The 71433-nt window shown below is 49.1% G+C and overlaps 1 protein-coding gene and 1 non-coding gene across 2 annotated transcripts; one reads left to right on the plus strand and one right to left on the minus strand.

Annotated features, from left to right (window-relative positions):
• The first annotated feature begins 16101 nt into the window (after positions 1–16101).
• Positions 16102–36523, plus strand: SULT4A1 (sulfotransferase family 4A member 1). Its single transcript, XM_038756366.1, has 7 exons — positions 16102–16470; positions 23784–23914; positions 25026–25106; positions 25467–25593; positions 27837–27931; positions 33098–33236; positions 34888–36523. Exons 1-7 carry the CDS (start codon positions 16302–16304, stop codon positions 34998–35000), a joined length of 855 nt encoding a protein of 284 aa, XP_038612294.1. The 5' UTR covers positions 16102–16301; the 3' UTR covers positions 35001–36523.
• Positions 36524–40851: 4328 nt separating this feature from the next.
• LOC119937306 lies at positions 40852–40989 on the minus strand. Its single transcript, XR_005453983.1, has one exon. It is a non-coding gene; the product is annotated as a small nucleolar RNA SNORA7 (small nucleolar RNA).
• Positions 40990–71433: the final 30444 nt, after the last annotated feature.

The raw sequence follows: 71433 nt of genomic DNA on the forward strand, positions 1-71433 counted from the left end.
CCAGTTTCCAGGACCAGTTTCCAGGGCCGGTATCAAGGATGAGTGTGGAGATCGGAGCCTCAGCCACAGGATTCCAGCAGCGCTCCGGGGATTGCCCGACCAGGGGATTATTTTAGCGGGGACTGGGGAAAACCTGGGGTCATAAGGGAGCCCTTTTACTCTGGAGCCACTGTCCGTCCGGCTATGGTGAGGGCGCCCAGCCAGGCCAGGTCAGGATGAGGCCCGTCCGGGGGGCGGTCAGATGCTTCCCTGGGCAGCCCAAGCAGAGTGGATGAGGCACAGGGGGAATCATTGGGGACAACGTCCTCCCTGCCCCCCAGATCTGGGGGCAGACAGGGCCAGTAGGCAAGAAGTGATAGCCAGAATGACCCTGTGGTCAAAAGTCCATTTTCAGTGAGTCAGCGAGGGCAGTTGGTGGGGGTGGGGAGGAAGGAAGGTCCAGGGTCCTTGAACTCTTTCCTCGGATCCATCCTGCTCGGGGCAGGGGAGGAGTGCAAGGAGGGAGTCAGCCGGTGGGCAGGTGGTGGGGTCTGGGTCGCCCCCTTCCCGGGCCCCTCCGGGCTGAGGGAGGGACGGGAGGCTCCGCCAGGAGGGAGCCGCGCGAGCAGCAGCGCCGCCTGGTGGCGGGAGAGAGGCCCTCTCCCCCGAGGCCCGCAGAATGGTATCTGTTAAGCGCTTACTATGTGCCACGCACTGTACTAAGCGCTGGGGTGGATACAAGCAAATCGAGTGGGATACGGCCCCTGTCCCACATAGTCTCAATCCCTATTTTAGGAGAAACAGCGTGGCTCAGCAGAAAGAGCACGGGTTGGAAACCAGAAGTCGTGGGTTCGAATCCCGACTCCGCCGCTTGTCAGCTGTGTGACTTTGGACAAGTCACTTCACTTCTCTGTGCCTCAGTTACTTCATCTGTAAAATGGGGATCAAGACTGTGAGCCCCACGTGGGACAACCTGATTGCCTTCTATCTACCCCAGCGCTTAGAACAGTGCCTGGCACATAGGGAACGCTTAACAAATACCATAATTATTGTTATTATTATTTTTCAGATGAGATAACTGAGGCACAGAGAAGTGAAGTGGTTTGCCCAAGGTCACTCAAAAGGCGAGTGGCGGTGCCGGCCTTAGAACCCATGTCCTCTGACTCCCGAGCCCCTGCTCTTTTCACTAAGCCACGCTGCTTCTCCAAAAAGGAAAACCCGGAGCTGCGGCAACTGATCTGAGGACTCAGTGGCCTGTGGCAGGTTCCACTAGCAGGTGGCGACTCGATAGCTCCCAGCTGGGGGGAATCCACAAGTTCTGAGCTGCGATACACGAGTCATTAAGGCGACTGTCCGGAGGGAATGGGCGAGGAGCGCTATCAAGTCTTTGATTGCTGATGGGTGACTGTTGACACGTCGTAATCTCCTCCGTGAATCGTCGTCCTGCTTATTTGGCGGGGGCCCAAGTCCCGGTGTGCGGAACTCATAACTTAGATGCTTAAACCATACGTGCTGCTGCTGCTGCTGCTGCTGCTGGTATTTGTTAAGCGCTTACTATGTGCAAAGCACTGTTCTAAGCACTGGGGCGGTTACAAGGTGATCAGGTTGTCCTATGTGAGGCCTCACAGTCTTATTCCCCATTTTACAGATGAGGTAAGTGAGGCACAGAGAAGTAAAGTGACTTGCCCAAAGTCACACAGCTGACAACTGGCGGAGCCGGGATTTGAACCCATGACCTCTGACTCCAAAGCCCGGGTTCTTTCCACTGAGCCACGCTGCTTCTCATTCATTCATTCATTCATTCGTATTTTTGAGCGCTTACTATGTGCAGAGCACTGTACTAAGCGCTTGGGAAGTACAAGTTGGCAACATATAGAGACGGTCCCTACCCAACAGTGGGCTCACAGTCTAGAAGGGGGAGACAGAGAACAAAACAAAGCATATTAACAGAATAAAATAAATACCTTAGTTGTTCTTACCTTGGATGTTCACACAGCACATGCTCACTCCTCACACCTGAAAAATGGGGTCAGGCTGGCATGTTAGAACACCTGTTGTGTTTCATCGGTTTCCCTCGGTTCACGATCCTGAATGAATGCGAGGCTCTGAGCCTGGACTCATTAAGTGATGGAGGGAAAACGACTCTTCTGAAAGCTTCCAGAATGCAGAGCGCACAGCCAGACAAAGGTCTTGCGTGACTAGATGAACCCCGCCCTACCTCCTTCCTCTCCCCAAAGCACTTGTATATATGTTTGTACAGATTTATTACTCTATTTTACTTGTACATATTTACTATTCTATTTATTTTGTTAATGATATGCATTTAGCTTCAATTCTATTTGTTCTGACGACTTGACACCTGTCCACATGTTTTTTGTTGTTGTTGTTGTCTGTCTCCCCCTTCTAGACTGTAAGCCCGTTGTTGGGTAGGAACTGTCTCTATATGTTGCCAACTTGTACTTCCCAAGAGCTTAGTACAGTGCTCTGCACACAGTAAGCGCTCAATAAATACGATTGAATGAACGAATGAATAATGGTATTTTAAGCTCCTTCTCCGTGCCAAGCTTGGTACTAAGTCCTAGGCTTGATACAGGACAGAGCAGACACAGTCCCTGTCTCACACGGGATTCCCAGTCGACGGTGGAAGGGGAACAGATGAAAAATTGAGGCCCAGAGAAGTTGTGTCACAGTCACTCATCCCTTCCTCCTCACACCTTCTTGAACCTTGCGTTTTCTGGGACGGTGCCCCAACTCCATCAACCCTGCCGAATCTTCTTTCCTCCCCACCACCTCTACCCCTGCCTCACCAAGCACTGAGCCCAGTAACTGATCGGGAATTCATTCATTCATTCAATCGTATTTATTGAGCGCTTACTGTGTGCAGAGCACTGTACTAATCACTTGGGAAGTACAAGTTGGCAACATATAGAGACGGTCCCTACCCAACAACGGGCTCACAGGCTAGAAGTCTACCAATCACGATAGCCGAGTAGGATAAGCAGTTGGGATGGTGCTGACCCTAAAACAAGGCTTGGGAAAGAGCTCAGCATCTACCTCAGCAGGGCCTCTCTCGCCTCATTCCTAGGAACAGGCAGCAGAGCAGTGGGGTCAGACATCGTATTGTCTAGTAGGGATGGGGAGCGGGGCGAGGGTTACTGGGGACAGAGAGGCCTGGGGCAGAGGGACCAAGGGAGAGGAGCTGGGAAAGGGCCTTGGGAGAGGAACTGGGGAAGGGAGCTAGGGGCTAAGGAAGGGGGCTGGGGAGAGGGCTTAAAGAGAGGAGCTGGGGAGAGGGACTGAGGAAGGTGGAGAGGAGGGAGGCCAAAGAGTGGGAAAAGGGAAGGGGTCTGGGGAAAGAGACTGGAAAAGGGACTGAGAAGAGGGACTGGAGGGTGCCGGGAAGGGGGCTGAGGCTGGGATATAGGGACAGGTAGGGAGGAGCTGGGGAAGAAGACTGGGAAGGGTGGTGGGGAGAGAGACGGCTCCCCAGTCAACAGCTGGCAGAGCTGAACCCCACCCCACCTCCCGCCCAGAACTTCCTCCCTCCCGCCTTGTGGGTGAAAACAACATCCATCATGTTGCATGTGGAAGGGGGTGAGAAGTAGCATTGCCTAGTGGGTTCTAAGCCTGGCTCTGCCACTTGCCTACTGAGTGACTTTGGGCAATCACTTCACTTCACTTATCTTTGCCTCAGTTCACTCTTCTGTAAAATCAATCAATGGTATTTATCGAGCGCTAACTATGTGCAGAGCACTGTACTAAGAGCTTGGGAGAGTACAAGACAACAGAATTAGCAGACACGTTCCTTGCCCACAGTAAGCTTACAGTCTAGAGGGGGAGACTAATTAATTAATAGGAATAAATATCTAAGAATAATAAATAAATATAGTACATATGGGCTGTAGGATTGGGAGTGGGGTGAATATCAAATGTCCAAAGGTCACACAGATCCAAGTGCATAGACAATGCAGAAATGAGAGCAAGCCAGGGAAAAGAAGGCTTATTCAGAGAAGGCCTCTTGGAGAAGATGTGTTCTTAATAATTCTTAAAAATGGGGATTAATACTGTGAGTCCCATGTGGGACATGGACTGTGTCCAAGCTGATTAGCTTGTACCTCCCTCAGTGCTTAGTACAGTGCCTCGCACACAGTAAGTGCTCAGCAAATACAATAAAAAAGAATGCACATCCTGAGGAGGGAAACAGAAGAGGTGGGCAGGAGCTCTGACTGAGAGCCGCAGTAGGGAGAGGGGAACGGCATCTTTGTTTATGGCTCCCTGCCTAAAGTGGAAGCTCCTTCAGGGCAGGGAATACATCTGGGGCTTCTGCTGTATTTTTCCCAGCTTTCAGTACGGTGCCCTGCCCTTCGTGGGCGGTCAGTTAATATCGTCGCTACTAAAGTGTCTCCTTCTGGTGGTCTCATCGATTCCCCGGACCCATGGCAACTTTTCCCAAGTCTATTCCTGCAGAAAGCAGGTGTCCATTTGTGAGAATATTCCTAAGGGCTTTGAGATCGCAGCTTGCTTTCTGTCCTAAGCCAAGGGGTGTCTCTCTAGATTGTAAACTTACTGTGGGCAGAGAATGTCTGTGTAGTTTGTAGTGTATTCTCCCAACCGCTTAATACAGTGTTGCACACACAGTAAGCACTCAATAAATACGACTGAATTAAAGACTGAATATGGCAGGAGCCCATACAACGGTCCCCTCTTCAAATCTCTAGCTGCGCTCTCTGAGGTTGTTACTGGGAAACCAGGGAGAGAGCAGTGGGATTTGTAACCATGATCCCTGCCCTCCTGAGATTTGCCATCTAGTAAGGGTGGGGCTGGGGGCGGGGCAAGGAAGGAAAGGAACATTTACAGATAAGGGGAGCAATAGAGTATAAAAATATCTACATAAGTGCAATGGGGGACTAAACTGTAAGCTCGTTGTGGGCAGTGAATGTGTCTGCTAATTCTGTTATATTGTACTCTCCCAGCTCTTAGTATAGTGCATTGCACATAGTAAGTGCTCAATGAACACCCCTGTTCTGTTGTACTCTCCCAAACACTTAGTACAGTGTTCTGCACACCGAACTCTATAACAGAACTCTAGAACAATCTCTATAAACGCGATTGGTTGACTGATAGATTGATTAAATGATTGAGAAATGTGAGTCCCTAAGTCTTTAGGTATTGTAGAAGTGCTGAAATGGCTTTAGGGATGGAAATGGGGTGGGGAGATGAGAGATAAATTCAGAAAGGCCTTCCGGGGGAGATAAGTTTTCAGAAGGGCTTTGAAGATGGGGAGAGCAGCCGTCTGCCAAATGTGATTCAGTGCATACTTCTCTCTGCTTCCCGGATCATTTTTCTTGAAAAACCTTTAGGTCATTTTTCCCCACTCCTCAAGAATCTCCAGTTATCCACATGAAACAGAAACTCCTTACCATTGGCTTTAAAGGATTCAATCACCTTGCTTCTTCGCTACCTTACCTCCCTGATTTCCCGCACACTTTGCTTCTCTAATGCCAACTTGCTCATGGAATCTCTATTTCATCTACCTCACCACAGACCCCTTGCCCTCATCCAGCCTTGGGCCTGGAATTCTCTCCCTCTTCATATCTGACACTCTCCCCACCTTCAAATCTTTATTACAAGAACATCCCCTCCAAGAAGCCTTCCCCAACTAAGCCCTCATTTCCTCGTTTTCCACTCTCTTCTGCATCTGGATCTGCCTTATTCAAGCGCTTAGTACAGTGCTCTGCACATAGTAAGCGCTCAATAAATACGATTGACTTATTGATTATTCACCCCTCCCTCAGCCCCAAAGCACTTATGTACACATCCATAATTTATTTATAATAATGCCTGCCCCCCGACCACCCCCTCCACCAAACTATAAGGTCGTTGTGGACAGGGAACATGTCTACTACCTCTGTTATATCGTACTTTCCCAAACTTTTGGTACAGTGCTCTGTAAACTGTAAGTACTCAATGAATTCAATTGATTGATGCGAAGGGGAGGGAGCTCCAGACAGGAGAGAGAGGATGAGCAAGAAGTCAGCAGTGGGAAAGATGGGAACAAAGCACAATAAATAGATTGGCTTGGGAGGAATGAAGAGTGTGAGCTGGGGTGTAGTGGGAGAAGAGAATGGAAAAGTGGGGGAAAGAGAGTTGACTGAGTGCCTGAAAGCTGATGATGAAGAGTTTCTGTTTGATGTGGAAAGAAGTGGGCCACTACTGGAGCTTTCTGAGGGGTGGGAGATGCCCATGGATGCTAGGAAACACAGTACATCACTCAACCACACCAGCCAGTGACCAATAGGATGGGCTCTTTATGGGTCACTTTGGCATTCGAATCTTTAAGCTCTGATATTCACCCCACCCTCAGCCCCACAGCGCTTATGTACATACATGTCTGTAATTTATTTTAATGGCTATATATATTCTCCCAAGTGCTTTTTACAGTGCTCTACATACAGTAAGCTCTCTAAAAATACAATTGATTGATTGATAGCAATCTCGCCCCTCTAGATTGCAAACTCCATGTGGGCAGAGAACATGACTACCAACTCTGTTGTACTCTTTCAAGGGCATAGTACAGTGCTCTGCACATACTAAGTGCTCAGTAAATACCACTGATTTATTGGAAAGAAATATCCAGGCAAATGAAGAAATAAGGGCGAGAATGTGACAAGACCATCTCTAAACACTTCAACACTTTGATCCTCATCACACCCTGAGCCCCACAGCACTTCGATCCATATCCTTACACTTTGCTATTTCCCCTGTCATTTATTTCAATGTCTGTCTTCCCAGATAGAGTGTAAGCTCCCTGTGGGTGGAGATCGGGTCTGCCAACTCTTTTGTGTTGTTTTCTCCCAAATGCTTATCATCTGCTCTGCACATAGTAAGTGCCCAGTAAAGACCATGGAGTGACTGATTGATTATATAGCCTTACATTTTACTTTGCACCCAGAAGGGTCTCAGTCAGTATCACTGATTGATTGACATATCTTTTGGACCAGAGCAAACAACATGCAGGGAAAGAGTAGAGAACAAAACTTTCATTCCCTCTGTGTTTTCCCTGGGCTTAGTCCAGGGCAGCATACTCAGGGAGCATTCCTGCTATTTGTTCTGATGTTGCTTCTCAGTACCTACCTGTAAGTCTGTTAAGTATACCCTGTATTCGTTTACCCCACTGGGTTTGGGGGAAGGTGGCTTCCCCTTCTTTTCTTATGGTATTTGTTAAGCACTTACTATATGCCAGGCACTGTTCTAAGCGCTGGGGTAGATACCAGTTCGTCAGGTTGGACAGCGTCCCTGTCCCGCCTGGGGCTGGCGATAACAATCCTCATTTTGCAGATGAGGTAACTGAGACACAGAGAAGTCAAGTGACTTACCCAAGGTCGCCCAGCAGTCAGTGGCTGTTGTGATTCAGGATAGAATTATACAAAGTCTCTGCTCTACAACTCGTTGTAACAAGCCTCGTGTCTCTTCGGTGTCCCTGTGCTCTTTCACAGTAAGTCCTGGAGACCCCACTGGGGTCCAGCCCGGTGTCCCCTCCTCCCCGCCCCCCACCCCCACCCCCGGCTAGCCTCGCCAGTGGGGCCGCTCAGTGACCTGGACCGGAGCCACCACAGCCTGGGGCCGCAGCTAGGCCACACCTGGCGGGTAGAGAAGCAGCGTGGCTCAGTGGAAAGAGCCCGGGCTTTGGAGTCAGAGGTCATCGGTTCAAATCCCAGCTCCGCCAAGTGTCAGCTGTGTGACTTTGGGCAAGTTACTTAACTTCTCTGAGCCTCAGTTACCTCATCTGTAAAATGGGGATTACGACTGTGAGCCCCCCGTGGGACAACCTGATTCATTCATTCATTCAATCGTATTTATTGAGCGCTTACTGTGTGCAGAGCACTGGACTAAGCGCTTGGGAAGTACAAGTTGGCAACACATAGAGACGGTCCCTACTCAACAACGGGCTCACAGTCTAGAAGGGGGAGACAGACAACAAAACAAAACATATTAACAAAATAAAATAAATAGAATAGTAAATATGTACAAGTAAAATAAATAGAGTAATAAATCTGTACAAACATTTAGGCCAAAGAAGGGTAACTGACCTTTAATCAGGGAGCTGATCACCTTGTAACCTCCCCAGCGCTTAGAGCAGTGCTTTGTACATAGTAAGCTCTTAATAAATGCCATTATTATTATTATTATTATTATTATTATCAAACCGCTCTGGGACCTGATTGTTAGGTCCAGGAAAACCTATTTGCACGAGTGGCGAAGCCGGGGTCACTAGGCGAGGTGGGATTGGCTCGGACCGATGTGACAGCACGGGCTGGAAGGCTGCGGCGCGGGGACCTTTTAATGGGTCCTCGAGTAGTCACTTAAGCAGCTGCCCTTCAGCCCGGACCGGGGGTGCAGGGGCGGCGACTCACCGATAGGCGGCGGCTGCGCCCTCTGTCCGCGGGGCCGGGCGAGACCTTCCCTGCGCTCCCACCGAACCCCCGCTCCCACTCTCCCCCGGCTCCCTGCATCCTTCCGCTCCCTCATCCCGCTCCGCTTCCCCATCAGTTCCATCCCTTCCTTATGTCCGCGGGGCCGGGCGAGACCGGGCCTCCCTCGTGATCTTCCCTGCGCTCCCACCGAACCCCTGCTCCCACTCTCCCCCGGCTCCCTGCATCCTTCCGCTCTCTCACCGCGCTCCGCTTCCCCATCAGCTCCATCGCTTCCTTATATCCCTCCCCGCCACTTCCTCCGTTTCCCCTCTCACTCCATCCCTTCCTTTCATTCATTCATTCAATCGTATGTATTGAGCGCTTACTGTGTGCAGAGCACTGTACTAAGCGCTTGGGAAGTACAAGTTGGCAACATAGAGAAACGGTCCCTACCCAACAGTGGGCTCACAGTCTAGAAGGGGGAGACAGAGAACAAAACAAAACATTTTAACAAAATAAACTAAATAGAATAAATATGTACAAATAAAATAATAGAGTAATAAATATGTACAAACATATATACATACATACAGGTGCTGTGGGGAGAGGAAGGAAGTAAGGCGGGAGGATGGGGAGGGGGAAGAGGGGGAGGCGGGGGGATGGGGAGGGTCCCACTCTGTCCCCCGCCGCCACGCCGCTCCGGCCCGCCCAGCGCCCACAGCATGTTCGAGCAGGAGGGCGGTTGGAGCTTCTCATTGGAGGGCTCCGGCTTCAATGGGCTGTCCCACATGGGGGTGACCGGCCTGCCTGGACGAGCGCACTCCGCACCTGCTTCGCGGCGCCGACAAGATCTACGGCTCCTCCTCCAGGGCCCTGACCGCTCTGGGTTGGGTCTGCGGGGAAGAGGGTCTCACCCCGGTCCAATTTTTCACCGTAGAGGTAGCCTGGCTCCCATCCTGATCAAGGCCCAGGCTGGGTGACCTTCATCCCCTGCAGCTCTTCCCCTTCAGGCTATTCGTTTCCCCCCCGGGGACTTGGGGGTCCTTGCAAGGGCTGGACCCCAGAGTGGCCCTCAAATCAGACCAGCTTCTGGGTGGGTCTGTGGACCCCGGTGTCCAGCAGGGCCCACCCAGGACTGAGGTCTCCCCTGAGGCTGGTATTGGGCTGTCTCCAGCTCACCTTTAAAACCACCTTTCATTCTGACATCAGCAGTTCTCCTGGACTGGGTAGACAGCTGTCCGTGGCTCAGCGGTGGACACCCGTGTCTTGGGGGTGAAAGGTGATAACACCTAGCACAGGGAGCTTCCTTGGAACATTTTTGGGTAGAAATGACGTGGCCGCGAAGACTGAGGACAGAATGATCATTGCTCTTGGATAGCCATACTGACAGATGTCCCCTCTCAGCCTTAGGGAAGGCACAAAATTTTCGGTCCACTTGAGGGACAGCTGCTCTCCCCCTCCCCCATCATCCCCCTGCCTTTCTCTGCCCCTCGTAGCAGTAGCAGTATTAATAGTCACCAGGGAAGGGATGGGCCTGAATGGAGCTCTTCTTTCACAGTTCCAATGGGCAGGGCCCACGTCTGCCTTTATAGAACCCAGCACTCTATCCACTTTTGTTTCTTTTACTGGGTCCATGCGCTTCGGGAAGCTACTTTCTCCCTCCACCCCATTCCCGGCCCCCCTCCCCAGCTCAGATCTGGGTCTCGCCTAGAGGGAGATCCTGGATTTCATCCAAGTAGCTTGGAGGAGTTTTCCAAGAGCTCACCCATGGTGGATGGTGTTGGGCAGATGGTGGAGGGGCTAATAGTGATGTTCATTGGTCCCTGAAGAGACCCCCAGATGCCAGCCCTCATGGGCAGTGAGGCCAAGCCTAGACCTTATCTGCTCCCCTTCTCCCTCCCGGCTCATCCCAAACTCGGTTCTGCCCCATCCCCCACTGCCCGCTGGAGCCAGGTGGATCCTGGACCGGCTTCTGGGGCCTAGAACTCTAGGAGGAAATGAACTGCTCCCTCCTAAGTGTCACCAACTTTTGCCCTTGGTTAATGGGGGGAACCTCTGCTAGGCAACGAGAACCGTAAAAACGTTTGGCTTTCTGCTCTGACGTTAGCTTTTGGCAGCTGCTGCTGGTGGAGGATTTCCATTGTTTCAAAAAAGCTTGTGCACCCCTGTCTCCACCCTTGCGTGCCCTCCCCCTCCTCCTCCCTTCTCCCTTGTGCCCACCATCTCTTCCCTTGCACCTCCTGAAAACTGAGACAGGGCATCCCATGGCTGGCGTTAGAACACCCACCAACGCAGCACCCATGTGCTGCCATTCGGCCCCAAAATGAAAACCTGTGACTAAGACCCCGCTGCTCTCTTCAAAAGTACCACCAGTGGAATGGCCTGCCTTGGTACCTAGGAGCTTCCAGGGCCTCAGGCTGGGGACCTTGGGAAGCTGCGTGGGCTGGGTGAGGAGCTGACTGGGGCTCAGGAACCAGGGGAAAGGGGTTTGCTCTCCAGGACTCTCGCGCTAGTCAATGCAGCCTCACCCTGGCAGCTTCACCTTCAAAGCAAGAGCCTCCTCTGGGCATCCTTTGGACTGGCTCCGGGTTTCTTTCAGACCTTCACTGGGCCTCTTCTCAGTCTCCCCTAGATCTCTTCTGGACTGGTTGCACGTCGACTCAGGCTCTCCTCTGGGCCTTCTCTGGACGGGTTCCAGGATTTTATTTTAGTGTGGAGCTCTGGGAGACTTTGGGCATTCTCTTTCAATGGCTGAATGTGTGTCTTTGTTTATATGAAACGCTGGCTCCTACAAATCTGTCCTAGAAGTTAATGAGTTCTTTTAAGTCAAATCAAAATAAACACAGGTTTGATCTTACTCCTGTGAGAAACTAGTCATGACCCTGATGGGTTCATTGCAGTCATTTCATCCCAAACCCTGACACGTCACAATTAACCAATCCAGCACAGACACTATGCTCCTTGAGGGCAGGGCCCATGTCTCTAACTTCCTCTGTACTCCAGCACAATGCTCTGCCTACAGTGAGTGCCTGGCACACTGCTCTGCCAACAGTGAGCACCCGGCACAGTGCTCTGCCCACAGTAAGCACCATGCTCTGGCCACAGTGAATGGCTTATAGTGTTCTGCCTACAGTGAGAACCTGGCACAGAGCTCTGCCCATAGTGAGTGCCAGGCACAGTGTTGTATAAACAGTGAGTACCTGGTGAATGGATGAAGAATGGGTGAATGAAGCAGACAGATTTGCCTTTGGGGGGAAACCTCTAAAAGCCAGATGAGCTGTCTCAGAAGCTGTTTAGGCCCCAAAAGTGAGGAGTCTCTGAACATTGCCCCCTGTTGCATGCTGGGATGTGGCTGCCGGCAGCCCGAGCCTTCTCATGGCATCTTTTCCAGAGCCTTTTAGCTGCTTCCCAGGTTACCGCAGTTACTCTTATTATCATCATTATTGCTATTTGCTAAGTGCCTCCTTCACACACACCCCCCCCACCCAAACACACACACACCCTTGTTCTGCTCAGGTTAGGAGGCTTGAGATGAGCGCTTACTGTGTGCAAAGCACTGTACTAAGCGCTTGGGAGACTACAAGATAATAGAGTTGGTAGACTGGATTCCTGCCCACAAGGAACTTACAGTCTACAAAGGGGAGGCAGACACTGAAATAAGTTGCAGCCAAGGTATGTACATAAGTGCTGTGGGGCTGAGGATGAGGTGAATATCAAAGTGGGTGTAGACCCAAGTGCATCCCTGATGCAGAAGGGAGGGCAAATAGGGGAAATTAGGGCTTTTTCAGGGAAGGCCTCTCGGAAATTTTAGGTGGACTTTGAAGGTGAGGAGAGAGGTGGTCTGTTGGCTATGAACAGGGAGGGAGTTCCAGGCCAGAGAGAGGACGTGGATTGGTTGATTGAGAAAGACGAGATCTAGGACAGTGAGTAGGTTAGCAGTAGCAGAGCCAAGCATTCGGGTGTGGGTGGGAGAGGGTGGAAGCAAGTCATTCAGAAGTGTTTGCTTTAGACCTGGAGTCTCTTTTTTTACATTTGTTAAGCACTTATTACGTGACAGGCTATGTACACTGTACTAAGCGCTGGGGTAGAAACAAGCTAGTCAGGTTGGACACAGTCCGTTCTGACATGGGGCTCACGGTATTAATTCCCATTTTATGGACAAGGTATATGAGGCAAAGAGAAGTTAAGTGACTAGCGTAAGGTTACACAGCAGACAAAAGATGGATCCAGGATTAGAACGCAAGTCGTTCAGACTCCCAGACCTATGCTCTTTTCACTAGGCTAAGTTGCTTGTCTCCTGAGGGCTAGGGACCATGTCTTATCTATCCTTATTTGTATTCTTCCCCAGCACTTGGTACAGTATTTTGCACATGGTAGTTGCTCAGTAGGTATCATGGGAAAATGAATGAACGAGTGAATGAGGGGCTGAATGAATGAATGAGTGGTTGAATGAATGAATGAGTGAGGGGTTTTTTTTACTGATATTTTTTAAGCACTTACTATTTGTCAAGCACTGTTCTAAATGCTGGGGAAGATACAAACTAATCAGGTTGGTGGCAGTCCATGTTCCACATTGGGTTCACAGTCTTAATCTCTCTTTTACAGAGAAGTTACAGTCTAGAGGGGAAGACAGACATTAATATAAATCAATTAATGATGGATATGGTGTTGTGGGGCTGAGGGAGGGGTGAATAAAGGGTGCAAGTCCAAGTACAAGGGTGATACAGGGTGGGAGAAGAGGAAAAGAGGGCCTAGTTGAGGAAGGCGTCTCAGAGGAGATGTGCCTTCAATAAGGCTTTGAAGGTGGGGAGAGTGATAGCCTATCACTTATGAAGAGGGAAAGCGTTGCAGGCCAAAGGCAGGGTGTGGGTGAGAGATTGGTGGCAAGATAGACTAGGTCAAGGCACAGTGAGTAGGTTGGCATCACTCATTCATCAATTCATCTACTGGATAGAGCATGGGCCTGGGAGTCAGAGGACCTGGGTTCTAATTCCCATTCCGCCATGTCTGTTGTATGATGTTGAGCAAGTCACTTAACACAGGGAACATGTCTACGAACTCTGTTATGCTGGACTCTCACAAGCACTTAATACAGGGCTCTGCACGCAATAAGCACTGAATAAATATGATCTATCAAATGAATGAAGACACCCCCCTGTGCCACTGGCTGGCACTTTCTTCTTCCCACCCAAGCAGGCATCTCTTTAGAGGGGCTGTGGAGGTAGCGAGGGCTTGGCTTTTTGCCAGAGGGAAGCTGCAACCAGCCCGAACTGGTCTCCGGAATAAAAGAAGATTCCGGAGCTGGAGCAGTGGTGGGCCACTGGTCCCAACACCCCGGTCCTGCAGTTTATCGTATCTCTGGGGCGCAGTCCGAGGGCCAGAAAGACCAACAGTGTCTGTATTGACATTGAACTTTCCAGCTCTGATCTGGCTCCTCAAGTGGGCTGTGGTGGCTTGGGGGTGTCTCCTACCATGGCTTAGAGGAGAATAATAATAATTAGAATAAAAATAATGGTGGTATTTAAGTGTTTCCTATATGCCAGGTCCTGTAGTAAGCAGTGGGTGTAATGGATACAGCACGGGCCTGGGAGTCAGAAGGTCATGGGTTCTAATCCCGGCACTGCCACTTGTCTTCTGTGTGACCTTGGGCAAGTTACTTGACTTCTCTGTGCCTCAGTTACCTCATCTGTAAAATGGGGGTTGAGACTGTGAACCCCATGTGGAACAGGGACTGTGTCCAATCTGATTTGCTTGTATCTACCCCAGCGCTTAGCACAGTATCTTGCACATAGTGTTTAACAAATGCCATTATTATTATTATTATATAAGCAATATATATTATATAAGCAATGATATCCCCATTCAATCCCCAGTTTACAGATGAAGTAACTGAGGCCCAGAGAATGGAAGTGACTTGCCCAAAGTCACACAGCAGACAAGTGGTGGAGTGGGATTCGAACCCAGGTCCTTCTGACTTCTAGGCCCATTTTCTATCCACTAGGCCATGCTGTTTCTCATAACCATAATAACTGTGGAATTGATCACATGCTAACTGGGCTAAATGCTAAGTACTGGGGTAGCTATGCCATCAGATCAGACACAGTCCCTGTCCCACCCAGGACTCACAGTGGGAGACAGAATTTTACAGAGGAGGAAAATGAGGCACAGAAAAGTTTAATGACTTGCCCAAGATCACGCAGCAGGCATGTGACAGAGCCAGTATTAGAATCAGTTAATCGTATTTATTGAGCACTTACCGTGTACTAAATCCAGTCTAAATCCAAATGCTTTGTACAGTTCTCTGCACTCAGTAAGTACTCAAATACTACTGCTTCTCTTGAAGGAACCATCTTGTTTCAGTTTTAAGGCCATTTGTAGGCCGGTGCCTGAGTTTGTGTTGATAGACGTACCTCACAGACTCGGTCAAGTCCTAAGCAGCTGGCCAATAAAATAAACAAAACTATCGTTCCCAAGACTGGTTGCTGGACCCCTCCACTGCCTGCTTCAGATTCATTTTGTTACCGGTTTATTGACTGGCTCAGGGTTATTACTGATGGCTGTAAACCCAGCGGAGTCATCAGTTCACATGGCTTCCTCTTTTAGATTGCAAGTTCCTGGAGGGCAGAATGGCCTGTTGGTCTGCTGGAGCAGCTCCCCCAGTGCCCAAGCGCTTAGTACAGTGCTCTGCACACAGTAGGCTCTCAATAAATACGATTGAATACCGAGGCAGAGGTGCTAGATCAGCACGGCTGAGGTTTGGGCCAAGTTTGCCCTTTCCTATCAGCCTGCTACCCCAGGGGCCAAATCCCTGCTCCATCTATGGGTGGATCAGCCCATCAATCAATCAATCAGTACAGTGGTGCTGACCATTCATTCATTCAATCGTATTTATTGAATGAATAAATACTCAGTCTGAGAGCTAGGCACAGTTCAGGAGCACCAACACCCACGTTCCCTGTCCTCAAGGAGCTCAAAGTCAAGTGGACCATGGATAAAGATCCTTGGTTTGGGAATCTGGACACAAGGTAAATGCAGCAAAGGTCAACGGCCTTGGAAGCTGCAGGACATTACTGCCCATACTCGGGACAACCCCCACCCAACTTCTCTTCCTCCCAGCCTCCACAGTGCTCCCTCCACCCCCCAACAGCCTCCCAGCCGCAGCCTCCCCGGCTACCTAACTTGTATTTATTATATTCAGTCGCCGGCCTTCGGTTCTGACCCCGAGATTTCACCCGAAGAGACAGGCAGGACTCCAAGATAATTGGGTGACTTGCTTCTCTCCTGGCGGTTTCGTTAACCCCTCTCGGTGCCCCGACCTCCGCCCTAAGGGAGGCCTCCCCTGCCATTCATTATTAATTCAATTGAGCGCTTACTGTGTGCAGAGCACTGCACTGAGCGCTGGAGCGAGAATAATAGCCAAATAAATGGACACGTTCCCTGCCGCCAGGCCGGTCTGCCTCCTGCTGCTCCCCCTCCCACCCCCCACCATGTTCATCTCCGGGGGTGCGGGGGCCGGGCTAAGGGAGGAGCAGGGCCGGGCTGAGCCGAGCCGAGCGGAGGGGAGCGCATTACATCACCGGCTCCCGCGCTCATTCGCTGCAGGGTCGGGCTGCGTGGGCGGGGGCGGGCCAGGGGACGCGCGTGGGAGTGGGCGTGGGTGCGGGACTGGGGGGACCAAGGACCAGGGAAAGCCCCCCCCCCCGGCCCCCTGCCCCCTCCCCGGCCTCCTCAGCCTCCCCGACTTGCCGGGAGCCGGGTGGTGTCCACCCACCCATCCAACCATCCAACCATCCATCCGTCCATCCATCCGTGCATCCGTCCGGTCCTCCGTCCACCTGCGCGTCGGCCGCAGCCCGCTCCAGGCCCCGGGCCGGCCAAGGCTGCGGGACGAGGACGAGGAGGACGAGGATGGCGGAGAGCGAGGCGGAGACCCCCAGCACCCCGGGGGAGTTCGAGAGCAAATACTTTGAATACAACGGGGTCCGGCTGCCCCCATTCTGCAGGGGGAAGATGGAAGAGATCGCCAATTTCCCCGTGCGGGACAGCGACGTGTGGATCGTCACCTACCCCAAGTCAGGTGAGCGGCGCCCCCCACCCCCTCCCCAGGCTCCACGGCTCCCCTCCCTCCCTCCATCCCTTCTCCTCCTCCGCCTCCTCCTCCATGCCCGGGGGCGGCGGTGGCACAGATCCGGGGGTGCGGGGAGACGCGGGGGGGTGGCCTGCTCGGTGGGCGGAGGGGTGGGAGGAGGGGAGGGGGAGAAGACCCTTGTCTCTGGGCGGGGAGGGGGTGCAGAGTTGGGCGGCCCCGCCCGGCTGGGTCCGACTGGGCCTGACTGGGCCCGGCTGGGCCTGGCAGCCGGTGCCGCAGTCACCTTGCCGTGTGGACGCATCCATGTCCTCCCTCTCCCTGTCCTCTCCCTGGCATTCATTCATTCTGGGTGCAGAGCACTGTATTAAGCTCTTGGGAAGTACAAATCGGCAACATAATCTCCTCCCCCTGTCCACTCCCTGTCTTCCCCCTGTCCACTCCCTGTCCTCCCCCTGTCCACTCCCTGTCTGCGCGACCCGCAGACCCTGTGGTTCCTGGGCGGTGTACAGAGGGGAGAAGATCGCACTCTGGAGCTCGGGGGCAGCCAGCCAATCGTATTTATTGAGTGCTTACTGGGTGCAGAGCGCTGCTCTGAGCGCTTGGGAGAGTACAATAGTAATAATGACATTTGTTAAGCGCTTAGCACTGTTCTATGTGCTGGGGTAGATACAAGGTAATCAGGTTGGACGCAGCCCCCGTCCCACTTGGGGCTCACAGTCTCAATTCCCATTTTACCGATGAGGTGACTGAGCCACCGAGAAGTGAAGTGACTTGCTCAAGGTCACACAGCAGACAAGTGGCAGAGCTGCAATTAGAACCCACGACCTTCTAGACTGTGAGCCTGTTATTGGATAGCGATCGTCTCTATATGTTGCTGACTTGTACTTACCAAGCACTTAGTGCTCTGCACACAGTATGTGCTCAATAAATATGATTGAATGAATGACCTTTGATTCCCAACCCTGTGCTCTTGCCACTAGGCCAAACTGCTTCTCACAGTAATAATGATGATATTTGTTAAGCGCTTACTATGTGTCAAGCCCTGTTCTAAGCGCTGGGGTAGATACAAGGTTATCAGGTTGGACACAGTCCCTGCCCCACATGGGGTTCACAGTCTTAATCCCCTTTTTACAGATGTGACGCACAGAGAAGTGCCATGATTTGCCCAAGGTCACACAGCAGACAAGTGGTGGAGCTGGGATTAGAACCCAGGGCTTCTGACTCTGACAGTATGACAATATAGGGAAACTGCCCCTCATCCCCTTGGGAGGGCACAGTCGGCCCTCAAAGCCATCTCAACGCCCGTGTTAAGGAAAGCAGTTGGGGCCTTTTGAGAGCAGGCAGCCATATCTGTGATCCCATTGTTGGATAGGGACTGTTCTCTGTATGTTGACGATTTGTACTTCCTAAGCGCTTAGTACAGTGCTATGCACCCAATAAGTGCTCAATAAATATGATTGAATGAATGAATGAATATCTACCGATCTTTTTTTTATGGTACTTGTTAAGTGCTTACCATGTGCCAGGCACTGAACTAAACACTGGGCTAGGTACAGGCTTATCAGGTTGAAAACAGTTCCTGTCCCACATGGAGAGTCTTAATCCCCATTTTACAGATGAGATAAAAGGCACAGAGAATTGAAGTGACTTGCCCAAGGTCACACAAGAGGCAGGTGGCAGAACTGAGATTAGAACCCAGGTCTGCCAGACTCCCAGGCCCATGCTCTTTCCATTAGACCACGCTTCTTCTCAGTCAACCAATCAATAGTATTTATTGAGTGCTTACTGTGTGCAGAGTACTGTACTAAGTGCTTGGGAGAGTACAATACAGCAGAGTTAGTAGGCACATTCCCTGCCCACAAGAAGCTTAAAGTATAGAGCAGAAATAAGACATTAATATAAATAAATCAATTATGGATGTGCACTTAAGTCCTGAGGGTGGGGTGAATATCATTATTATTGTTATAGAGAGCAAGGTGCAGTTAGGAGGTGCAGTCTCTGCGCCAGACTGTAATCTCCCTGAGGGCAGGGATCGTGTCTGCCAACTCTTTTGTACTGTCCCAAGTGCTCAGCATAGTGCTTTGCCCAGAGTAGGTGCTCAGTAAATACCACGGTTGGATTGATCATTTCGGTCTTCTGAATTTTTCCAAGAATGGCAGGCACACATGCGAGAGAATTTCCCAATCAAACTTCCCACCCCCATGACCCATTAGATCCCTGGCAGAGGCCAGGGTAGACTTTCTTCTTTAAATGATGATGAAATAAGAGTGTGTTCTTTGAGATAATGACTGCCCTGCTCCTCCCAACCACTGTTAATAATAATAATAATAATAATAATAATAATAATAATAATAATAATAATTGTGGTATTTGTTAAGTGCTCATTGTGTGCCCGGAACTATACTAAGCATTGTGGTGGATACAAGAAAATCGGGTTGGACACAGTCCTGTCTCATAAGGGGCTCACGGTCTCGGTCCCCGTTTTACAGTTGAGGCACAGAGAACTGAAGTGACTTGCCCAAGTTCACACAGCAGACAAGTGGCAGAGTCAGGATTAGAACCCACGACCAACTTCCAGACCCATGCACATCCACTACGCCATGCTGTGCACATGGGAGAGGGAGCTCTGATTTGCCTGGAGAGCGATGAGGGAGCCAGGCTCCAAACCCTGGAAGAAACATGTCAGTGCCAGAGCCAAAAGTTCTCTCCCCCTCTAGTCTGTAAGCTCACTGTGGGCAGGGAATGTGTCTGTTTATTGTTATATTGTACTCTTCGAAGCTCTTAGTACAGTGTTCCGCATGCTGTTAAGTGATCAATAAATACAATTGGATGACTGACAGGCCAGGACAGCAGGAATCAGCCGTGCCCCCAGGTTATGTTCTGCAGGGGTGGTCTTAGGGTCGGGGAGAGCCTGTTACTCTCTCCTTCTGGACAAGTTTTCCGGGAATTTTGCCCCCAGTGGGAATGGAGGTGGGATTTGTGCCACCTAGCCACTGGGGGAAGTGTGGGTGAACTATGGACTGTCTCCTTCCTGCTGTCTTCACTTCCTGTCATGTGGCACTTCTTCCCGTCTTCCCTATTGGCTGACAGGTGGTGAGGGAAATCTGGCTTCCAGGGCAAGATGGGAGTCAGTCTGTCATCACCAGCAGAGCAGGGAGGAACCTGGAGAGTTCATCTTGTCTAGCCCCCCGCCTCTGGACAGGATGCCACCAGAAGGCCCGGGATGTCCAGGGGAAAGAGCATGGGCTTGAAAGTCAGGAAGCTAGGGTTTAAGTCTCAGCTCTGCCCCTGGCCCCCTTGAACAAATCACTTCCCCGCTCTGAGACTCAGTTTCCTTGTCTGTAAAAAGAGAATAATAACCATTGCCTCTCCCTTCTTCACAAGGCTGTTATGAGGACAAGAAGGAGATGTCACATGACAGCTCTTTGGCAAATGAAAGTACAGATGCCGTTATTCTTTGGCTTTTGCTGCTGAATTCTCCCAAGTGCTTGGTTGAGCACTCGGCCCCTAGTGACCCGGCCCCCAGCAGACCCTAATTGGAGGTGGTGGCGGTGCTATCCGTGAGGAGCTTTCCACGGTAGGCAGGGAACGTGTCTACCAACTCTGTTGTACTGTACTCTCCCAAGTGCTTAGTACAGTAATAGTAAGTACCATTGATGATGATTTTTCCTCCTCTCCCACTAGGCAGTTGTCACTTAAATTCTTGGTACCTCAGTTTCCTCATCTGTAAAATGGGATTCAATCCCTATTCTCCCTCCTACTTAGAATATATTCTAGACTGTGAGCCCACTGTTGGGCAGGGACCATCTCTATATGTTGCCAACTTGTACTTCCTAAGTGCTTAGTACAGTGCTCTGCACACAATAAGTGCTCAATAAATATGATTGAATGAATATGAGCCCCATGTGGGATAGGGATGATCAGACCTTATTAACTTGTATCTACCCCAGTACTTAGACCAGTGCTTAACACATAGTAAGTGCTTAACAAATATTATTATTCCTACTAGTACTGCTTTGTACTCTCCCAAGTACTTAGTACAGTGCTCTGCACACAGTAAGTGCTTAATAATTACCATTGATTGATTGTTGGGCCTGGGAGTCAGAGGACCTGGGTTCTAATCCCGGCTCCGTCACTTGTCTGCTGTGTGATTTTATGAAAAAGTCACTTAACTTCCCTGTGCCTCAGTTCCCTCATCTGTAAAATGGGGATTAAGAGAAGCAGTGTGGCTCAGTGGAAAGAGCCCGAGCTTTGGAGTCAGAGGTCATGCGCTTAGTACAGTGCTCTGCACACAGTAAGCGCTCAATAAATACGATTGATGATGATGGGTTCGAATCCCGGCTCCACCACAAGTCTGCTGTGTTACCTTGGGCATGTCACTTAACTTCTCTGAGCCTCAGTTACCTCATCTGTAAAAATGGGGATGAAGACTGTGAGCCCCACGTGGGACAACTTGATCACATTGTATCCCCCGCAGCACTTAGAACAGTGCTTTGCACATAGTAAGCACTTAACAAATGCCATCATTATTATTATTAAGACCGTGAGCACCATGTGGGACACGGACTGTGTACAATCTGATGCTTCATACATAGTAAGTGCTTAACAAATGCCATCATTATTATCACAGCGTGGGCACATAGTAAGTGCTTAGCAAATACCATTTTTTTTTTCAAAAAGATTGATACTTTGGGAGATCAGGCCCATTTCTTCCTCTCTGGATGATCCAGGGGTATCAGTGTGGCAGGCCCAGAAAAAGGCACCCAGGGTCAGGCTGGCTTTGGAGGCCTGGACCTGGATTTGTCCAGTTTGCCACCCAGCCAGCCACTGCTGTAGGAGTAACTGCTTCTCAGGGTGGGGGATGCCAGCGGAGGCTCCTGAGTCCCAGTCAGCAGAACTGGTGGGAACCCAGGGGATACCCATTTCTATAGCTCCTGGAACCGGGCCTTGAGCTTGTCAGGCTGCAGCCAGCCCAGCAGGAAGCAGTGTGGGCTAGTAGATAGAGCATGGGCCTGGGAATAAGAAGGATCTAGGTTCTAATCCTGGCTCTGCTGCTTATGTGGCCTTAGGCAAACCACTTCACTGACCCTCAGTTACCTCATGTATAAAATGGAGAGCAAGACTGTGAGTCCCACGTGGAAAAAGGATGGTGTCTAACCTAAATAGATTGTATCTATTGCTCAGTGGAAAGAGCACGGGCTTGGGAGTCGGAGGCCATGGGTTCTAATCCTGGCTCTGCCACTTGTCAGCTGTGTGACTTTGGGCACGTCACTTAACTTCTCTGTGCCTCAGTTCCTTCCTCTGTAAAATGGGGATTAAGACTGTGAGCCCCATGAGGGACAACCTGATCACCTTGTATCCTCCCCAGCACTTAGAACAGTGCTTTGCACATAGTAAGCACTTAACAAATGCCATCATTATTATTATCTACCCCAGCATGTAGTACGGTGCCTGCCACAAAGTAAGTCAACTAATACTATTAAACCATTCCCCAGCCCCCCAAAAAACAAAAAGCAATAACAACAACAAAAAAAATCGTAGTCACATGAGAGAGCCCCAGACTGGCAATCAGGAGATTTGAGTCCTAGTGATGTCTCTGCCCTGGCCCTCTGTGTGACATAGGGCAAGTCACACAGCCTCTCTGGGCTTCCTTTTTTATGGTATTTGTTAAGCACATACTGTGTGCCAAGCACTGCTCTAAGCGCTGAGGTAGAAACAAGTTAATCTGGTCAAACAGACACGGTCCCTGTCCCACATGGGAATCAAAGTGTAAGTAGGAGGGAGATCAGGTATTGAGTCCTCATTTTACAGATGAGGAAATTTAAGTAAAAAAAAGTTGAACGACTTGCTCAAAGTCAAACAGCAGGCAAGTGGCAGAGCTGGAATTGGAACCCAGATCCTCCGATTCCCAGGCCCAGCCTCTTTCTACTAAACTGTACTGCTGCTCATTTCTCCTGTGTAAAGTGGGGTTAAGGTCTATGCCGTCCCTCCCTCTTAGATGGTCGGCCCCCTGTGGGCCAGTGACCGTGTCCGATCTTACTATCCCATGTCCCCCCAGTGCTCAGCACAGGGCTTGGCACCTAGCTGGTGCCAATTCAGGAGCCTTATAAGGGCTTTGAGTAGCATGGCAGAGAAGACCAGAGCATAGAGAAGCAGCACAACATAGTGGATAGAGCATGGGCCTGGGTGTCAGAAGGCTCTGGTTTCAAATCCTGGCTCCACTACTTCTCTGCTGTGTGAACTTGGGCAAGTCATTTCACTTCTTTTTGCCTCAGTTCCCTCATCTGTGTTATGGGGATTAAGACTGAGAGGTCCATGTGGGACAGGGACCATGTCCAGAAGCAGCATGACTTAGTGGAAAGAGCACAGGCTTGGGAGTCAGAGGATGTGGGTTCTAATCCCGGCTCCACCACTTGTCTGCTGTGTGACCTTGGGCAAGCCACTTAACGTCTCTGGGCCTCAGTTACCTCATCTGTAAAATGGGGATTAAAACTGTGAGCCCCACATGAGTCAACCTGATTACTCTATATCTACCTCACTGCTTAGAACAGTGCTTGGCACATAGTAAGTGCTTAACAAATACCATCATTATCATCATCATGAGCCTGGCCCCCGGCTTCATGGACCTTCCCTCCCAGTCGAGTGCCAGTAGATGGGGCAGACAGAGTGGGCAGTGTACAGCTGACAGTTTGGAAGATAATAATAACAATAATTATAGTATTTGTTAAGTGCTTACTATGTGCCAAGCACTGTTCTTAGCACTGGGGTAGTTACACGTTAATCAGTTGGGACACAGTCCTCGTCCCACATGGGGCTCCCAGTCTCAATCTCCATTTTACAGGTGAGGTAACTGAGGCTCAGAGAAGTTAAGTGACTTGCCCAAGATCACACAACAGACAAGTGGCAGAGCTGGGAGTAGAACCCAGGTTCTTCTGCCTCCCAGGCCCATGCTCTATCCACTTAAACCATGCTGCTTTTCTATGATAAAAGTCTCAGAGCTCATGCAGCAGAGGTTTAATCCACTGCCTTTTGGGGATGGGCATGTCGTGTTTTGGGGCAGGAGGGTGGGGACAAGGGCATCAGACAGCATTGGCTGGCTCAACCAGGCAGAATAATCTGGGAGGGCTTTCTGGAGGGTAGTTCTAAAGAGTAGAAGGGTTGGGCTTTGGGAGCAGAGGTGGAAGGGCTCCAGCAGAGGCAAGAGAAATGATGATCAGGAACTGGGCCAGTCTGGGCCCGGGGCTGGGGATGGGCTGCAGAGTGGGTGGCCGTCCCCTGCAGGTGTCTCCCCCTGGTCACAGGCACCGGCTTGCTGCAGGAGGTGGTGTACCTGGTCAGCCAAGGGGCTGACCCAGACGAGATCGGCCTGCTGAACATCGATGAGCAGCTGCCCGTCCTGGAGTACCCCCAGCCGGGACTTGACATCATCAAGGTACACAGCTCCGGCCCTGGATATCCTTCCCCTGCGGCAGTCGGTCAGTCAGTGGACTGGTCGGTCCAGCGCTCCCAGCCCTGGTCACTGTGGGCAGCTGGGATTGGTTGGTCATTCAGGTCGTTCAGTCTGTGGCCACTTGCCCTGGTCACTGTGGGCCACAGGGGTCTGTTGGTCGGTCAGGTTGGGCAGTCCACCATCGTTAGCCCCAATCACTTGGGTGGCCTGTTCTGGGCACTTGGGAGAGGTGGTGGAGGTGGCACGGTCCGGGTCTGCCCTCCAGGGGCTTTCGATTGAATGGGAAATAATAATAATAATGGTATTTATTAAGCACTTACTATGTGCCAAGCACTGTTCTACGTGCTGGGGTAGATACAGGTTAATCAGAATCACACTTTTAATCCCCATTTTACAGATGAAGTAACTGAGGCAAAGAGAAGTGAAGTGCCTTGCCCAAGGTCATACAGCAGACAAGTGGCAGAGCTGGGATTACAACCCACATCCTCTGACTCCCAAGCCCAGGCTCTTTCCACTAAGCCACACTGCTTCTGCCTGACAAAATAACTGACAAAAATGACTGACAAACCATGGAAAGATACAGACCTCGCCAGCTTTGCCCCCTTCCATTGCCCTCTGTGGGCGAATGGGGTCCCCCAGGGGTGCAGGGTGGGTGGGAAAAGCAGTAGCTTCTTGGGACCCCTTTCCAAGCACCTCCCCAATTCAGGACTTGCAGGTTAAGAAGATGTCTTAGTGGAAAAAGCACTGGCTGCAAGTCCTGGGTTTTAATGCTCTACCACAGCATTTAGTATAGTATTTGGCATGCAGAAAGTGCTTAAAAAATACCACAACTATTACTATGACTCAACCAGTCAACAGTATTTTTTAAGCACCCAGTATATGCAGAGTATTGTACTAGACTCTTGGGAGGCTACTATAGAGTTGGTAGACATGATCGCTGCACTCAAGGAGCTCACGGTCTACTGGGGGAGACAGGCCCTGACGTGATTACTGGATGAATGGATGGTAGGGATAGATGGCTGACTGTGCTGATGGACAAGTGGCCTGTGACTGTGTTTTCACTGCGAGCTTTTCTTTTGTGTCTCTGCACTAGGAGCTCACGTCTCCACGCCTTATCAAGAGCCACCTGCCCTATCGTTTCCTGCCCTCCGACCTGCATAATGGCAATTCCAAGGTATCCCTTTGATCCCAGCCCCACCCTCTCTCCTGGCCATGCCCTATCCTGGCTCCTGGCCTCGCCCCTAAATCAATCAATCAATCAATCAACTTATGGGATTTATTGAGCACTTACTATGTGCAGGCCACTTGACAGAATACAACAATTAGCCCCTCCCTGGCCTCATCCTGTCCTGGCTCCTGGCCACACCCTTCCCTGGTCTTGCCCCTCCCTATTCCCCAGTCACATCCCATCCTGGCTTCTGGCCCGGCCCCAAATCCTGTCTCTGCCCCATTCTGGTTCCCGGCCATGCTGGGACTCATGGCCCCTCTCCCAATGCTCGAAATGTAGCATGTGTGTGTGTTTGTGTGTCTGCAGGTCATCTACATGGCCCGGAACCCCAAGGACCTAGTGGTGTCCTACTACCAGTTCCACCGCTCGCTGCGCACCATGAGCTACCGGGGCACATTCCAGGAGTTCTGCCGGAGGTTCATGAATGACAAATGTAAGGATGGCGGCCCGGGGTGGCACCCACATCCCGTGCCCTCTCTCTGAACCCGCCCCTCGTGCAGGGCCTCTGCGCCTGCCCGCATGCTGCCCATGAGTTGTGGGACTTGAAGAGCCTCCCCAGGCCAGGTGTTGGGGCAGCCTGACTGGCCTGAGAGCCCGGAGCCATCAAGATTTCCAGCTGACCAGGCAGCATCTTCCTCAGGCCTCCCACAGTGACTAGGCCTGGAACTCCACACAGGGAAGGGTCAGATGGGTGAAGTAGTTGGGCCTCATGCTTCCATGGTGCCTTCCATGGCATCTGGGTTGGGATCATGGTGACTGACCCAGACTCACGGTGTCCAGTCTCTCCCCAGCCTGCTCTGGGACAAGAACCTCAGGGGCCTGGAAATGGGGAACAGAAGGCACAGGTTATCCCCAGCTGAATGAGGGGGCACCATAGCAGAATGGCCTAATAGAGCATGGGCCTGGGAGTCATAAGGACCTGGGTTCTAATTCCCGCTGCTCCACTGGTCTGCTTTGTGATCTTGGGCAAGTCACTTCACTTCTCTTTGCTTCAGTCACCTCATCTGTAAAATGGGGATTAAGGCTGTGTGCCCCTTGTAGGACTGGGAGTGTGTCCAACCTGATTAGCTTGTATCTACCCCAGCGCCTAGAATAGTGCTTGACACTTAAGCACTAGTAAATGCGTAACAAATACCAGAGGTGAGGGGGGTCAGGATGCAGAGGGCCAAGGTGTTTCTAAACACCCCAGGGGCATTGCCTTCTGATGCCCATGGCCTAACAGAGGGGGCCTCTTCTCTTCCAGGTGGATCACCTGGGGGCTGTGGTAGTGATGGTGGTATCTGTGTTGGGGGCCTGCTCTCTTCCCTGTGACCTGGGGTCCTCAAAGTGAGCGGGTCTAGATGGGTGGACAGACATAGACAGATGAGAGAATGCAGCAGAAAGGCGAGCAGGCAAATAGGAGGACAGGTGGGCAGACACCGACAGGTGGGTGGGCAGACACTGGCAGGTGGGTGGGTAGGTAGATAGATGGGAAGATACAGAAAAACACGTGGGCAGGGAAGCAGAAAGATGGCCAAATGGGTGGGCTGGTTGCCTCTTGGTCTGGGTGGTTGGATAGTCCTTTGGCACAGTCCGATGCCCTCTGGCGAGCCCAGCCTTCACCGTTGGCCAGGGTTTGGGCCCTCTCAGGGAGTGGCCGGCCACTCGCAGCCCAGCAGCGGAATGCCAGCCTGGCCAGACTCGGGTTGGGCGGGGTGGGGGGTGGGGGGTGGACGCCAGCCATGGCAAGATCCACCTGGATGTCTGAGCTCCTGCAAAGCACTGGGCTCCTGCATCAACCCCGCAGCAGGTGGAGGAGGATTAGACATCACCCCAACCGCTCTGAGCCCGTAAAGACTCTGAAATACATGTGCACACAATACAATAGTTGCAGTAGTCATGATAGTTACTGAGCATCCACCAAGTGCATTGCACTGTAATAATAATAATAATAATTGTGGTATGAAGTGCTTACTATGTGTCAAGCACTGTAATGAGCACTGAGGTAGATACAAGATGGGCTCACAGTCTAAGCAGGAAGGAGAACTGGTATTGAATCCCCATTTTGCAGATGAGGGAACTGAGGCACAGAGAAGTGAAGCGATTTTCCCCAGGTCACACAACAGACAAGTGCCAGAGCTTAGATTAGAATCTAGGTCCTTCTGACCCCCAAGCCCATGATCTTTTCACTAGGCTATGCTGCATCTCAGCACTAAGCACTTGGGGAAAGTACAATGGGATAGTAATGGTGGTGTTTGTTAAGCACTATGTCCCAGGCACTGCACAACAGAAGCAAGGGATGCTGTTTCCTGCCCCTGATTTAGTTCCAAACTAATGGATGGTCCTGAAATGAATCAACGATTGGTGTGTCTGCCTCCAGTCCCGTCTCCCCGCTTGTATTCTTCGACTGTGCGCCGCCATAGTGGCGGATTTCGGCTCATATCTGCTCGTTCTGTGGTGCGCCACCGCTTGTGTTAACCCAGCTGTGTGTTCGCTCCCCCTATAGTGGGGTATGGCATGTGTTAATCCGGCCACATGTGTGCTTTCTCCACGTTGGGCTATGGTTCATGTTAATCTGGCCGTGTGTCCACTCTGTCCATGTTGGGCTACGGTTTGTGTTAATCCAACATGTGTTCACTCTCTCCATGTTGGGTGACTGTTTATGTTAATCCGACCTTGTGTGCACTCTCTCCATAGTGGGCTATGGCTCGTGGTTTGAGCATGTGCAGGAGTTCTGGGAACACCACGTGGATTCCAACGTTCTTTTTCTCAAATATGAAGACATGCACAGGGTGAGTCAGTCTGAAGCGGGGTGGCGGTCTCCGTTTACAGAAGTACTGTGGGGCTGGGGTGAATATCAAAGCACTTAAGGGGTACCCAGCCAAGTGCAGGGTAGACACAGAGGGGAGGACGACTAGGGGAATAAAGGGCTTAGTGTGGGAAGGCCTCATGGAGGAGATGGAGGAGATTTTTAGGAGGGTTTTGACAGTGGGGAGAGTGGTGGACTGTTAGATATGTAGAGGGAGGGAGTTCCAGGCCAGCAGGAGAACATGGGCAAGGGGTTGGTGGCAAGATAGACAGGATGGAGGTACAGAGATTAGATTGGCATTAGAAGAGCAGAGCTTGCGGGTTGGGTTGTACTATGAGATCAACCAGGTTAGGTAGGAGGGAGAGAGCTGATTGAGTGCCTTAAAGCCAATGGTAAGGATGGGGAAGTGGAAGGGCAATCCCTGGAGGTTTTTGAGGAGTGGGAACATATGGAATGAGTGGATTTTCCAAAAAATGACCTGGGCAGGAGAGTGAAGTGGGAAGAGACAGGAGGCAGAGAGGTCAGTGAGTAGGCTGATCATCATCATCATCAATCGTATTTATTGAGCGCTTACTATGTGCAGAGCACTGTACTAAGCGCTTGGGAAGTACAAATTGGCAACATATGGAGACAGTCCCTACCCAACAGTAGGCTCACAGTCTAAAAGGGGGGAGACAGAGAACAAAACCAAACATACTAACAAAATAAAATAAATAGAATAGATATGTACAAGTAAAATAAATAAATAAATAGAGTAATAAATATGTACAAACATATATACATATATACAGGTGCTGTGGGGAAGGGAAGGAGGTAAGATGGGGGGGGATGGAGAGGGGGATGAGGGGGAGAGGAAGGAAGGGGCTCAGTCTGGGAAGGCCTCCTGGAGGAGGTGAGCTCTCAGCAGGGCCTTGAAGGGAGGAAGAGAGCTAGCTTGGCGGATGGGCAGAGGGAGGGCATTCCAGGCCCGGGGGATGACATGGGCTGGGGGTCGATGGCAGGACAGGCGAGAACGAGGTACGGTGAGGAGATTAGCGGCGGAGGAGCGGAGGGTGCAGGCTGGGCTGTAGAAGGAGAGAAGGGAGGTGAGGTAGGAGGGGGCGAGGTGATGGACAGCCTTGAAGCCCAGGGTGAGGAGTTTCTGCCTGATGCGCAGATTGATTGGTAGCCACTGGAGATTTTTGAGGAGGGGAGTAATATGCCCAGAGCGTTTCTGGACAAAGATAATCCGGGCAGCAGCATGAAGTATGGATTGAAGTGGAGAGAGACACGAGGATGGGAGATCAGAGAGAAGGCTGATGCAGTAGTCCAGGCGGGATAGGATGAGAGCTTGAACGAGCAGGGTAGCGGTATGGATGGAGAGGAAAGGGCGGATCTTGGCAATGTTGCAGAGCTGAGACCGGCAGGTTTTGGTGACGGCTTGGATGTGAGGGGTGAACGAGAGAGCGGAGTCGAGGATGACACCAAGGTTGCGGGCTTGTGAGACAGGAAGGATGGTAGTGCCGTCAACGGAGATGGGAAAGTCAGGGAGAGGACAAGGTTTGGGAGGGAAGACAAGGAGTTCAGTCTTCGACATGTTGAGCTTTAGGTGGTGGGCAGACATCCAGATGGAGATGTCCTGAAGGCAGGAGGAGATGCGAGCCTGGAGAGAGGGGGAGAGAGCAGGGGCAGAGATGTAGATCTGAGTGTCATCAACGTAGAGATGACAGTTGAAGCCGTGGGAGCGAATGAGGTCACCAAGGGAGTGCGTGTAGATTGAGAACAGAAGGGGACCAAGTATGGAACCTTGGGGAACCCCCACAGTAAGAGGATGGGAGGGGGAGGAGGAGCCTGCAAAAGAGACTGAGAAAGAACAACCGGAGAGATAAGAGGAGAACCAGGAGAGGACGGAGTCTGAGAAGCCAAGGTCAGATAGCGTGTTGAGGAGAAGGGGGTGGTCCACAGGCTGATGCAGTCGTCAAGGCAGGAAATGATTAGTGCTTGGACTATTCAATTCAATTGTATTTATTGAGTGCTTACTGTGTGTAAGCACTATACTTGCACCTGGGAGAGTACTAAATAACAGTAAACAGACACATTCCCTGCCCACAATTAGCTTAAAGTCTAGAGGGAAAGGGGGATGAACATGGTAGTAGTTCGGATGGGCGGATTCTAAAGATGTTGTGAAGGCATAACTGACAGGATTTAGTGATGGATCGAATATGCAGGTTGAATGAGAGGGATGAATTGAGGATAATGCCGAGCCTGAGAGACAGGGAGGATGGTGGTGCTGTCTACAGTGATGGGATAGTCAGGGGGTGGGAGGGTTTAGGTTGGAAGATGAGGAGTTTGTTGAACATGTTAAGTTCAAGTTGTCTGTGGGAAATCCAGGTAGAGACACCCTGAAATGTGAAATTGGAGAGAAGGGGAGAGAGGTCAGGGCTGGTGAGGTCGATTTAGGAATCATTCGTGTTGAGATGGTAGTTGAAGTTGAGGGAGCGAATGAGTTCTCCAAGGAAGTGGATGTAGATGGGGAATAGAAGAGGACCCAGAACTGAACCCTGAGGCTTCCCTACAATTAGAGGGTGGGAGACAGAGGAGGAGTATGCGAAAGACACTGAGAAGTAGTGGTTAGAGAGATAGGAGAACAAGGAGAGGACAGTATGGAGAAGCCAAGTATGGATAATGTTTCCAAGAGAAGGAGGTGGTCCACAGTGTTGTTGGCAGCTGAGATGTTGAGGAAGGTTAAGATGGAGTTGTAGTGGCTGTTGGATTTGGCAAAAGGAGGTCATTTGTGACCTTCAAGAGGGCTATTTAATTAGAGTGGAAGGGGTGAAACCCACACTGTAGGAGGTCAAAGAGAGGAAGCAGCAGAAGTGAGTGCAGACAACTCACTCAAGGAGTTTGGAGAGGAATGATAGGAGGGAGATGGGATGATAACTGGAGGGAACCATGCAGTCAAGGGAGGGTTTCTTTAGGATAGAGGTGGCAAGAGCATTTTTGAAAACAGTAGGGAAGAAGGTATTGGAAAGTGAATGGTTAAGGATGGTGATCAGGGAGGGAACAAATGCTTTGAAAAGGTGAGAAGGGATGGGGTTAGAAGCACAGGTGGTGGGGATAGAATTTGATAGGAAGTAAGGGGTCTCCTTTTGAGATACTGCTGCCAAGGATGGGGAAGTTGAAGAGTGAGCTGGAGGAAGAGGGGACTGTAGAGGAGGAGGGAAGGCTTTAGGGAGACCACACCTAATGGTTTTAATTGTATTAACAAAAGAAAGCATACTATGGAGCTGATCCAGGGCTGAGGGTTGGTGGTACAAGATAAAAATAATTGTGGTATTTGTTAAGCGCTTACTGTGTATCAAACACTATTCTAAGCACTGGGGAAAATGCAGGAAGGTAAGGGCCAGACACAGTCCCTGTTCCACACAGGGCTCACAATCTAAGCAGGAGGAAGAACAGGTATTGATTCCCCATTTTTACAGATGAGGTAACTAAGGCATAGAGAAGTTAAATTACTTTCACAAGGCCACGTAGCAGGCATGTGGCAGAGCCAGGTTTAGAACCCAGATCCTCTGACTCCCAGGCCTGTGCTCCTTCCCCTGGCCCACACTGCTCCTCTTGATCAGCAAGAGGACAGGGGAATGAGAGAATTAAGTGGTGTGTTGAGAGCGTGGATTTGTGTATAGAAAGATGGTAGGTTGGGTATGGAGATCAGATGGGGCATGATGCTTCTAGAAAACTGAAGGGGATGGGAGAGCAGGAGATCAGAGTTCTCGGTGGGGGAACAGGACAGATTTGTGGGAAGGACGCATATAGATGAGAATGGAGATTATCAGGCTGAAGCCAGAGAGTGGAATTTCGGTGTTGGTGAGGATGAGATTGTTCAGCCAGGAGAGATGATGAGATCAAGTGTGTGGACAAAATGGTGATTTGGGGTAGAGCAGGAGGTTATGGTCAATCACTCAATCAATGGTATTTATCAAGTGTTTTATTGTGTGCAGAGCACTGTACTAACCACTTCAGACAGTACATTGCAACAGAGTAAATAGACCCTATGCCTGCCCACAAGAAGCTTGCAGACTAGAGGAGGAGACAGACATTAAAATGAATAATGGTTATGTACATAAGGGCTGGGGTGGGGTGAGTATCAAATGCTAGAGGGAGATAGACCCAAATGCAGAGGTGACAAAGAAGGGGGAGGGAGTAGGGGAAATGAGGACTTAGCCAGGGAAGGCCTCTTGGAGGAGATGTGATTTTAGGAGGATTTTGAAGGTGGGAAGAGTGGTGGACTGTAGAATACGAAGAGGGAGGGAGTTCTGGGCCAGAGGGAGAAGGTGGACAAGGGGTCAGGGGCAAGACCATTGTCTTGAAAGCATTCAATCACCTTGCCCTCCCACCTCACCTTGCTGGTCTCCTGCTATAACCCTGCCCACACACTTCTCTCTAATGTCAACCTCCTCACTGTACCTCCATCTTGTCTGTCTCACTGCTGACCTCTCGCCCATATCCTATCACTGGCCTGGAATGCCTTCCCACTTCATGTCTGACAGACAATGATTCTCCTCACCTTCAAAGCCTTATTGAAGACACATCTCCTCCAAGAGGCCTTTCCTGACTAAGCCCTCATTTCCTGCTCTTCCACTCCCTTCTGCATCACCTTGCTTGCTCCCTTTATTCACCCTCCCTCAACCCCACAGCATTTTTATCCATATCTGTCACTTATTTATTTATATTAAAGTCTGTCTCACCCCCTAGAATGTGAGTTTGTTGTGGGCAGGAAACATGTCTACCAACTCTGTTGAAGTGTACTCTTCCGGCTCTGCCACTTATCTGCTGTGTGGCCTTGGGCAAATCACATCACTTCTCTGTGCCTCAATTACCTCATCTGTATAATGGGGATTAAGACTGTGAGCCCCATGTGGGACAGGGGCTCTGTCCAACAGGATTTGCTTGTATCCACCCCAGTGCTTAGTACAGTGCCTGGCACATAGTAAGTGTTTAACAAATACCAGAATTATTATTAATAATAATTATTATTATAAGCTCTTAGTACGGTGCTCTGCGCACAGTAAGTGCTCAATAAATACGATTGAATGAATTAATAAATACTATTGATTGATTGACCCCCTGCTACAACGTGGGTCCTCCCTGCCCCTCTCTTCCTGCCCAGGACCTGGCAACTGTGGTGGAGCAGTTGGCGAGGTTCCTGGGAGTGCCCTACGACAAGACCCAGCTGGAAGCCACTGCGGAGCACTGCCACCAGCTTGTCGACCAGTGTTGCAATGCTGAGGCCCTACCCGTGGGCCGGGGTACGTGCCCGCCCACCCGTCAGCCCACTGGACAGCAGGGTCCCCCAAGGGCCGGGCTGGGCCGGGCAGGGGCTGGGCAGGAGCTAAACTTCCTGTTCAGCCTGGCCTTTGGAGGTCGGTGTTGGGGGAGGTCTCACCAGCACAGAAGCACGAGCAGTACCCCCTCCTTTGGTCGGACCCCTGGGTGACCTCACTGTTGGGGGAGATGTCCAGGGCAGGATGGCCATTCCCTGGGGCGGGGGTGTGCTTGAAGGAGTGATAGTGCTCTAAGGTTCCTGGGACTTGTAGTCTCAGTAGCACTGTCCAGGAAGAAGTCTGCATTTCTGGGCTGCATGAGCCAAGCACTCTTAGAGTGGAGGAATGGGACCCTCCCATCCCCACACCTGCTACCTCCCCTCCTGCCACAGCCTGGCCACCAGTTTTCTTCCACCACTTGGCGGTGGCCAGAGGGAATCAAAAATCCAGGGACACTGGCTTCCCCAAACTGGTCCACCTACCTCTGTCATGGGCTTGGTCAGTGGAGAAGTCCCAGAGGCCTAGGTGCCTGGTCTGTTCAGCAGGGCTGTCTGCCAGGCCTGGGGGGCCAACCCCGAAGCTGAGTTGGGGATAGGGGTCGGCCAGAATTGGGCCCTGGAGCCATTCCCGAGGGGCCCTCCGGATTCTGGGCAGGGTGGTGGGGAGGGGTATGTATCAAGTGAGGAGCTGGGGCCCTGGGGATCTTTTCCTGCTTCTTTGGATGTCCGTTATTTTAACTCCATCTTGGCTCCATTTTCCTTTGGTAGTATCTGACGATTGCGAACATGCTGCCTCTCCCCCTCCAACCATCCTGGAGACCCCCGTTGGTGTGTGTGCTGTGTGCCACGTATGGCTCCCTTATCATCCGCTCTCCTGGTTGGATTTGATTTTTCCATTGTTCTCCTTTGATTTGGCTTTATTTTGGTTCTTTTATTGTGTTTTTCTTTTAGCCCATTGATTGTTTCCTCGAGGCAGCCCTGAGCGGGTGTGAGAGCGGGGTGTGATTGGCGGCGACTTGTGTTGGGCCATTTCATGGCCTAGCTGGCCTGGGGGCAGGGTTCAGGTGGTGGACAGGTGGGTGACTCACTGCCCGTGACTGAAGAACCCTGGGCAGAGCCCTAGCGCTCTGGGAGGCAGCTCATTTCGGGGTCATGGTTGGGAAGGGCCCAGAGACCTTGCTTTCCCGCTGTAGAGACATGGTCTTCCCTGCTAGGCTTTGGACGGCCAGGCTGGCGAGGCCTCCCGGGCCCTGCCTGGCAACCCTGGTTTTGCTCCAAGTTGTCTAGGCAGGCTGTGGGCTGGCAGGATGTCCTGGTGGCCTCCTCCCCTCCTGGGTTTCTGGAGCTCATATTGTGGGCGATTTGAAGCAGCCGGATTTTCTGACCAATTGCCAAATCCGGAGCAGAACACTGAGCAGATCCAGTGCCACTGAGGCAGGTTGAGCCTATAATCAGGCTGAGCAGGCAGGTTTTCCGCGTAATTCAGGCCCTCCGAGATGTGGGCTTCAATTACCAAATAATGGTTATTGGGTTATAATAGGCCGATGGGGACACTTACCCTGGCCCAAACTTGCTGGTGTTTAGGAATTGTTCTGGGGCTGCTGAGGTGACCAGACTCTTCCCTTTCTCCATTGCAGGAAGAGTCGGGCTTTGGAAGGACGTCTTCACCGTGGCGATGAATGAGAAATTTGACGTGGTCTACAGACAGAAGATGGGGAAGGGCGACCTTATGTTTGACTTCTATTTATAAAACCCTCTGCATGCGCCCATTACCAGAACCTCGCTAGGAGTGCTTTGGTGCAGTCATTTAGTACGTGCTGGACAAATCTCTGTAGCTATATGTAAAACAATAGAATAATCCAACAACTTACTAACTGTCAGGCGGTTGGTTATGTCCGGTTCTCTCCCTTCCATCCCCTACCCCCTCTGCCAGATGCCCTGCCTGGGAGTCGTGCTCATGAATGGGGCAGGTAGAGGCAGTTGGATGAAATGTCTTATCCAGTACAAGATATGTAACGTAGATGTAACTGGAACGCTTATCTTTCAGCCCCCTCCTACTGCCACCCCCCCACCCCACCCCTTGGCCCCTCGCCTCTATTTATTGTATTTTATAGAGCTTTTCCCTGAAAACCAAAGTCCATTTCAGTTAGACCAAATGTGTGGTCATTTGGGATGGGCCGCCAAGAGACCCCTGCTGGGGTGGGTTAGAATGGACTTGGTACTGCAGCTGTTGCATTTTATTTTTGTAGTTTTACCAGCACGGATGTGATTGATTGATTTGGTGACTGATCATCCCTTTCCCCCATGGGGGGCAGTGGTGTATCGAGGTCATTCGTTGGGGGAGGCGGGGATCCCCAGCTTCCCTCCCTCTGGCCCCCACCCAGTAAGGCTTAGAATGATCCCTTGGCAGAAGCGTGTGGAAGTGTTTGATCTGGCAGCTGTGCCCGGCAGAGTGCAGTGGATGGGAGCATGCCTGGCGTTCCCCTGTCTATGCTGCCCAGCTAAGTACAGCAGACGGGAGCATGCCCGGTATCCTCCTGTCTACACTGGCCTGGCTGAGTACAATAGATGGGAGTGTGTATGGTGTTCCCCTGTCAACAAAGGCCTGGACAGAAATTAAAAGTCAGCCCTGAATGGTGGGGAGATAGAACCAAAGTTAGGCCTTGGAGTTTTTCCTCGGTCTGATTTCTGTCCCTATGGCAGCCATCCACCCACACTAGCCATCCAGCCACCCAAAGGCCCAAATCCAGGAGTGTTTACATTAGCCCGACCCCACAACATCTGAAAGTGGGGAGAGTCATAGGCCTCCTGTCCCAGTCCTGGGTTCTGGGTCCCAGGTTGGACATGGGAGTTGGGAAAAGGTAGCCAAAGCACATCAGTGGCGTGCAAGTCCAAGTGACCCGTGGGTCTGGGAATTGTCGGAGGGAGACCCAGGGGGAGATGGTCTGCCAACCCCGGTCACAGTGGAGGAAGCCTCAGGGGGTGGGGTAAAACTCAGAACCGAGGGCCAAGCCTCGGCTAATGTGGATGCACCCGTGGAGTGAAAGCTTCATGGCTTGGCTCGAGACTGCTGGGCCCTGGGGTTGGCCAGGTCCGCTGGGGGAAGCCCAGGGGACGTGGACCACTCTGTCTGTCTGTCTGATTGCTTGCCTGCCTGGACCGCCGTCCGTGAGATTTGATTTCTATTTTTCTATTTCCAGTTCTGTAAGACTCCTGAGCACGACACATCCTGCCTTAGTGTTTGCTGCTCCTCAAATAAAGACATATTCCACGCCTTGTGTCCTATTGTGTAATAATAATAATGATTATGGTATTTAGGCGCAAAATAATAATAATAATAATCATGATGTCCCACCTCTTCCAGTTGTCTGCTATATGACCTTGGGCAAGTCTTTTCCCTTCTCTGTGCCTCGGTTACCTCATCTGTAAAATGGGGATTAAAATTGTGAGCCCCATGTGTGGCAGGGACTGTGTCCAACCTGATTATCTTGTATCTACCTCAGCGCTTAGAACAGTGCCTGGAACTTAGTGAGCACTCAACACCATAAAAAAAATACTGCTACTAATAATAAACCACCTTGAATTGACAGCCTCTATGGGGATCCAAGCACGGTGCTGAGCACTAGGGTAGATATGGGATAATCAGATTGGACACAGCAACTATTCCATGTCTGCTTAATAATCAAACAATTATGCTTATTGAGCACTTACTGCATTCAGAATGCTGTACTAAGCACTCAGGAGAATATAATATAACAATATAACGGGCATATTTCCTGCCCACACTGAGAATAAAGGGCTTAGCACCTAATAAGCACTTTACCACTGAAACCCCGAAATTGAGGGAGCAAGGTAAGCGGGGATGTGGGCCACGTGATCTGCAGGCAGGGGCCTGGGCCAGGTCAGTAGCTGAATTAATTCATTCAATCAATCCTGTTTATTAAGCACTTGCTGTGTACAAAGCACTGTACTAAGCGCTTGGGAGAGTACAATACAACAATAAGCAGTGCCATTCCCTGCCCACAACGAGCTCACAGTCTATAGGTTGGGGAGACAGACATCAGTACAAAAAACTAAAATTACAGATCAATACTGAAGTGCTGTGGGGCTGGGAGCAGAGTGGGCTGACTGAGAGCCTTCTGAAACCGGTTTGGCTGTCTCCAGAGCCACGTGGCTATAGTGAGCAGGTCTACGGCTGTGAGCGTGAACAATCGATCCTTCAATGGTATTTATTGAGCGCTTACTGAGTGCAGAGCTCTGTCCTAAGCTCTTGGGAGAGGACAAAACGAGTCATAGACCCTGCTTGTATCCTCCCGCTGTCCCGCCGGTGGCCACTAGGGGTCACACTTACCCTCCTGTGGCCGGGCCGGGTGCCATCATTCATTCATTCATTCCATCGTATTTATTGAGAACTTACTGTGTGCAGAGCACTGTACTAAGCGCTTGGGAAGTACAAGTTGGCAACATATAGAGACGGTCCCTACCCCACAGTCTAGAAGAGACTCCATCGGGAGGCTTTTCACTGAGTTCGGACCTCCAGTTCCTCTGCCAGGCTCCTCACACCTCAGGTGAAAGGTGTGCGGAGAATGGCCCGCTGCAGGTACCCCAGAGCCTGCTGGGCAGTGAGCTGAATCAGCCAGTCGATTGATGGTATTTATTGAGCCCTCAGGATGGGCTGGGAAATTAGGAATCTTTTAAAGGGGACAGAAGAAATGCCTTGAAGACCCATTAAAGCAGGACCTCAAACATTGTGGAACGCCAGAGGAGACAGCAGCGTGATTCAGAGCAGCCTGAGAAAGAACCGTCGGAAACTGGACGACTCTCTTAGAACAGCGGCTTTGGGAAAGGTGGGACACTGGGAGGGTGAAGTGAAAACAGATCCAGGTACAGTGGAAAAGAAGTGTAGCAAGGAATGATCTTTGTGGAAAGGAGGAGTGCGGCCTAATGGAAAGAGCCCAGGCCCGGGAGTCAGAGGACCTGGATTCTAATCTCGGCTTTGCCAATTGCTTGCTATATGAGCTTGGGCAAGTGACTTAATTTTTTGTGCCATGGTTTTCCTCAACTGTAAAATGGGGATTAATTGCTTGTTTTCCTTCCTACTTGGACTGTGAGCCCACTGTGTGGGACAGGGACTGTGTCCGACCTAATTAACTTGTACCTACTGCAGTATTTAGAATAGTGTTTGACACATAGTCAGTGCTTAACAAATGCCATAAAAAACAGATGGTAGGTGTAGACTCCTTGAGGGCAGGGATTGTGACTACTCTTTCTACTATGCTCTCCCAAGTGCTCATTACAGTACTCTCCATCCAGTAAGCATTCAATAAATACTATTTATTGTTAATAATGATTGTGGCATTTGGAAAGGCCTTACTATATGCCAGACACTTTACTAAGCCCTGGGGTAGATACAATATAATCAGGTTGGACAGAGTTTCTGTCCCATCTGGGCTCACCTTTTACAGTTGAAGAAGCTGAGGCCCAGAGCAGTTAAGTGACTTGCCCAAGGTCACACAGCAGGCAAGTGGCAGAGTTAGAATTAGGATAAATGACCCCTGACTCCCAGACCTATGCTTTTTCCTCTGGGCCACACTGCTTCTCTACTACTCTCTGTCTTTGCTTGTGGAGCTGTTTCTGTTTGTCAGGTCGGCTTATACTCCCCTCTTGTGTGGATCTGTGTTTACTCTACTTTGAGTGCCAACGCTGATGGATGACACTTTTGTTATTAGTCTGGTAAAAATAGCAGCTGCAAAAAACTGGACATCAGTTAATTTCTGGTAAGGCAGTTACCGTGCCAGGGAATATTCTAATTATGGAGCTGTTGGTTGTTGACCAACTCATTTGGTGTTCAATGCCTCCAATTTTTTTTAATGGAAAAAATTGTGTATACTTTGCTGATTTTGACTTTCACTGGTTTGAACAAACTCCTTTGGTTTTGGGAGCATCTGGGTTTTAGTGGGGAGAAAGTGAAATTCAGTTCAAGTGGGCTGTTGTTTATCCTGTGAGTCAGGGAAGGGGCCACCCCGCCTCGCCAAGCCTTTTCTAAAATGCCACCACCTCCAGGAAGCCTTCCCTGGTGAAGGCCCACCCTCTCAAGGATTCACATGGGCCAACAGCTGAGTCATTTAATCATTCAATCATATTTATTGAATACTAAAAGTGTGCAGAGCACTGTACTAAGCGCTTGAGAGAGTACAATATAACAATAAGTGGACACATTCCCTGCCCACAATGAGCTTACATTCTAGAGAAGTTAAGTGAGGGCAAGGGAGACATTAATCCTCTGGAGGGGGAGACAGACATTAATATAAATAAATAAACTATGGATATCAGCAGGACCCTCTTGTCTCTTCCGCTGGTTGTCCCAATTTTTCTGAAGCCTTGGTTTTTAAGCGGTCACTTTACCACTGAGGCTGATGCTTGCCAGCCTGCTCCGCCCATTGCTGCTGCCATCTCTGGCCATGGTCACAGTTAAATCTCAGAGTTTAGAGTTTTGGTCTTCCAAGCCTCACTCCTGTCCTGGTGTTCATGGTTTCCCCATCGCAGTTCCCCCTGGAATGTCCTGCTGCTGCCAACTGTCCTCACCTACTCTGGCCAGTCAGCCAGTCTCCGCGAGCTGACAAATGGGGTGATGGTCGTGATGGTGGTCTTAGCAGTCCAGACCTCTCTGCTGACCATCAGCCTGCACCTTGGGCATTCAGAGTTGCCCAGGGGTCACAGTTGGGGGGATGGCTTGAGCAGTAGAGGCCTGAGGCTGGTCCAGATCTCCCAGCCACCATCAGACCAGATGCTATGGTTGTCCTGTTCAACTTTGACCCCATTAGCTCCACTGGGGAGGGGGACGGGATCTGGTGAAGCCGCTCCAGTCCTGACAGTGCCAGCACAGTGGGCCGCAGGAGCCTAACTGATCTGGGGCAGTCTGGCGTGTATGTGAGTGGCCAGAGGCCAGTACTGCAGATGGCACCAAGCGTATCAGTCATGTCTGTATGGGTGGAGGAGGTGCCCCCTATTTCTCTACTGTTGGACCAGTAGCAGGGACAGAGACCACTGTACCCCTCCAGGAACTGGAGCGATTCTAGCAGCCTGTGGGAGCGGATCTCTGTGCCTTGGAAAATCCACTAGTTGGGCTTCTGCAAACAGATCTCTACTGGCCTGCCCTCAGTACTAACCGGACTGCACTAGTTTCTCCATTAAATCCAGTCCCTCACTGACAGTCCACACCATAATATAATAATAATATTATAATAGTAATATAAATATACAATAACAGTAGTATTGTGTATAATAATATTATATAATATTATGGTATTATTATTATTATTAAGGTACTTGTTGAGCACTTTCTCTCTGTCAAGCATGGTACTAAGTGCTGGGGTCTTGTCTTACACTATCGAGTCATCTCTAACCCAAAGAGACTCCGTGAACACATCATTCAGAGAACGCTCTACTCTCCACCTGAAATGGTTCTTATAATGTATTCATAGAGATTTCTTGGTAAAAATACAGAAGTGGTTTACCATTGCCTTCTTCTGTACAGTAAACTTGAGTCTCCACCCCCAGCTCTTTCCCATGCCTCTGCTGCCCAGCACAGGTGAGTTTTGACTTGTAACAGATTGCCTTCCACTCGCTGGCCACGGCCCAAGCTAGGAATGGAATGGATATGCCTCTGCTTGACTCTCCCTCCAGTAGCCGAGACTGGTAGAGTCCTGGAAACCCTCCAGGTGCCATACTGAGAGGGGAAGTGCTGGGGTGGATACAAATTAATCAGGTTGGACACAGCCCATGTCCCACTTGGGGCTCACAATATTAATCCCCACTTTAAAGATAAAGTAACTGAGACATAGAGAAGTTAAGTGATTTGCCCATGTCACATATCAGACGTGTCAGAGCCAGGATTAGAACCCAGGTCCTCTGACTCCTAGGTCCGTGCTTCTTCCACTAGACCTCGCTGCTTCCTGGCTTCACTAGTCTCACTAATAGTATGGCTAACCGGTTTATTTCATTTACAACCAATTAAGCATAATAAAACCTCTAAAAAGCAGTTAAATAATAAAGACTTTTGCCTAGGGTTTTATCTTTTCAAAATTGTTCCCAGCCTTTTAAGAAGCATTCTAACCACTCACTCTTAATTCTCCTACCTCCAGCACTTATATGACTGACCTGAGCACTCCAGTACATATACGGACTTATTTATTCTGACCACTCAAGTTGTAAATATTTTTAAGTTTGAGTCCCTTTTTAGAACTTCAGTCAGCCACTAGTGGGCAGAGAATGTGTCACTTCATTTTTTCTGTGCTTCCCGAGCACTTAGGACAGTGTAATGCACTAAGGCTCAATAATTAATGAATCAGTGGCACTTAATGAGTGCTTACTATGTGCACAGCACTATGCTAAGCACTTGAGAGAGTACAGTAAAGTAAGTATACATGATCACTGTTCCCAAAGAATTTACAGTCTAGTGAGGAAGACAAATACTAAAACAAACTGCAGGTAGGAGAAAGAGCAGAGTGTAAAGATATGTTCATAAATGCTGTGGGGTTGAGGGGACTACCTTAAACGCTTAGGGATATGGCTCCATGTGCATTGGTGTTGCATTAGGAAGGGAGGGTGGTACACTAGGGAGGACTGGGGCAATGAGAGGTTATTCAGGGAAGGCTTCCTGGAAGACATGCAATTTCTGGTGTTGCTGCTGCCCCTATTACCACTACCATGCAACAGAGCAGATGACTGGTTCTCAATGTGCCCCCAAGAGAAACCCGACTTAAAAGTAGGAAGGCTGAGCATGAGAGGATTTTAGTGGAAGGAGCCCAGGCCTGGGAATCAGAGGCCCTGGGTTCTAATCCCAGCTCCTCTACTTCTCTGCTGTGTGTGACCATGGACTAGTCATTCAACTTCTCTGTGCCTCAGTTAGTTACCTCAACTGTAAAATGAGGATTAAGACTGTGAGCCCTAGGAGGTCATGGAGGACTGTGTCCAACCTGATTAGCTTGTATCTAACCCAGCATTTAGTACAGTGCCTGGCACATAGTAAGCACCAAACAAATATCATTAAAAAAAGTGAACATACTGCAGAGCTGTGACATGCCACACTCTGCTCTGTCCATCTCCTGAGCCGGCCTCTGTTCCTGCCCCCCAGTCCCATCTCTCCCTGTCCCTGGTCACGGGAGGCCTGGCAGAAAATACCCCCATGTCGGGCGTGGCAAGGGGGTAAATGGTTCTGTGGGGTGATGTCTGCCTGATTCAGCCTGCTGGGTAGCTGGGATAACACTCCCTCATCTAGGGGTGACTTCCCAAGGGGACATCCTAGGAGAACGAGGTGGTGCCAGGGAGGGGAGGGTGGTCGCTCAACCAAGAGGAGAGCTGCTTAGCTCAGTGCTCTGGGGGGAACTTCGGTTCCTCGGGTCTTTCTCGCTCAGAGACCGTTTAAGCAGCATGGCGTAGTGGATAGAGCCCGGGCCGGGGATTTAGACGGTCATGAGTTCTAATCTCGATTCCGCCACTCTGCTGTGTGACCTTGGGTAAGTTACTTCACTTCTCCGTGCCTCAGTTCCCTCATCTGGAAAATGGGGGCATAAGACTGTGAGCCCCACGTGGGACAGTGACTGTGTCCAACCCGATTTGCTTGTATCCACCCCAGCGCTTAGTACAGTGCCTGGCACATAGTTAAGGGCTTAACAAATGTCATAATAATAATTAACCCCGAAAGGGCCCAAGAGCCTTGATGAGAGGTACGGTTCGGCCGCCTGCGCTGTTCCCAAGGGCCGGTAGGTGGCGGTCGCCGCGGCTAAATCAGGCGATAAACCAGCACCTTGATGGCCAGGAGGCCGCTCAGTGCCTCTCTTTTGATTGGCCGGGTGTGTGTGTGTGTTTGTGTGTTTGTGTGTGTGTGTGTTTGGTTTGGGGGGCGGTGGGGCTCTAAAGGAGTGTTAAACCAAGACCCCCCCAAAACCCCCCTTTTCTTTAAAATGGCATTTGTTAAGCACTTACTATGCCCTTGTGGGCAGGGAAAGTGTCTACCAACTCTGTTATTGTACTCTCCTAAGTGCTAAGTACAGTGCTCATCACACAATAAGTGCTTAATAAATAGCAGTGATTGATTGATTGATGTGCCAGGCACTTTACTAAGTGCCGGGATGGATACAAAATAATCTAGGTAGATACAAAAACTCATTATGTGCAAGGAATGTGTCAGCTAATTCATTCATTCATTCAATCGTATTTATTGAGCACTTACTGTGTGCAGAGCACTGTACTAATTCTGTTATGCTGTACTCTCCTCAGGACTCACTACATTCATTCATTCAGTCGTATTTATTGAGCGCTTACTGTGTGCAGAGCACTATGCTAAGTGCTTGGGAAGTACAAGTCGGCAACATATACAGTCCCTACCCAACAACGGGCTCACACTTCTCTGCACATAGTAAGCGCTCGATAAATACCATTGATTAACTGTTAATCTGGTTGGATCCAGTCCATGTCCCACATGGGGCTCACAGTCTGAATCCTCATTTTACAGCTGAGATAACTGAGGCACAGAGAAGTTAAGTGATTGTCCTTGGTCACACACAGCAGACAAGTGGCAGAGCCGGGATCAAAAACCCTGATCTTCTGACTCCCAGGTCTGTGCTCTGTCCACTACACCACACTGCTTCTGTTTCCTCTCTTCCTCTCCACTTTTCTCTCCTCCCTTTCTTGCCCCTTTCCCCTTTTCCTGTTCCCTCCCTCTACCCTCCTCCCCTCCCAGCCATCTCTGACCCACAAGGAATTCATCATTTCTGTATTCAATGCTGCCAGTGTGTTGATTGGACTTTTTTTTTTGATAGCTTGCACACATTTTGAAAATGGTTTAACTTGCATAGAAGGATGAATGGATTGATTGCTGTTGGAAGCCAATTCCACTGGAGCCTGAAATGGGGCCAGATTATTCCAAAGCAATTTTCAGCTTTTGGGGGGCCCCGGGCAGGGTGGGTGGTGAGAGAAAGAACTTTCAGATGGAGGAAGGTAGTCTCTTCCTTTCCCCAAAGGGATTCTGGTTCCTTGGCAAGTCACCAACCTAATGGCTTATATCTACCCCAGCACTTAGAACAAAGTTTGACACACAGTAAGTGCTTAACAGTCAGTCAATCAATTGTATCTATGAGCGCTTACTGTGGGCATAGTACTGTACTAAGTGCTTGGGAGAGTACAATATAACAATAAACAGACACATTCCCTACCCACAGTGAGCTTACAGTCTATGGAGGGACAAATCATAAATACCATAAAACAAACAACAAAATACCCCACAGAGCCCATTTTCCTGTTTTCCTGCATCTCCCAAGGTGATGTGGAAAGAGAATTCATTCATTCATTCATTCAATTGTATTTATTGAGCACTTACTGTGTAAAGAGCACTTTACTAAGCGCTTGGGAGAGTACAATATAACAATAAATAAGACACATTTCCTGCCCACAACGAGTTTACAGCCTACAGTCAATCAATCAATCAATCAATCGTATTTATTGAGCGCTTACTATGTGCAGAGCATTGTACTAAGCGCTTGGGAAGTACAAATTGGCATCACATAGAGACAGTCCCTACCCAACAGTGGGCTCACAGTCTAAAAGGGGGAGACAGAGAACAGAACCAAACATACCAACAAAATAAAATAAGTAGGATAGAAATGTACAAGTAAAATAAATAAATAAATAAATAAACAGAGTAATAAATATGTACAACCATATATACATATATACAGGTGCTGTGGGGAAGGGAAGGAGGTAAGACTTGGATGGAGAGGGGGACGAGGGGGAGAGGAAAGAAGGGGCTCAGTCTGGGAAGGCCTCCTGGAGGAGGTGAGCTCTCAGCAGGGCCTTGAAGGGAGGAAGAGAGCTAGCTTGGCGGATGGGCAGAGGGAGGGCATTCCAGGCCCGGGGGATGACGTGGGCCGGGGGTCGATGGCGGGACAGGCGAGAGCGAGGTACAGTGAGGAGATTAGTGGTGGAGGAGCGGAGGGTGCGGGCTGGGCAGTAGAAGGAGAGAAGGGAGGTGAGGTAGGAGGGGGCGAGGTGATGGAGAGCCTTGAAGCCCAGGGTGAGGAGTTTCTGCCTGATGCGCAGATTGATCGGTAGCCATTGGAGGTTTTTGAGGAGGGGAGTGATATGTCCAGAGCGTTTCTGGACAAAGATAATCCGGGCAGCAGCATGAAGTATGGATTGAAGTGGAGAGAGACACGAGGATGGGAGATCAGAGAGAAGGCTAGTGCAGTAGTCCAGACGGGATAGGATGAGAGCTTGAATGAGCAGGGTAGCGGTTTGGATGGAGAGGAAAGGTCGGATCTTGGCAATGTTGCGGAGCTGAGACCGGCAGGTTTTGGTGACGGCTTGGATGTGAGGGGTGAATGAGAGAGCGGAGTCGAGGATGACTCCAAGGTTGCGGGCTTGTGAGACGGGAAGGATGGTAGTGCCGTCAACAGAGATGGGAAAGTCAGGGAGAGGACAAGGTTTGGGAGGGAAGACAAGGAGCTCAGTCTTTGACATGTTGAGCTTTAGGTGGCGGGCGGACATCCAGATGGAGATGTCCTGAAGGCAGGAGGAGATGCAAGCCTGGAGGGAGGGGGAGAGAGCAGGGGCAGAGATGTAGATCTGGGTGTCATCAGCGTAGAGGTGATAGTTGAAGCCGTGGGAGCGAATGAGGTCACCAAGGGAGTGAGTGTATATTGAGAACAGAAGGATGAGCTACAGGATGAGCTTATAGTCTAGGATGAGTTTACAAACTAGAGGACTGTAAGAGAAATGTATCTGTGTCTGGCACATGGGATGGAAAACATGCTAACTTGAAAGTTGTGCACTTCTGAGGGAGTCTCCTTAATAGGATCACAGTTTGAGGTGACGTACAAAATTAACATCTCCTTGGGGTTTTTGTGCACCTGGAGACAGGTCATGGTGGGACTAACATTTTTAACTGAATTGGCCAAAAAAGTCCAGGGTTTTAGGTGACAGAAATATGTTTCTTTGTCACTGTCATCCTTAGATGTTGGGCTGTGCCTCAAGTGAAGCAGTGTGGTCTAGTGGATAGAGCATAGGCCTGGGAGTCAGAAGGACCTGGGTTCTAATCCCAGTTCCGCCACTAGTCTGCTCTGTAACCTTGGGCAACTCACGTCATTTTTTTGTTCCTCAGTTACCTCATCTGTAAAATGAGATTAAGACTGTGAGTCCCACGTGGGACTTGGACTGTGTCCAAACTGATTATCTACCCCAGCGCTAAGTACAGTTCCTGAGACATACCAAAAAGAGCTTTGCTCTCCCATGTTGTTGGGAAAAGGGAGGGGGGCCATTAGTCAAACCTTCTGGGTAACAGAGTTGGGTTTTTTTCAATGAACCAGGCTGCTTCACAACAGCAGTTTTAAAACAAGGATGAACTTACACGAACAAGATAATGTCTAAGCCAGAGTCCAACATCCACTTAGTGCTGTACTGGTCACTGGAGCTGGACAGGGCATTCAGTGGAGGCATGGCAGGACCCAATAAGGCTTTAGGATCATTGAGATGGTTTGGGGGTCCAAATGCCTGTTCTCCATCCATTGCATGCTGTGCTATGGGGAAGTTAGCTTGGAAGAAGAAGCAAAGAGTGTCCAGGAGTTTCTGCTTGAGGTGCAAAAGAATGGGCAACCACTGGAGGTTTTTGAGGAATGGGGCGAAGTGGGAAGAATGATGCTTTAGATAAGGGATCTATGCAGCAGAAACAGGGTGAAACAAGGTAGTTTGTGGATTTTCCTGGCTGAGGATGAACTCTCCAGCTGCCAAATGGGAGCAGGGCTGTGCTCTCTTTGGGCCAGGCTGTGTTTCTAACGTGCTGTTTTGCGGGAGGTTCAAAAACATGCTGAAACCAAGCCCCCCAAATTCCTCTGCCATCCAAGGATTACCTGTGCTTTGTAAACAAGGGCTCACCAACTAATACCTCCAGAGGCTCTGGGGCAGTTGGGTTTTGCAGCCGCCAAAAGCCAAGTCTCCTATAAGCCCACAGCCTTAGTGCTCTGGGAGCGGTTATTGTCTGTCTCCACTGAGCTCCGGGAGATAATGATTAATAATAATGATAATAATAATAAAGAGAAGCAGCATGGCCTACTAGATAGAGCACAGGCCTGGGAGTCAGAAGGACCTGGGTTCTAATCTTGGCTCCACCACTTGTCCGCTGTGTGACCATGGGCAAGTCACTTTGCTTCTCTGTGCTTCAGTTACCTCATCTGTAAAATGGGGATTAAGATTATGAGTCCCATGTAGGACAGGGACTGTGTCTGATCTGATTAACTTGTATCTACCCCAACGCTTAGAACAGTGCCTGGCATATAGTAAGTGCTCAACAAATGATAATAATAATAATGGTATTTGTTAAGCGTTTACTATATGCCAAGTGCTGTTCTAAGCGCTGAGGTAGCTACATGGTGATCAGGTTGTCCCACGTGGGGCTAACAGTCTTAATTCCCATTTTACAGATGAGGTAACTTAAAATAACAACAACAACAACAACAACAATAATAATAATAACTGTGGTATTTGTTAAGTGCCTACTATGTGCCAAGCACTGCACTAAGCACAGGGATAACTAGTTAAGTGACTCCATCTCCCCATGCCCCTGCCCGGAGCACAGAACTGTTTAGTCCATATTTCCCCTCTCCTCAAGATCCTCTAGTGGGTGCCCATCCACCTCCACATCAAATAGAAACTCCTTACCATCGCCTTTAAAGTACTCAATCTCCTTGCCCACTCCTACCTTTTCTTGATGCTCTGCTACTACAACCCAGGCAGCACGCTTCACTCCTCTAATGCTAACCTTCTCACTGTACCTCCATCTCATCTATCTTGCCTCCGACCTCTCACACATGTCCTTCTTCTGGCCTGGAACCTCCTCCCTCTTCATATTTGACAGACTATCACTCTTCCCATCTTCAAAGCCTTATTGAAGGCACAACTCCTCCAAGAGGCCTTCCCCAAACAGGCCCTCATTTATTCTGCTCCCTCTCCCTTCTGTGTTCCCCTTATACTTAGATTTGCAGCCTTTATTCATCCCTCCCTCAGCCCCACAGCACTTAGGTACATATCTATAATTTATGTATTTACATTAATGTCTGTCTCTCCCTCTAGACTGTAAGCTCGTTGTGGGAATGGCTGTACCAACTCTGTTATATTGTATTCTCCCAAGCACTTAGTTCAGTACTCCACAACAGTAAGTGCTCAATAAATACAATTGATTGATTATTTGATGATGGCATTTATTAAGCGCTTACTATGTGCAAAGCACTGTTCTAAGCACCGGGGAGGTTACAAGGTGATCAGGTTGTCCCACATGGGACTAACAGTCTTCATACCCATTTTACAGATGAGGGAACTGAGGCCCAGAGATGTGAAGTGACTTGCCCAAAGTCACACAGCTGACAAGTGGCAGAGCTGGGATTTGAACCCATGACCTCCGACTCCAAAGCCCATGCTCTTTTCCACTGAGCCACGCTGTGACTGGGGTAGATACAAGATCATTGAGTCCCACATGGTGCTCATAGTCTAAGTAGGAGGGAGAACAGGTACTGAATCAGCATTTTGCAGAAGAGGAAACTGAGGCACAGGAAAGTCAAGTGACTTGCCCAAGGTCACAAAGCAGGTATGTAGTGGAGCCCAGATTAGAACCCAGGTCCTCTGATTCCCAGGCCCATACTCTTTCTACTAGGCCACGCTGCTTCCCCTCCATTAAAACATTCCTCTTCTCCCTCACTTGGAAATATGGTCAAACATCTCCTTGGTGTTCTTGAATCAAGCCTCCTCACTTTCTTTCTCTCTGCCGCTCACCGGTATTTTGGATCGGTCCTGGCACAGAAGTCATGAGATCAGACCCAGCCCCTGTCCCACATGTGGCTCACAGTCTAAGGGGGAGGCAAGACAGGTATTGAGTCCCTATTTTACAGATGAGGAAGCTGAGGCCCAGAGAAGTTAAATGACTTGCTCAAGGCCACACAGCAGGCAAGTGGTGGTGTAGGGATTAGAACTCAGGTCTTCTGACTGCCAATCCTGTGATCTCTCCACTACGCCATGCTGCTTCCCCTCCATCAAAGCATTTCTCTTCTCCATTTGGAAGTATGAAGAAACACCTCCTCTGTGTTTTTGAATCAAGCCTCCTCTCTTCCTTTCTCACTGCTGCTCACTAGTATTTTGGATTGATCCCAGTGCAGAGGTCACGGATGTTAGCCCCAAACCCCAGGACCAAAGAGATCCAGAGAAAGGAACCAGCCGTGATGGTGGCCCACCCATGTGGTGGTAGTTGTAGTAATAGCATTTATCAAATCCTTTTTGTGTGTGAAGTGCTGTAGTAAACTCTGGGAAAGAAAGGAAGTCTAGACACAGTCCTCGTGCCCCAAAGGGCTCAGAATCTAAGAATGAGGAGGGGAAGAGCTGGGTTGGTGCCAGACTCGTAAGGAAAGGGGAACAAAAACGACGATGACAAATCCAAAAAGATTTTAGTCCTGACTCTGCCACTTTTCTACTGTGTGACCTTGGGTGAGTCATTTTACTTCTCTGTGCCTCAGTTACCTCATCTGTAAAATGGGGATTGAGACTGTGAACCGCATATGGGACTGAACTGTGTCCAACTCGATTAGCTTATATCTACCCCAGCGCTTTGTATAGTACCTGGCCCGTAGTAAGTGCTTAGTAAGTACCATAATGATAATAATAATAATAATAATAATAATAATGGTATTTGTTAAGCACTTACTATGTGCAAAGCACTGTTCTAAGCGCTAGGGAGGTTACAAGGTGATCAGGTTGTCCCGCAGAGGGCTCACAGTTTTAATCCCTTTAGAGAAGCAGCGTGGCTCAGTGGAAATAGCATGAGCTTTGGAGTCAGAGGTCAAGGGTTCAAATCCCAGCTCCGCCACTTGTCAGCTGTGTGACTTTGGGCAAGTCACCTCACTTCTCTATGCCTCAGTTACCTCATCTGTAAAATGGGGATTAGGACTGTGAGCCCCATGTGGGACAACCTGATCAACTTGTATTCTCCCCAGCGCTAGAACAGTCCTTTGCACATAGCGCTTAATAAATGCCATTAAAAAAAATCTCTATTTTACAGGTGAGGAAACTGAGGAATAGAGAAGTTAAGTGACTTGCCCAAAGTCACACAGCTGACAGTTGGCAGAGCCGGGATTTGAACCCATGACCTCTGACTCCAAAGCCCATGCTCTTTTCCACTCAGCCACACTACTTCTCTGCGTGGCTTTTTTTTTTTCATAAAGAAAAGAGCAGCTGAATATCAGGCTCCACAAGGCTCAGACCGTTGGCTGACATGGACTATCACAGAGGAGGGCAATGACCATTCCGGTAGCAGGTGGGCACTAAGAGTGGGAGTGGGAGATGGTGCACATGGATGCCACAATGGGAAGGCAGCGGGGCTCTGAGTGGATCCGCTCAGCCATCTGGTAGAGACAGAGTGAAGGCAGCATGGCCAATGGAAAGAGCCTGGGCCTGGGAGCCAGAGAACTTGAGTTCTAATCTCGGCTCTGCCACTTATCTGCTGTGTGACCTTGGGCAAGTCACTTCACTTCTCTGTGCCTTAGTTACCTGATCTGTAAAATGGGGATTAAGACTGTGAGCCCAATGTGGAACGTGGACTGTGCCTAACCTGATTATCTTATATCTACTTCAGTGCTAAGTACAGTCTCTGGCACATAGTTAGTGCTTACCAAATACCATAAAAAAGGCAGAGAATGCATCCACCAATTTTTGTTTAAACTAAGTGGAATCTGAGATGCAGTGGTAGTGGAGGGTTGTACGGAGTACCTACTGGGTGCCAGGCACTGACTGGACTAAACGTGTGGGAAAGAAGGAGTTACGATGCTTACACTGGGTGGGGTTGGAGGAGACAGGCACAAAACGAGTCACAAGGAGGGTAATCTTTTTTTAAGTTATTTATAAGGTACTTATTATGTGCCAGGCACTGTACTAAGTGCTGGAGTAGCTACAAGCTAATCAGGTTGGACACAGTCCATGTCCCACTTGGGGCTCACAATCTTAATCCCCGTTTTACAGATGAGGCACCATGAAGCGACTTGCCCAAGGTCACACAGCAGATAAGTAGCAGAGCTGGGATTAGAACCGAGGTCCTTCCAACTCCCAGGCCCATGCCTTATCCACTAAGCCATGCTGCTTCTCTAGAATTCATCAGGATGTAATTCTTTCTGGAATGATCCTGAGCTTTTTCTTTGACTCTGGATCTAAAATCCCAGAGTGGTTCGAGGGCTATAGCTGGGGACATATCCTCTCTCTCCTGGCACCCTGCCCCAGGCAGAGACCCCCTACATCTCTTCCCAGGGATGGTCAAGTCCAGCAGCACCTCCAAGTTCTTTGTAGATGCTCTGCGCCTTGCAGATCTGTTTGTTATGACAACAAATTGCCAACAGAGAATTTCAGTCTCAATCCCGACCCCCGAGACCTTGACTGTCCTGGCACGGTGCTCCACAGACTTCTCCTCCTCCCTCCCTCCCTCTTTCCAGACATGCTTTTGTTTCTTCTTTTTGAGCACAGCATGGTGAGGAGCTGTTCTCCCGCCTTCGTAAAGAAGTATGGTCCCTCTGATCTAAGTGTCAGCTTGAACCTAAGCCCAATTAGGCGGGCAGGTCACTGGCTTCTCATGGTCTTCCAGATAGTTGATTTCTCCGCCTGGGAATGCCTGTTGGAATTAACCATCGCAAGGCTATTTTAAGGAATTTTGCAAGGCCATCACAAGGGCCTCAGCTGTGTTGTACTCTACCAATCACTTAGTATAGAGCTTTGCATGCAGTAAGTGCTCAGTAAATATGACTGACTGACTGACTGACTGACTGAATTAATCTAAATTTCAGGAAAGTCCACTGGGTTAAAGAAAATGGTTGACTTTAGCCACCATCTTGGTTTCTTTCTGGCCAATAGGAAGGTTGAGAAAGTTGAGTTTCGTGGTGAGCTGTGGGCTTGAACAGCAGTCAGACCTGCTTCCCACCTTCTCTGCCCTAAAGGAGAAGGGGCAAGGCAGAAGTGTGTGAATCTCCATAAAAATAAGTTGGCCCTCGATGACCCGAAACTTGAAACCTGAAGGCACAATTTCTCCCTTGATTTTTATTTTGTCTTTAGAAGGCTCCAAGGGGCTATGATAATAATAATAATAATAATAATAATAATAATAATAAATGATGTATCTGTTAAGCACTTACTATGTGCCAAGCACTTTGCTGAGTGCAGGAGTAGGTACAGTGCAATCGGATTGGACACAGTGCCTGTTCCACCCAGGGCTTACAGTCTAAGGGGGTGGGAGAATGGGTACCTTATCCCCATTTTCCTGATGGAGTAACTGGGACACAGAGAAGTTCAGTGACCTGCCCACCATCACTCTACATGCAAAGCCATTTGTCTGTTGTGTGATCTTGGGCAAGTCACTTAACTTCATGGTGCCTCAGTTCCTATCTGTAAAATGGGGACTAAGACTGTGAGCCCTAAGTGGGACGTGGACAGTGTCCAACCTGATCATTTTGCATCTACCCCAGCGCTTAGTACAGTGCCTGGCACATAGTAAGCACTTAACAAATACCATTAAAAATAGTGACAGAGTTCACGTTCAAAATTCTGCTCTGACCTGATTTCCGAGGGAATTGTACATTTCAAAAGGAAAAATCTGCTGAATTTTGAGTCAATTTTCCAGAAATTCTTGATCTTCACTGGAGCACTGACCACCATTTCATTAATGTCATTGCCTGGTGCAGTCCATACCGGGATTGTACTTGGCTGAGTCAGGCAGGAGGGCAGCCCTGGGACAGATGACACTATTTAGTGACAGTAAAATTGACTGGGACCCTGCCCTGTTGGGGTTTGATTAGTTTCTGGCCTGTCTGCTGAAAAACCCTTGTTCTGGTGGGGAGGGGGGAGCCATGACCGGCTGGGGGGCTGTGGAGCCACTCCCTCTGAGACCACTGGCTATGTTTGGCCGCCTGGTCCCCAGAAGAACCGGAGAAGCAGCGTGGCCTAATGAAAAGAGCATGGGCCTGAGAGTCTGACGACCTGGGTTCTAATCCCAATTCTGCCACTTGTCTGCTTGGTGAACCTGGGCAAGTCACTTCACTTCTCTGGGCCTCAGTTTCCTCATCTGTAAAATGGGGATTAAGACTGTGAGGCTCATGTCGGGTAGGGACTGTGTCCAACCTGATTAGTTTGTAACTACCCCAGTTAGTTTGTATCTACCCCAGTGCTTAGTACCGTTCCTGGCACATAGTAAGTGCTTCAGTCAATCAATGCTATTTATTGAGCACCAACAGCATGCAGAGCTTGGGAGAGTACAATAGAATTAGCTGACACAACCTTTCCCTCAAGCAGCTTGCAGTCTACTGTGTGCAGAGCACAGTGATGAACACCTGGGAGAAAACAATAGAATTAGCAGACACAATCTCTGCCTTCAAGGATCTTAAAGACTACTGTGTGCAGAGCACTGGACTGAGCATTTGGAAGAGTGCAATAGAATTAGTAGACACATTCCCAGCCCTCAAAGAGCTTACAGAGGGTGTTGGGGTACCCAGGGAAGAGGCTTCAGTCTGAGCTAGAAGTCCTTGCTCCAAGTACCCTGACCACTCCCTCCCCAACTCCCCCAACACTCCCTTCTGTAGTTGGCAGGAATGGGGATGTGGAATGGAGGATGGAGACTGCCTCTTCACGCCCATTCCCCACCCCCAATCTTCTAAAGGGACCCAGGGAAATGACTTGTCTCTTTGTGGGCAGGAAGCCTGGGGCAGCCAGCTGACATGGGGTAGATTCTTCCTGGCACTGAAGCATCTGGAGGAAGGGACTGAGGGTGAAAGGGAGGGAGGGAGGGACAGAGGAAAGGAGAGGATCGTGGAGAGTTACGCTTTCTGAGAAAGGGAGATGGGCAGGAAGCAAAGTTATCTCTTTCTTCTCCCTCTGGAGGGATTACCGGGCCAAACAGAGGATTTGGATTTGAATTTCTAGGATTTTTTCAAATCCTTCTTGGGATTTGAGAATCTTTGGGGCGAAAAAGCAAATTGTTCAGCTGCACAGCTGACAATGTGCAGACTCGCTGGTGCCTGGGAGGGGCCGCTGTACATTCTCTCAAGCAAAATAAGCAAATGAAAAATTTGGACAAGTACTATGGGCCTGGAGACAGCATCAAGGATGAGGTAAAACCAGACTAATGGTGTGAAACATTACCCGAAACGGACTAGTCAAGGAAAGAATTTCCGAGCAGAAACACCGAAAGACTGAATTGCAGATTCTTAGGATTTAGCATGGATTTCCCAATTCCATAACACTAGTCACGGTTTGGAAAAGACTCTGAGATGGTAATCTTGATTTCTAATGATTCCACTGAATTAACTGCATGCAATTACTTGCTTCTAAATGAGCTATATTCAAAGTGATAGAGGCCTAAAACAAACTTGCCGAGTAAGTGATGGACATGGAACATTAAGGTGGAACACTGGAATGTGGACTGGAACATGGTCCCAAGCTGCCCCACATTCAATCTTGTGGCCTCACTGGTCCAAGTGTGATCTACCCCAGCAATTAGTACAGTACTTGGCATATAGTAAACACAGCAAATACTTCATTTCTTCACTTCTCTGGGCCTCAGTTATCTCGTCTGTAAAATGGGGATTAATAGTGTGAGCCCTATGTGGGACAAGTACGTGTCTAACCCGATTAACTTGTATCTACCCCACTGCTTAAAACAGTGGTCAGCACTTAACAAGCACTTAACAAGTAACATCATTATTAAATACTATTATTATTAATCCACAGTATTTGAGTGCTTACTGTGTATGTTCTCTGGACTGTAAGCTCATTGTAGGTAGGGAATATGTCTGCCAACTCTGTTATATTGTTAAATCGTACTTTCTCAATAATAATAATAATAATAATAATAAAAAAACAATAGTTGTGGTATTTGTTAAACATTTACTGTGTGCCAGGGACTGTACTTAAGTTCTGGGGTGGATACAAGCAAATCGGGTTGGACACAGTCTCTGTCCCATGTGGGGCCTCACAGTCTCAATACCCATTTTACAGATGAGGTAACCAAGGTCCAGATAAATTAAGCGACTTACCCAAGAGCACAAAGCTGACAAGTGGTGGCACCAGAATTTAGAACCGATGACCCTCTGACTCCGAGGCCCATGCTCTACCCTCTTCGCCATGTTCTACATACAGTAAGCGCTCAGTAAAAATGATTCATTGATTGTCTTTCCCCAGCATCCCAAATCCTTACTGCCTGACAGGGGCAGGGTCTGCTTCAGTTGCTTTGTATGGAGGGATGGGACTGAGGTGGAAGTGGCCACCAGGCAGGGAAGCAAATTTGACTATGGAAATTTGACTATGAGAAGCAGCGTGGCTCAGTGGAAAGAGTACCGGCTTTGGAGTCAGAGGTCATGGGTTCAAATCCCGGCTCCGCCAATTGTCAGCTCTGTGACTTTTGGCAAGTCACTTCATTCATTCATTCATTCATTCATTCATTCATTTATTCAATCGTATTTATTGAGTGCTTACTGTGTGCAAAGCACTGTACTAAGCACTTGGGAAGTACAAGTTGGCAGCCTATAGAGACGGTCCCTACCCAACAGTGAGCTCACAGTCTATAATGGGGAGAAGGCACAGAGGCACTTATCTGTGCCTCAGTTACCTCATCTGTAAAAATGGGGATTAAGACTGTGAGGCCCCCCGGTACAACCTGATCACCATGTAACCTCCCCAGCACTTAGAACAGTGCTTTGCACATAGTAAGCACTTAATAAATACCATCATCATTGTTAAATCTAGCCACTGCCTCTGCTGCCAGGAAGCCCTCAGGCCTGCAGTGCCTCCAATTGGTCCGGGGTCAGCAAGGTCAGCAAGAGATCCAGCGGGGTCGGAAGGGTGCCAGATGTCACCACAGATCCAGTAGCTCAGTTCGTCAGATGGGACGGTGGTGAGTGGCTCCGAAGGAGAGTGTGTTGTCTGGTTACTGCCAGTTGTCCTCGCCTGCAGATTGCAGGCTTCTCAGGGAGGGGCCTGGGTCTGTCACTCCTAAGCTCTGTTCCGCAGCACTCCATCCACAGTTATTGTTGCTATTGTTGTTAGGGAGTGGCCAGGGGTCTGGGAACTGGCTCGTGGGGGCATTGATCAGGACTCTTCATCTCTTGGTCAGCTGTGTCATAAGGTCCAGAACCGGAGGCTGGTAGTGAAAGGCCTGTGGTTGCCACTCACATTTTTCCTGCACCCAAAAACCAGGTCTGCCCAGAAAATAGGTGAATTGTGCCTCCTAACCAAAGTTTGAGTTCCATCCTCTATTCATCTTTGGGTAATTTTAGGTGGAAGTGTAGCCAAAATAGACAAAACATGACATTAGCTCAACCTGAAAACCTGAGCAAAGCAAAGGAGAAGCAACACGGCCTATGGAAAGAGCTCAGGCCTGGGAGTCAAGAGACTTGAGTTCTAATCCTACCATTCACCTGCTATGTGAACTTGGGCCAGTTCTTTAACTTCTTGATGTCTCAGTTTCCTCTGTCAAATGGGAGTTCAGTGCCTGATGATTAGCCCTTGGAATGCTGTTGGTTTTTTTCAAGTAGGTAAGAATCTCACTTACATTTCTTGGCTGAAATAATTTCATGGGAAATATGCAAATGAGAAAAGTCCAAATTTTTTGTCTCTGATGAGTTGTTCTAGTGCTTTAGCCAATTCTTAAATTTATGCCAGATTTGAATCTATAAAATACCTACTTATAAAGCTTCCCCAGCTGACTGCCGGAAGCCTCAATCAATCAACCATATTTATCACTTACTGTGTGATAAATACAATATCACACAATAGAGTGTGTACAATAGAAGAGAGTTGGTAGATATGTTTCCAGCCCACAAAAGATTAGAGCCTAGAGGACTGTACCATCCTTTCGGTCTACAGTCTTAATACCCGCATTTGATTACAACACTCTTTATACACTGTAAATGATTCAAGAGCCTCAGGAGGCTACCTGGGGTTTGGCCAAACCTTATGTTGGTCTAGTGGAAAGAACCTGGGCCTGGGAGTCAGGAAACCTGGGTTCTAGTCCCACCTGTGCCTCTGGCTTTCTTGGTGATCTTATGTAATGGCTTCTCATCTGAAAAATGGGTACAAAAGGGGACAGTAGAAACTGCTTCTCCCTTCTTCAAAGGAAGGTTCTGAGACTCAGTGAGATGACTGATGGACCAGCTCTTTGGAAAATAAAAAAAAAAGCTTCTACAAATTTGAGGCACTATTATTATTTATCACAAATACTGACATTCTGGGGGCAGAGTGGGTTGCCTAGCACCAAAGCTAGGCTTACCTTAACCCAACCATGCTGGGTGGGTCATACTAGGAGAATAAGCTCCGGCAGTAGTCCCTAGCAGTCACTTTCTTGGGAACTGAAATTGGGAAACCAAAAGCCAGGAGGGCAGAGAAAGTGTCTTAAGCACACAGTTAAAACAAAGTCTCAGTCCATGCTGGGTCCCAGCTAAAAACTGGAAGTCAGTTGCTGAGAACAGAACAGCATGACACAAGGGAGAGAGGGAATGGGAAAGGGAGCAACTCTCTTTGAACCAAAGCGCCATAAGGGATGAGAGACATAGAGGTAGAAGAGATAACAGCTCCAGTCCATGCTGGGTCCAGCTAAAAACTGGGAGTCAGTTGCTGAGAACAGAGCAGCATGACACAAGGGAGAGAGGGAAAGGGAAAGGGAGAAACTCTCTTCGAACCAAAGTGCCATAAGGGATGAGAGACATAGAGGTAGAAGAGATAACAGCTCCAGGAGCTGCTGAAATTAAACGTGACCACAGAACAAGAGACAGACTTTTTATATGCACAATGTGGCCGGGACCGTAGGTTTTACATTAGCTTTTTCAATTATCCCCACCCTCATTCATTCATTCATTCATTCACATAGTCATATTTATTGAGTGCTTATTGTGTGCAGAGCACTGTACTAAGCGCTTGAGAGAGTACAAAATAACAATAGACATCATTGGTAATGTTATAGATATCTAAGATAATAAATATAATAATTCAGTGGAATTGCTACTGAAGAAAACATGTCCTTGTATTTGCTTTTTATCAACTCAGAGTTTTTCAACAGAAAATGAATAGAGAGGAAAAGTGTTTGTGAGAACCGTAGCTCTGTGAAAATACCAGTTTTCATTGATGTTAATGATATTATTATCCACTGATCACACAGATCAACTCGGAATTTGGAGCCCTGCCATGGAGAATGGCCAACGAGGAAGTCCAAGATTGTAGATCACCAAGGGAGAAGGCAACAAGACAAGACAAGCCCTAGTGAGCTACCACTCTGGACTTCCCCACCCCTCTTTTCCCTTTCTCCCTCCTTTCCTCCTTCTCACCACCCTGGCCTCCTTTTCACTCCCTTCCCCGCCTCTCTGCCCCTTCCTCTTCTCCTCCCCTGTCCTCCACCCCCCGCCCAAAGCCCATGGTCAAAGGGAGGAGGGGAACCCAGGCTTCAGGAAATGGCAGGCTGTGGCTGCCGTCATCTGCGCTCCACCCCAGAGGAGGCTGCAATGGCTCCCCTTGGGCTTCGCTGAAAGCTCATGGAGACATTGACTCCACTGGGCCCCTGGTGGTTCCCTTGGCATATTTTCAGACCTACCGGGAGACCACTGCTCTCTCTGTCCCGGGCCCCCATAATGGGACGTTGTCTGGCTGGGCGCCATGGTCAGACTGGGGCTGCTGAATGACCATGCATCCTGCAAGCCAGGATGGAGCAGGACTTTGCAAGCAGGAAGCGGATGAAAATGGAAACTGGAAGGCACTGAAAATCACAGACCAGCAGGCCGGCAAAGGGCTATGTGTTTGTTCATATGTGCATGCATGCTTGCATGTGTGTATGTCTGCATGTGTATATGTGGATCTGGGTGTGCGTCTTTTTGTGTATCTGTTTGTGCCTGTGTGTGTAATAATAGGTGATATTGAAGTGCTTACCATATACCAAGCACTGTTCTTAACATGGGGGTACATAGAAGACGATCAGGTCAGACCTAGTCCCTGCCCCAACATGGGGCTCTCAGTCTAACTAGGAAAGGGGACAGGTACTGTAAGCTCATTGTAGGTAGGTGTTGTACTCTCCCAAGTGCTTAGTACAGTGGTCTGCACGCAGTATGCACTCAATAAATGCCATTGATTCACTGATTGACTATTGATTCCCCATTCTACATAGGAGGAAACTGAGACACAGGGAAGGAAACTGAGACACAGAGAAGTCAAGTTACTTGTCCAAGGTCATCCTAAAGATAAGTGGATTAGAATCCATGTCCTCTGTTTACTAGGCTAGGATCCGTCTACTAGGCCACGCCATGTAGGTGTATTTGTATGTGTGCATGTGAACAGTGGAAGGCACTGAAAATCACAGACCAGCAGGCCGGCAAAGGGCTATGTGTTTGTTCATATGTGCATGCATGCTTGTACATTTGTACCAATCAATCTGCGCATCAGGCAGAAACTCCTCACCCTGGGCTTCAAGGCTCTTCATCACCTCGCCCCCTCCTACCTCACCTCCCTTCTCTCCTTCTACAGCCCAGGCCGCACCCTCCGCTCCTCCACCGCTAATCTCCTCACCGTACCTCGCTCTCGCCTGTCCCGCCATCGACCCCCGGCCCACGTCATCCCCCGGGCCTGGAATGCCCTCCCTCTGCCCATCCGCCAAGCTAGCTCTCTTCCTCCCTTCAAGGCCCTGCTGAGAGCTCACCTCCTCCAGGAGGCCTTCCCAGACTGAGCCCCTTCCTTCCTCTCCCCCCTCGTCCCCCTCTCCATCCCCCCCATCTTACCTCCTTCCCTTCCCCACAGCACCTGTATATATGTATATATGTTTGTACATATTTTGTACTCTATTTATTTATTTATTTATTTTATTTGTACATATCTATTCTATTTATTTTATTTTGTTAGTATGTTTGGTTTTGTTCTCTGTCTCCCCCTTTTAGACTGTGAGCCCACTGCTGGGTAGGGACTGTCTCTATATGTTGCCAATTTGTACTTCCCAAGCACTTAGTACAGTGCTCTGCACATAGTAAGTGCTCAATAAATACGATTGATGATGATGATGGAAGTGGAATGGTCCATGGTTGTCAGCCTAATCTGCTTCACTTGCACCCATATGTATGCCTCAACATAGGTCATGTCATCTTCAAAAATGAAGGACCTCTCTCTCTCTCTCTCTCTCTATATATATATATATATAAAAACATATAGTAATAATAATAATAATGGCATTTGTTAAGCGCTTACTATGTGCAAACATATATGTGTGTATACATGCATATATGTAAAATATAGTAGACCTAAAAATGAGGAATGCAGCAGATGTTTCCAATTGCAGCAAGAAATTAAAAACTCTGACCCTGCTCTTTCAATACTTCTCCACTTTTCCACTTTCCAGACAACTGTCCATTGTAGACACAAGGCAGCAGGATTTGCTGCCTCATTCCAGAAATAAACAGAAAAGAGGTTCAGCTACGAAGCAATTTTCCTTCCTACTGGGTAGGGCAAACTCATGAAAAATATTGAAATGCTTAACTTGGTGGGCAAAGCAAATTGAAAAGAAGCAATATAAAATATACACAGAAGGAATGGAAGTTTAACCATTAAGCAAAACTATTTCTTAGACTGAAATCTATTCTTAAATTTCCAGCCCAAGTGTCTGGGGAAAGTGGTCTCCAGGATATAGCACCAGTAAAAAGAATGGAATGAAAGGCTGTGTTTACTCATCCAAAGGCCACGTCAAATATAAAGAATTCACAATGAGGCTTTCACCGCATCAGTACCTTAGGCCACATCAGAGCTGTCCCGACCTTCCTGGGTGAAGATGACACCCATCACCACTCTCCCCATCTTCAACTCCCTCCTGAGATCAACGTCCTCCTGGAGGCCTTCCCAGATTCATCTCTCAAGTCCCATCCTATACCCCCTCCCTCTGCCCACCGCCCCACTGCTGATGCAGCACTGCTGAGCCAACTGAGCACTTGAGAAGCAGCATGGCCTAATGGAAAGAGCCTGGATCTAGGAGTCAGAGGACCTGGGTTCTAATTCAGGCTCCATTACTTGGCCTTGGCTGAGTCACTTCACTCCTCTGTACCTGTTTCTTCATCTGTAAAATAGGGATTCAATAAATGTTCTCCCTCCTGCTTAGGCCATGGGCCTCAGATGGGACAGGGACTATGTTCAACCTGATTCTCTTGTAACTACCCCAGTACTTAGTCCAGTACCTAGCTATTATTATTAGTGTCAATTCATACTTTTCAAAAACACTTCTGCATGAATCTTATACAGATAATAATAATAATAGTGGTATTTGTTAAGTGCTTACTATGTGCCAAGCACTGTTCTAAATGCTGAATCTTCACTTAACCACTATCTCATGTTCAGATCGCCTTTTCCTTCTTCCTACTGTTTGCTAATCATTTTAGAGTCCATCTCCCCACCCAGATTGTCACCTCTTTGAGGGCAGGGATTGGGCCTACTAATTCTATTGCATAAGCTCTCAGTTCAGTGCTCTGCACCAGAGTAGATGCTCCGTAAATACCATTGATCAGTTGATAGAGTGCTCTTATTCGGATGTGCAGGCATGGCTGAAAAAAGCCAAGGTATGACTGTTTTATAGTATTTGTTAAGCACTTACTATGTACCAGGCACTGTTCTGAGCACTGGGATAGATACAAGCTAATCAGGATGGACACAGTCCCTGTCCCCCTTGGAGCTCACAGACGTAATCCCCATTTTAAAGATGAGGTAACTGAGGCACAGAGAAGTGAAGTGACTTGCCCTAGGTCACGCAGCAGACAGGTGGTGGAGCCAGGACTAGAACCCATGTCCTTCTGACTCCCAGGGCTGTACTCTATCTATTTGGTCCTTTATCCCAGGTTGGGTTAAACAAAGCCCATGGGATACATCACTGTGCCTCGTTCTCACCTGTCCTGCCTTTGACCCCCAGCCTACGTCCTCCCCCTGGCTGGGAATGCCCTCCCTCCACACATCCACCAAGCTAGCTCTCTTTCTCCCTTCAAAGCCCTACTGAGAGCTCACCTCCTCCAGGAGGCCTTCCCAGACTGGGCCCCCTCCTTCCTCTCCCCCTTCCCATCCCCCCCACCCTATCTCCTTCCCCTCCCCACAGCACCTGTATATATGTTTGTACAGATTTATTACTCTATTTATTTTACTTGTACATATTTACTATTCTATTTATTTTATTTTGTTAATATGTTTTGTTTTGTTGTCTGTCTCCCCCTTCTAGACTGTGAGCCTTGTGAGCCCGTTGTTGGGTAGGGACCATCTCTATTTGTCGCCAACTTGTACTTCCCAAGCGCTTAGTACAGTGCTCTGCACACAGTAAGTGATCAATAAATATGATTGAATGAATGAATGAATAATGAATGAATGAAATCTCCATTACACTGAGAGGCCCTTCAGAACAGGGATCATGTCTCCCATCTGGCTCAACAAAGATCACCATCATTATCATTATTATCATTATTATTATTATTACTATTATTATTATTATTGAGAAGTAGCATGGCTTAGTGGAAAGAGCACAAGCCTAAGAGTCAAAGGACCTGGGTTCGAATTCTTTGGTCTTAGCCCAGTACCATGCACACAGTAAGCATCCAATCAAGTATCATTGACTAACTGGCTGGTCTGGGCTGGCTCCGAACCAGTTGCTTGTCCCTCTGGTCCTTCTGACTCACCTGAGATCCAGATTTGGACATAGCTAGTGACCTATGGACATATCGTGGTCCCCGGACCCTTGGGGATGGTGATTCCCACCCCTCCCACTCAGCCCAGAGAGTCTCCACTAGAGTTTGCCTTGGCCGCCGACAGAACAAGCATCTCAGCATATCTCTTCTCTCGCCGGAGGAAAATATTAACATATCACAGAGTTGTTAGGACAGATTGTATCCAAGGCATTTTTTCCTCACTGCAGAAAAGCCCATCAATCATAACTGAATCTAGTGATTAATAATGTCACAGCTTTTATTCATTTGCCGATATGCAGCTAACTGAAGAGTAACGTTTACATTGAGATGTTGAGTATCTCAGAGCACCAAAAAAATCAGTTGTCGGTTTATAAAAAAAATGATATTAAAAATACCTCCGCCCTCAAGGCCTGCATTTGCTTCCATTATTGTTAATTTGCTTATGAAGAAGAACTTTGTCACCAAATGTGGAAGGAGGGTGAAATATAATTGATACTGGATTGATAGTGTAGTCTACTGACTAAATTTGGGAAGCAGCATTGCCTAGTGGAAAGAGCAGGGACCTATGGAAAGATTCTAATTTAATAACAATAATAATAATAATAATGGTATTTGTTAAGTGCTTTCTATGTGCAAAGCACTGTTCTAAGCACTGGGGAGGTTACAAGGTGATCAGATTGTCCCACGGGAGGCTCACAGTTTTAATCCCCATTTTACAGATGAGGTAACTGAGGCACAGAGAAGTTAAGTGACTTGCCCAAAGTCTCACAGCTGACAACTGGCAGAGCCGTGATTTGAACCCATGACCTCTGACTCCAAAGCACGTGCTCTTTCCACTGAGCCATGCTTCTTCTTGAAATTCAGCTCCGTCATGTATCTGCTATGTGACCTTGGGCAAGTCACTTAACTTCTTTGTGCCTCAGTTCTCTTATCTGCAAAGTGGGGGATTCAATACCTGCTCTCCCTCCAACTTAAACTGTGAGCTGCACATGGGACCTGATTAACTTGCATCTACCCCAGTGCATAGTACAGTGCTTGGCACACAGAAAGAGCTTAACAATTACCACAATTGTGATGATAATTATCATGATCATGATGATGTTGATGATTATTATTAACATTAAGAAGTAGCATAGCCTAATGGAAAGAGCACAGGCCTAGGAATCAGAAGACCTGAGTTCTAACCCTGACTTTGCCACTTGCCTGCTTGGGTAAGTGACCTTGGACAAGTCACTACACTTTTCTTTGGCCCAATTTCCACTTCTGTAAAGGGGGATAAAATACCTGTTCTCCCAACCTCTTAGACTGAAAGCCCTGGGTGGGACAGGGATGGAAGCTGATCTGATTGTATTTAATCTAGTCCAGTGCTTAGTACAGTGCTTAGCACAGAGTAGGTGCTGAACAGATACCACAATTATTATTATTATTATTATTGTTATTGCTATTTTCATTATCATTAATATGGGAACCACTGAGAAGGTGCCACTGCCTCTGCCATCCTCAAGGAGAAAAGTGAAAGCGCATTCGTGAGTAGCAGTGGTTGGGCATCTTAACCTCTCCGATGCAGGCAAAACCCTAGCCAGAGGCCAGACTGGCTCCTAAGGAATATACCTGACTTGTTCCTGTGGATTGTTGCTGATTGGATCCTGAGGAATATCCCTGAAAGCTTCCTGAGGAATATCCCTAACTGGCTCCTGAAAAATATCCCTGACTGACTCCTGAGGAATATCACTGACCTGCTCCTGAGGAATATCCCCTAACAGGCTCCTGACCGGCATCAGCCCTCAGCCAGGCCCAAGGCATGTGATCTCTAGCATGGGGTCAGAGACAGGAGGAGCCTGCCTGGCACATAGTAAGTGCTTAACAAACATCATTATTATTATTGTTATTATTATTATTATTATTAGACCTTCTAAAGGTTCTGACTGGAACAATGGGCCCTCTCAGCCCACCTGGGCTCAGGCGGTACCTTAAGATGTGTGTCAGCCCCTGAGAGATCATTGAGACTCTGTAACTGCCCTGGAATGGTGTGACTGACTGTAACTGAGCTGGGGGTATCCTGACCAAGCTGGGGGTACCCCATCTGAGCTGAGGGTGCCTTGTTTGAGCTGAAGGTGCCCCGTCTGAGCTGAGGGTGCCCAGGTAATTCATTCCCCATTGCCAGTGGGGTAGAGAGGAGAGGACTGTAGTAGATCCATTCCTGCTCCATTTATTCTACACTGCTGCCACATTGTAGTACCTGAAAAAGATGTTACCAAGGACCCTAAACCTCAGCAACAACATGAACTCCCTCCAGCCCCCACCTTCACTACCCTTCACCTGACCCAGCACTGCCCTGCCAATTCCCTTCCTCATTCTGCCTCAGCCCACACCTACCCCCCGGTCCTTAACTCTACTTGCCTCAGCTTCCCAGAACCCTCCCCCCAGACCTGTTCTCTCCCTAGGCCTGTGCTCTCCCTGGGACCTCGACCTGTTGTCTCCGGCTCCAGAGAGGTGAGGGCCACCCCCTCCCTTCTCCTCATAGGACATCTTTAGGGGTCCAAGGGCTTTGGACAAGCAAGAGAGGAAGGTGGCAATGACAGGGGCTTGTCAACATCTGGATCTGACCAGGAGGGCCGGTTCCATTAGTGTAGATGGCCCAGTGGCTGCCTCCTTCCTAGAAAGCACTTAAGACAGCCAAGTAGCTCCCTTCTGCCTTGGAGGGTGCAGGCTCACCCTAGCCTTGCCACCCTAATTTTCCTCCCAGGGCAGAAGGGAGGTCTGAGAACCAGCCCCTAACACTGCAGTGGTACCAGAGAGCAGGGGCTGCAGGGGCCTTAGGCCACAGCGAGCAGTGGGTGGTGACCATGTTCCAGGCAAGGCCACAGGTGAATGGGGAGAGGCAGATATGGGGTCATTTAGGGGCTTTCGGTGTCAGCTGAGCCAGGTTTCCAAAAACAGAAGTTGTGGGAAATTCTGTTGTTTCTGAAAACTTGACCTTTTATTTTTATGGTACTTCCTAAGTGCCCACTCTGCGCCAATCACTGTACTAAGAGCTGGGAAAGATAAAGTACTCAATCACCTTGCCCCCTCCTACCTCATCTCACTACTCTCCTACCACAACTCAGCCCGCACACTTTGCTCCTCTAATTCTGACCTCTTGCCCATAAGATGCCTTGGGCAGCGTGGATCAGTGGAAAGAGCAAGGGCTTTGAAGTCAGAGGTCATGGGTTTGATTCCCAGCCCTGCCAATTGTCAGCTGTGTGACTTTGGGCAAAGTTCTCTGTGCCTCAGTTACCTCATCTGTAAAATGGGGATTAAGACTGTGAGTCCCCTGTGGGCCAACCTGATCACCTTGTAACCTCCCCAGTGCTTTGAACAGTGCTTTGCACATGGTAAGCACTTAAAAACTGCCATTATTATTATTATTATTATTATTATTACTATTATTATTGGGCCTGGAATGCCCTTCCTCTTCATATCTGACAGATGAACACTCTCCCCACCTTCAAAGCCTTACTGAAGGCCCATCTTCTCCAAGAGGCCTTCCCTGACTAAGCCCTCATTTCCTTTTCTCCCACTCTCTTCTGCGTCACCCTGACTTGCTCCCTTTATTCACCACCATCCCCCACCCCCAGCCCCACAACATTCATACATATACCCATAATTTAGTTCATTGTGAGCAGGGAAGGCTCACAATGTCTGTTCATTGTCTGTTCTGTTGTTATATTGTACTCTCCCTGGTGCTTAGTACAGTGCTCTGGACACAGTAAGTGCTCAATAAATATAACTGATTGATTGATTGATTGGGTTGGACACAGTCCTTGTCCCAAATGAGGTTCACAGTCTAAGTGTTGTCCTCACCAGAAATGAGCCCATTAGAGTGTGAACACCTTGTGGCCAGCCAATGTACCTAGTGCTTCTATTGTTCTTTTCTGAGCGCTCAGTACCGGCACACAGCAGATGCTCAGTACATACCATTACTGCCACTGCTAGTACAGAAGCAAAAGGAAGAATGAGTATTTATTGTAGTTAAGCTCTGGCCCCGATTACCCCAAACCTGCTCTGCTTCTCCCCTGGCCTGCTTCTCTCTGGCTGGCTATGCCCGGCCTGCTCCACGTGTTCCTGGCTTCCCCCTCGTCCTTCTTCTCTCCACTGGACACCCCCAGCCAGCTCCACTTCTCGAGTCCGATTCCTCCCATCTGCTCCACTTTTCCTCCATCCTGCTCCTCTCCAGCCCAGTCCCCTTCTCCCCAGCTTCTCCCTGGGCCTGCTCCGCTTCTCTCCTGGCCCTGGGCCCGGGTTCATTTTTCCTGGCTGCTTTGCATGTCTGACTCCTCTCTTCCGGAAGCGCGTGAGCACTGGGTTGGTGGCAGCGAAAACCACCAGCGGGGAGAGGATGGCGAGGCAGCCGCTGAGGCCCAGAGGGGTCTGGGCAGCAGTTGGCCGTGGGCACGGCAGCATCACTGGAGAGGAGCAGGCAGAGAGAGGAATGCTTTAACAAGTTTCCAGCAGCCGTCTCCCTTCCCCCACCTCACTGACTGGGTCTCCTCTCTCCTCCACCCCCTCCCTGTGTCTCCTGCCCGGGAGTATGTGTTGAAGAGGGTCTGAATGTCGCCTAATTTTTCCTATCTGCTTTGGCCCAGCTCTACCAGCTGGTAAATAGGAAATGTTCACGCTAGGAAGCCAATCCACGGCAGTGTGTAAACAGATGGAATCAATATAAAGTGACAAGTCAGACTGTGCTACCCAGAGCACAGAGCCAAAACTACCACCATAACAGTCAAGATACTTATTTCGTTCCAGTTCATTTAGTCCTGAATGGCGCTTCATATCTGCACAGCTGTGTTTTCCTTTTTTCCTTTTTTAACTTTCTTTCTTCTGGGTTGATAATGACAATTTCAAAGAAAAACTTTAATTAAAGATTTTATAGAAAATGGCCAAAAGTAGAATAATAAGGAAGATGAGCATTGATGTGTTTATTGTCAGAGAAAGCTCTTTTCCTGTTTTATTTAAGTTTTTATTTTACTTCTTAAGCTGGGAGAGAATTTACTGCACAGGACAAAAAGGAGAACGGATGGGATGGGATTACTGGGGGGAGGGTGGGGGCCCCGCCTCAGCCTTCCAGCCCCAAGGGCCGGCTGGAGGGTGGTTGGGTGGGTCTGGGCTTGACCAGTTGCCTGACCACTGGCTCCTCCGGGACCCCCAGGCAGCGTGAAAGCATTTCCCAGCAGGGATGGTGCCCACTCCTCCAGTGAGGGGAGTTCCAGTGTCTCTCTGTCAGATCCCTGCTGAAAGATGCTGCCTCTCTAGGAAGAGGTGAGGGGATGACGGTGGCATTTTCTGCAGTGATAGCTGGCCCAAGCATTCAGTTCAGTGCATCACATCCTATAGGTGCTCAGTAAATAGCATTGTCCCCACCTCCACTAACTCCATCTCCACAACTGTCATCACCTCCACCACTTCCACCACCACTACCACCACCTTCATCACCATCTCTACCGGTTCTTGGCCCCTAAAAATGGAAAAGAAGATCCACAGGGCTTGAAGGACCCAACTGTCATCGAGCTTCTCCCCTGTCTGTTTTAAAGGCCACCACTAGACAAATTAGACAAGTAGTTGGCTGTCAATAAAAAATCAGTAGGATTGTTTGAGCACTTACTATGTGCAGAGCACTATACTAAGCACTAGGGAAAAGTACAGTATTGGGAATAGACCTGAATCCTTCCCTCAAAGACCTGACAACCTAAAAAAAACAAATAAATTACTTGTGGGTAGGGAACATGTCTACCAACTCTGTTATATAGTGGAAAGAGCCTGGGCCTGGGAGTCAGAAGACCTAGTTCTAATCCTGACTCTGTCACTTACTTGCTGTGTGACCTTGGGCTAGTCACTTAACTTCCCTGTGCCTCAGTTCCCTCATTTACAAAATGGGCATCCAGTACCTCTTCTCCCTCCTACTTAGACCTTGAGCCCCATTTGGGAACTGATTATCTTGTACCCAGCCCAGTGCTTCATAAAGTGCTTTGCACATAGAGAGCACTTAACAAATACAATTATGATTATTATTATTATTACTCTTTCAAGTGCTTAGTACACTGCTCTGCACATGGTAAGTGCTCAATAAATACCACTGATTGATTGCTAGATGTGGGGAGGTAATAGAGTATAAAGATGTGGGCAAAGGTACTCTTGGGAGTGAGAAGTCAGTGATGTGGAAGTGCTGAAGGGTTCACTGAGGGGATGGAAATAGTGGGAGTGATGAGGGATTAGTCAGGGAAGACCTTCTGGAGGAGATAATAATGATGGCATTTGTTAAGCGCTTACTATGTGCAGAGCACTGTTCTAAGTGCTGGGGGGGATACAGGGTGATCAAGTTGTCCCACTTGGGGCTCACAGTCTTAATCCCCATTTTACAGATGAGGGAACTGAGGCTCAGAGAAGTTAAGCGACTCGCCCAAGGTCACACAGCAGACATGTGGTGGAGCCGGAATTCGAACCCATGACCTCTGACTCCAAAGCCCGGGCTCTTTCCACTGAGCCACGCTGCTCCTCTGAGATGGGATTTCAGAAGCGTCTTGGAGATGGGGAGTGGGGTGGTCTTTCAGACAGGGATAGGGAGGGAGCTCCAGGCAGGCGGGGATGGCGTGAACAAGTGGTGAGGGCTACAGACTGTCCCACCTTCAAGCCAGGATCACCACTGGCTATCCCCTAGTTATGAGTGCCAGCTGGGTCATCATTTGGCTGCAAACTGGCATCCTTGGTACTGGACTGGGAAAGGTTATTCAGGGTTATGGCACTGAGCATTGGAGGAGGTAGGCTCTGTAGCACCCAATGGCCAGAGCAAGGAACCCTTCCTCTGAAGAGTGGGAAACAGTGGGGATGGGAGAAGAAGGGGTCCAGAGACAGCTCCCACTGGGCCCCTCAGAGGGAGGGCAGGGGGGAGGCAGGAACCAGGAAGCACGGCTTCCAGTCCCAGTCTAATCTGCTCCCAGACCATTGTATGTCCTTGGATTGTTGCTTCCCCTCTCTGACTCTCAGTTTCCTCCTCTGTAAAAGGAGATCACCTCCCCACTGTCAATCAATCAATCAATAAATGGCATTTGTCAAGTGCTTACTGTGTGCAGAGCACTGTACTAAGAGCTTGGGAAAGTACGAGAAGCAATGTGGCTTAGTGGCAAGAGCACGGGCTTGGGAGTCAGAGGTCATGGGTTCTAATCCCAGCTCTGCCACTTGTCTGCTTTGTGACCTTGGGTAAGCCACTTCACTTCTCTGACCTCAGTGCCTCAGTTACCTCATCTTTAAAATGAGGATTAAGAGTGTGAGCCCCATGCGGGACTACCTGAAATCCTTGTATCTACGTCAGCATTTAGAACAGTGCTTGGCACATAGTAAGCACTTGACAAATACTATTATTATTATTATTATTACAATACAACAGAGTTGGTAGACCTGTTCCCTGCCCACAGTGAACTCACAGTCTAGTGGAGGAGCTCACAGTTTAGTCTACCCCTCCCTCTTAGACTGTGAGCGTTGTGTGGGACAGGGTCTGTATCCAAACTGATTATGCCATGCCTACCCAGGGCTAAGCACATAGCAAGCACTTGATAAATAGTATCATTATAATTTTTATTAACAAAATTAAAAACTCCCCCAAATATTCTGTCTGAGCGGTGAGAGGGTTACATGTCATCACCCTCCAGGTCAGCACATAGTAGGAATCATGCAGTTCTTCAGCACGTGCACTGTCCTGGGAAAAACAAATATTTGGCAAGAGAGGATTCTTTCTTCAGAGTCCAATTCTTTAAGTTTCAATTAGCCAAAAGAAGGCATTTATGGACCTGGGAAAGGAATGGATGGTGGAGAACACATTATTTACCTCCGGAAGAGTTTTTTGCTTCACCAATACTGTCTACGGATAAAATTGCCCAGAAAACACTCATTCAATGCAAAGTGCTCGCTCTGCAGAGATGAATCACTTTGCAGTGCTCACCACGGAGCTCCTTCACAAAGCACTTCGCTTTCAAAAACCTCTGCATCCCGTGTGGCTGTTCTCCTTTGAATCCCTAGATTTGGGGGCTTTCAGCCAGTCGTCTGAACTCTTGGACTTTGTGAAATCTTAGCCACCCGATAGGCAGACGGGGGCCTCATTGAGGCCGGTGTTGCGGGGGCTGGGTGAGGGGGGGCAGCTGGAAAGGGAGGAACAGAACTGGAGCTGGGGCCTCTGAGCTAGCCCCTTACAGTCCTGGGATATAGGGCACAGGTTCTGGGGGACACCCCTACCATTAGTAATAATAATAGTAATTATTATTATTATGGTATTTATTAAATGCTTACTATGTGCCAGGCACAGTACTAAGCACTGGGGTGGATACAAGCAAATCAGGTTGGTCACAGTCCCTGTCCCAGATGAGGCTCACAGTCTCAATCTCCATTTTACAGATGAGGTCACTGAGGCCCAGA

The sequence above is a fragment of the Tachyglossus aculeatus genome, chromosome 14 (assembly GCF_015852505.1).
Source record: "Tachyglossus aculeatus isolate mTacAcu1 chromosome 14, mTacAcu1.pri, whole genome shotgun sequence".
Lineage (NCBI taxonomy): Eukaryota > Metazoa > Chordata > Mammalia > Monotremata > Tachyglossidae > Tachyglossus > Tachyglossus aculeatus.

What these genes read in the sequence shown, in the direction of transcription:
- SULT4A1 (XM_038756366.1), top strand. Translation starts at nt 16,302, where the DNA reads ATGGCGGAGAGCGAGGCGGAGACCCCCAGCACCCCGGGGGAGTTCGAG. An exon ending in AATATGAAGACATGCACAGG is followed by an intron (nt 27,932 to 33,097) that starts GTGAGTCAGTCT and finishes CTTCCTGCCCAG; the next exon opens with GACCTGGCAACTGTGGTGGA. An exon ending in GGCCCTACCCGTGGGCCGGG is followed by an intron (nt 33,237 to 34,887) that starts GTACGTGCCCGC and finishes TCTCCATTGCAG; the next exon opens with GAAGAGTCGGGCTTTGGAAG.